Source organism: Vanellus vanellus (assembly GCF_965231255.1).
Source record: "Vanellus vanellus genome assembly, chromosome: 2".
Lineage (NCBI taxonomy): Eukaryota > Metazoa > Chordata > Aves > Charadriiformes > Charadriidae > Vanellus > Vanellus vanellus.
The window spans coordinates 156,272,511-156,344,599 of NC_138906.1; positions in this window are offsets into that span (position 1 = coordinate 156,272,511).

Genomic DNA, 72,089 nt, shown 5'->3' on the forward strand with positions numbered 1-72,089 from the left:
CTCTAGGATCTGCAGCAGGAGTCAAGTTCTGTGTCTGTATATTGCAAGAAGCTGGGACTGAGTTTTCCTAGGGGACTAATGTCTTTTAGGTGCTCTTCTTTGCAAACTTGGGCAGGAGTCCTCGCATCTCCCCAGTGAAGGACTTCCCCAGGGAGCCCCAGGAGATGGTGAGGGAGGGACCAGCCAGGGTTACACTGTGCTTCTGCCAGTTGCTTTTCATTTAGTGACCACATGCCGCACTACCAGCCGAGGAAACCTGCCCGCGAGCCTGGCTGCGATCTGTCTTATGTCTCCAACGTTCTGCTTGTTATCCTGCCAGGGGATAGCATTACTGCAAAACGACATGTTGAAATCAATCCTTTTTATACCACATGTGGTTACTTTTGTTTGCAACTCTACACAACAAGCTGAGACAAGTTCCTCCCGCATGGCAGCGCTTATAAAACGGGTCCCGTGTAATCATACGTCTTTACTCTAACCTGGGGCCCCTGAAAACTATTTCTTTCTCCTTAATAGAGGCTTATTTTCCTGCTGAAATCCTGCTCCTCTGGCTCAGAAGGAGTCACAAGGATGACTTACACATTCATAGCTAGCAAGACTGTTTCCTTGCTGAGTATGTGGCAATATAGACACTACCGTGGCCTCTTACAAGCGACACGGCACTACAGTTATTCACAAGCCCTACCTTAAATATCACAAGACTCCTTAGTCTGGAGAGTGAAGCTGTAGGGCCCTCTTGTGGGAAGAAAACAGCAGTCCTGCTTCTTGTGAAATGTATACACTCGGGTGAAAACCTGCGGGGAACGTGTGCCGTCATCTGCAGAAGCATTGTGCTGTGATATGTGTTGTGTGACAGCCCAGGCATCTTCCATTGGTGCTCAAATCTGATTCCTATCTGCAACGTTGGAAACGAGAATGAGTTGTATTTATAAACCTCAGCCCTGCATATAGCTGCTGACCTATCCACCTCTGTCCCTGATCTTCCAGAGTGTTTTTTTCTCTACCCTAGTCACAGATGTTAACTCCCAAAACCAACTTTTCTGCTCTGTTCAGCCAGGCCCAGTGGTGGTGGCACTTCATTCACATGTGGATGAGCTTAGTCCTTGCCACGGTCATGCCATGACCCAGGGACCTGCCACATACCCTTCTCTCCTCCAGCTGGTGACCACAGTTCTTCATGACCCGGCCCAACTGCACTTCCACTGAGGAGGAGTGTGGTTCTGTGGCCTCACCTCCTTGTGACATGCCCTCGCCTCTCCACCTCCTGCCTCCTGGCACGGAAAGACCCTGGCATGGCTTCCTGGAGGCTTCGAACACCTTTTGTGCCTTTGCACCTGCTTCAAGGAACTAGAGTCCTCATCTTGGCCCGGGGTGTTATCTGTGTGTTTAGAGGAGCTGTGAGCTGGCTGTAAGCAGTGAAGGATGCCGGAGCGGGGGCCCAGAGGGAGGCAGAGTCAGGGCAGGCACCTGCTCTGTGTCAGATCTGTGGACAGGGGATGTCAGGTTTTAGCAGCTGAGTATGCCTAAAAATTTAGTGAGAGGAGCCGTGTCTGGTTTCACTCCATGTGGGCAATGGCAGGAGCTGGATGTTGGACCTTTTGGCTCAACCATACTGCGGTGGCGAATGGAACAGTGAAGGGCAAGGCATGACGGCAATTCCGAAATCTTTGACCAAAGCATTGCATAGCTCCCCAGCATAAAACTTGTCACGCTGAGTGCCCCAAGTGTGTCTGGCTATGTAACTCTCTCTCTTAGTCACATGCAGAAGCTCTGGACCTTTTCCTATAGACCAAGACCCATTTCTGACATCAAACACTCTTCTTTGAGGGAGGATGCTGCCTGTTTGCTACTCAGTACTCTATAGCTGTCTGGTGCAGGAAGAGAGCAAAACAACAACAACCAACCCCTATGAAGCCCAAGTTAGGAGAAAGATCATTGTCATTGTTGCATCACTTTTATTACTGGTTGCATCACTTTTATTACTGTATTGCTAGGTGTTTGTGTATTTTCACCTGCTGTTCTGATCTCAGTCCATACCTGTCTCTGCTGTGACAGCTTCGTGTCTGCAGGCATCCCATCCATTTAGCCGCAGCAAATAATCTCCTAAATTACAACCCAATTACACTCTTTCTTTTGTACATACAGGTAAATCTTTATACTGCTGTTATCTCAAATATTGAACTTAATATATAAACCAATCAAGAAAATTCTTGGAAATATTTACGTTATTGCAAATTCTAAAAATCAAAGATATTCGAAGTGTGATATTGTGAGTATAGTCGGAAAGTACAGCATATACTTAAAACCCAATTTCAGAATAATTGATACAATATGAACTTTTTTCTTTCTAAGACTATTTTCTGGAGTCCCATTTTCATTTTTTTGTGAATTCAAAATGACTAACTGGCATTAATTTTTCATGAAGTAATAGCCAAACTCATAAATGAGTGTGGATCAGTGTGGTAGCCTGATCTTCTATTGGTTTATCAAAAATGTTATTAATGGGTTCTAAAATCTACTTGATCATGACAGGGACAGTTTGCTGCTTTTTCTAGTTAAAGAATTCCCCCAATAATCCCTCCCTGCCACTGTTTTGGGAGGATATAGAAGGTAAAGAGTTGTCTCTTGAAAGGCTTGAAAAAATCAACAAGCCATTGACGACCAGAGGATGAATGCTTCAAGAGAGGAGATTATTTACATTTTCTTATTTGATGTTTTTGTGTGGATGTACAAGGCTTTTAGGAGCAAAACCTGTAATTTGGCAGGATGTCTTACCTTTGTCATGGAAACCATAAGAGCAGAAACTGGGCTTGAGATTCTATAGTTTGGAGTAAGTAATGCTGGGTAGGAGCTTGCTGAGGGCTTTTGAGGGAAATGTTGCTTGTTTTGGAAGAAAAGCTATTGATGGACTGGTGAAGGTATTGAATCCAAAGCACTGAACTGTGCTGGGTGTGCTGCTGACATGGAGCCTGAACCTCACAAACTGTAATAGGATGCCAAAAAGAGAGCAAACACTCCATCACCTCCAGAAACAAAGAAATACAGATCACAAGTTCTGGAGCTAGCACAGGACCCCAGTAAAAACCTAGCAATATTACACCAAAACCTGTTGCACAACTGGCTGCAACTCTGAATGGTCTTGTTCGTGGGACTACCACAAACTAAATTAAAGAAAAGGATCTTTAGTTTCTTATGTGATCTGCTCAACATAAGAGCCCGGATTCTAGGAAAAGCAGCGTGACTCAGGAAACTAGTATTCTTTAAACTAGTGGGAAATCTTAGGAAGGTGGATCAGGCAGCCTATTTTTCTGCCCTGGGGACAATCAGGTATAATACTGCAAAATCCCAAATCTGTATAGCTTTGGTAGAGCTTTACATTTATTTTGTGCAGTGTGTAAGGTATTAGAAGAAGAAACTCAATTCACTTTAGTTCACTTCTCTCTCTCCAGGACAAAGCGGGCTTAAAAATTAAATTCCCTTTGATTTCCATAGTGTGCTTTGACTAAAATGCTATGTGGAATCTATAAACCAGTGCAGGGATTGTACTTACAGAAGTGACATAACATTTTTTTATTTCCTTCTGCAATAGTGCTTTGCTGGGCCTGCCTTATGTCTAACAGGAGGTGGCACAGCATAAAGAGTCCTGTTGGTCTTATTACACCTTGTGCCTTGCTGGCAAAGTCCCCAGTTTGCTGGTCTGCAGGGAGTCTTTCCCTTGGTGTGCCCTTTTCAGCCATCCTAAGTGTTTAGAGTTGTGTTCCAAATCCGTGGTTGTAATGGAGACGGTTATGGAGCTGTTCCACAACTATATATTTAGACCCAGTCCAGCAACAATCTAAAAATGTGTCTAAATCAAAGTATGACAAGGTAGCACCAGCCAGAGATGCCTTAGCTGTCTTGGAACTAGCTAATGCTGTGCTGGAAGCCACACAGCCATGCTGGTGAGATGGTCTCCTGGGGACACTTTAGTCCTGTTGCGGCCATGCGTGTTAGCCTTGGTACAGTATTTTTTGAAATTTGGCATGTTGCCTGAGCACTCCCACAAATTTGTTCAGAGCTAGTCTAGGTAGCACCACATGGCATTGTAGGTATGATTTCTGTGGATGTATTTATTCCCCTTCCTATGCCCCATAGGCAACACTTGTATTATTGGGCTGAGTTGGGATATTGCTGTCTGACGTTCAGACAGTTGTAGCTCAAAACATACCCCCATTTTAGAGGAAATTGCTGTGCTAAAATCAGGATCCATAGGGCACAATCCTGCACCACTGAAGTCAGTTGGGGTTTCACCACTGATTTCCATTGGGGAAAAATCAGGGATCCCAGCAGCTGTCACTGCAATATTACTGCAAGATAGTGGTAGGTAGCTGCAGGCGACGTGATTTGGAAGAACAAATTAGAGCAGACAGGGGTTAGATCAATATCTGAAGGATGATTATCTTGGTCAGCACAGTGTTTTTTCCATAGCCAAATCCAATCTAAACAATCTCTAAATATATCACAGACTGTGAAATTTCAATCCCTTTCCTGTCAGCCTGTTCATGTGAAGATGGATGACATGCCTGATGAAGTCAAAGGGCCTGATCCTGCTACTGCTCAAGTAACTACTAAATCTCCCATTAACTTCTGATAAGCCCTGAAGCAGTCATTTTGTCAAATCGCTCAATTAAACAGAGGTAGCAGATCCTTTCCAGGTGTAACGGGTTCACAGCATTTGCACATGCACAGACCTTCTCCCCAAAGGAAAGGATCATATTGGCAAGCTTTTGGAAATTAAAAAACAAGCCAAAAAGAAAGGGAGATGATGTTCAGAATGGGAGGCTGCTATTTGAGGCAGCCCTTGACCGGAACACAGAGACTTGGTGAAAGCCACTTATTGTAATAATTTATTGCGGGGGCCGGGTGCTCTCAGATGCGTGCAGATGTGCTTATGTGCTCCCCAGCAACCCCTCGCCCACGGCCAGGTATGTGCTTGGAGGAGGGAGGTGCTGCTGGCCAGCAAAATCTTCATCTAGGATGACATGAAGCTAAAGAAATGAGAAAACTGGACAAAATTTGACGTTCACATTGAGAACAAGTTGACCTGGGATCCAGCTGGGCTTTTTGCAGAAAAGGTGGCCATCAGGAGCGACAGCTCGGACAGCCACACGGCCCCCGACGTGGGGCAGAAGCCCAAGGAGGGGGCAGGTTGGGGGCAGGTTTTGGGATGGTGTCCCTGGGGTACATGTAGTGGTCCACCCAGACAATTAAGAAAGGGGTGAAGCGTCTGTTTGGAGAAATGTTACAGATCTGAGAGCAGAAACGATTAATTGCTTTTGCAGTAATGAGAGTGTGGGTAAGTTTGCAGGAGCACTCATTAAGTACCTCTCTGGGAAGAAATAACTTTCACCCAGGTGGAACCCCCCAGACAGTGTTATGAGGCGCTTCCACTGTCGCGATGGGAAGAGTATGTAAAAAAAGAGTGGAAATTCCCTTGGCAGATCTGCCCAGCAGGCTGCAGGCTGGAACTGTAACCCCAGCCGTCTTTGCCTTGCCCTCGATGTGATCACATACGTATACATATGAGCCTCTTTCTGTTTATTGCAGTAAATAAATATTTTGCCAAAGTGAAAAAATTAACAGAATTTATATGATAATGAGGGTAAAATTTCAGGTATAAATACAGTCGTCTTTGAAAAAAGAGGCTTTAAACCCCTTTTGCATTGCTCACAGGAATTTATTCTGACTGCTATTAAAACCCCGGTGTCTTAATTATATTAATCATTTAAATCTTTACTTTAACTGCTGCATGTTATTTAAAACTTAAGAGCTACAAACAACTTTGGATGCCTTAAGGCTGCAACAGACATTTTCCTTATCATTACAATACATTCTTTTTTTTATTTCTCACTTCCAAAATATTATCAAATGTTGTAAAATCATGCAAAATTTCAAAGAAAGTTGAGTGATCAGTAGTCAGTCACTGAAGCTGAACAGTACTGGGAAAAATCAGTCAGTATTCACCTGTTTGGGTGTATAGTCAACTTACTAAGTAATGGATTTTGAAAATAATCATGTCAGCAGTTATGCCTGGAAGCTCACCTGGGTTACGGATTAACCATGCCATGGATGCAGAAACACACCAATGCTTTCTCTCTGTGCAGTCAGCTTGGATCCAGGAGCACACATCTTGGCTGCACCTTTCCCAAGACAGCTCCGGGCTGGAGCCAGTCTACCTGTTGATGCTCTGTGTGAAGTTAAAATCGGTATCTGCTGAGGGACCCAAGCTATGCTCCTCAGGATTTTTTAGACATATCAATAACAATTCATTCCTTATAGCTGTAGAATTTGTAAGGAAAGCACACCAGAGAGGTTGGCCAACTCATTAATAGGAATTAATAGGAAAAAAAAAAAGCATTTGAAGAGCAATACAGGGTAAGAGCTGCATCATTCCTTTGTAATTTACAGCACAGAGATTACTCAGGCCAGGTCCTGCATTTGCAAATTCAGTAGCAACTTTGCCATTGGTTCAGCACAAATAGGATGAAACCTGCTCAGGCTACCCTGAAATCCTAACATAAGGCTAATGTCAAAGAAAATTCTCTTAGTTCCAGTTAGGATTTAGCAACAGATGAAGCATTTTTCAATATTAATGGTTCAGAGGGGTATAGTTGCAGGGTGGGTAACTCTCTTAGGCATCCAGTGCTCATCAGTACCTATGCTGGGCTCAGCTTGCTCTTCAGGAAAAGTGAATATGTCCAGTGATTACATGGTGGGGGCAAAATATAAAGAGTAGCCTGAGGTTGGTAGTAGAGGGAGTCCATGGTGGCCCCATGACTTCTAAACAGGAGCATTTCCCTTTGCTCCTACTTGGGAGGCTGAAGCAATGCTGCCTGGGGGGCAATCAGGCTGCTAGATCAACTCATAGTTGCATGACCTGCTCTGGGCAAGATCAGCATCCTGGCTTGAAACGAACTGGTTTCATTTGCAAAATTGAAACTCACTTTTAAGGGAAGGAATTTTCATCTGCACTGTTGTTTAAGAATGGACTTGATGCACTGGCTGATGAGTGGCTATTTAGCTACAGTTTACATTAATTTTACTTTGGTTTCTCAAAGAGATTAAATCAAATGGTCCATATCTGCCACATGTTAGATTATGCTACGTGCATGCTGTTATTTCTACAATGACAATTAGGTGATGTCATGTCTACTTTGTTCTTTGGGCTTTCTTCCCCACATCTGGTATTTTGGGAAGAACTTAACATTCACTAAACCAGCAACAGATTACTCTAACATCTAATTCTTCTTGTACAAATTAAGGCTCTGATCCTATGAAGAATGATTCATATCCTTGCTTTCATGTACAATGGGTTGTCCCATTGAACTTGCAAAATGAATAAAGTTATGCTTATGCATAAGTGCTAGAAGGATTCGTGCCTAAAGAATGAAAGTGAACACTGACAGTATATAATTATCCATAAGCTTCAGCTATAAACACAGCAGAATTCACCTCCAAAATAAATGTAGGAAATGGAACGAAATGGAGAAGTCTGTGAGAGTATTTTTGCTTTGCCTCATTCACAGCAATTTTGCACTGTTAGTAATAACCAAACTGGTGATCTAAATTGAATGCTGCTTGTGCTATATATGAACTCTGGCACATGATTTGGTTTCTGCATCCATTTAGACACTTACTATTGCCAATAGATGTTAAAAGTGAAAGAAGCGTGGAAAGAAAGGACTTTAAATAATTTCAGTGTACTTTTGAGACCCCAATTTATTGCTAACAGCCATCCATTACTTTAAGAAAATTAATAGACATCATTCTCACTGTACACACAGTCTATTGCCTTCAGAATGACTGACTTGCCAGTCTAGACAGATTTTGTCACTTAGATGTCCTTAGTCCTCAGGTTTTACATCAATTCAGGTTTATTCAGAGTTGGCTGAAACACAGACTTTCAAGTTGGCAGACAATAATCATTGTTGCTTAAAAATATTTAATGAAGTGGAACTTTGAAAACAAAAAAATTGCTTACAGCGGCCCCACGGTGTGAAAGAAAATGGCATTGCTGTTTCTTTCACCGTTGCCAAGAGAGGAGTGTTGGTTGAATGCACAAGTTCCAGAGGTCTCCAGGTTGACTGTCCACCACATTCCCTGGGCTGGGTACAACACTCCCAGGCTCCTGGGCCGTCATCTTGTAATTTGTAGGCTGCTGTGGTAGGCTGTGGAGTTTTAAAGATCAAGAAATTGATTTTCTTTCCAGGAATGGACTAGGCGAGCTTGTGCAGCTACTTCCAGCTTCAGCATCTTGGTTCTGTGAGTGGAACATGGGACCCTGGAGACCTGTGGTTGGAGCCAGGACCTTACAGCTCTCAGACAGCTGACTTAACAGCACTGTCACCTCTCTCATCCAAGACGCACCCTTCCAGGGACCAATGCATGCAAGGGACTCCAACCTGCCACTGTGGAGCCATGGCCCTGAAAGCCCTGAGATCTCCAAGGGCAAACAGGCCCAGGTCTTGGCTCTGGGCAGAGGGCAGGGTTGGGAAGACCTAGATGCCTGTGTCTCTCCAGCTTCCCGTAGAAACATTGAGCCCTTGCCATTACTCTTTGAAGCCAGGCAAGTTTCTGTGGGAGAGATGCCTGTGGTCTACCAAGAGCTCAAGAAACTTGAAGTTTTCAAGAAAATTTCAGTTCAAACTCCAGTTTTTTCAATTAATTTCATCAGAACTTTTCAGACCTGCTCTAGCTAGGACATGTGATACAAGGCTAGCCTGGACTCAGAAAATGCATTTGGAAAAAATATTTATTTTTTTTTAAAAAACTATCTCAAATGAACATGGGTGAAGTGATGTTTTTAAAATTAGAAACTGGGGACAGGTTCCCTGTTTAAGAAGAACATCCACAAAGACCAAGCATTTCTAAATAATAAACAATATACAAATTGATGATTAATGCAAATGTCTTGAAGACAGCTTTTCCAGAATGTATATGATGGAGTAAATAGTTTTAGCTTTCTAGTTATTAAAGATATTTAAAGGTATTTTGTATTTCTGTTGCTCACAGATTACTGATACCAGGGAGAACCAGCACTGGAAGAGTTTTAAAATAACTTTTACAAAAGACACATCTTTCTAAGTGCATATTTAAAACATTCTAATTTCTCATTTTTTCAGAAAGTCCTCTGGGAATAAGGTGGAGTTGCAATTACCAACAAATGCTGCCAGCAAATTCCTCGGCCCATTTGTTAGCCCATTATTCTGCCCCAGAGCAAACAATGATGGTCCCTGGGACACCAGCAGACAACCTTTACCCTGCCGCAGCAACCATTTCTAGATGTAAAGGTCGCAGTTAAACAAGCTGTGCCGAAGCTGGGTGGAGGAGAAAGGGAAGCAGCTCTAAAGCACCACTATGTCCCTGCTCCATGGTGCAGCTCATCACAGTTTCTTTCCTCAAGGTCTAAGCTCTACCTTTCCAAAGACTTTGAAGATCTTTGTGAATTATCCTCGATATCTAGTAATGTAACGTAAAAATCTGCCTTTTGCAAGCAGATCAAAGTTTCATACAGACTGTTGTGGCATGCTTCCCCACCGGTCCTGTGTGATGGGGACAGGAAAATAAAGGGGGTTTGTCTGCAGTGTGGTAGTTTAAGTAACACAGATTTTCCCTTGGGTCCTCACCCTATTCTGTGCGAAACTCCCAGATCCCACACCCTTTTCCATTTCTCTCATGGGTGCAGAACTACCTTAACTTCTTCTTACCCTGGCAAGGGTTGAACTGATGAAAAAAGAAATTATGGGCACGGCAGAAGAGACACAGAGTAGCAAGAGTGATCCTAGCATGGGTGGTTAGGCACAGAGGGATTGTACAAAATGACTTCATTTAATTTCCTGTCCTGGTAAAGGGATGCAACAGGATGGGTAGAGGAGGTTTTCATTTCAACATGTATGCTAATTGCTACTCTGCTCTCAGGAAAACATCGTATGAAGAAAACGCAGCTTTCCTTGAAGACGAGGGAAGACTGTTATGAATTGATGAGCTTCATGGTTTGAAGTTTTGAATTTTTATTTAATTTCCTTTCCAAATTGTAAAAATGGAGATGATTTCATTATTTTTGAGTAATTTGGGGGACTTCACAAGTACTGGCATGAATCTTTAATATTATTAGTACTAGCATGAACATTTATCTCTATCAGGACAGAGGAAAAAAATCAAACGTGGCCAGATTTGTCTCCTTCACCTATGTATAAAATGCCAGTATGCCCTAACACCTCAGATATTAAAGAATATTACTACATATTATAAGAACATTATTGCTACATTTGGCATAAGATGAAGCTACCTGAAAACTACCGTTCATCTCCAATACGGTAAACATCCGTATTAGATAAATATCCCCATTCTTATATTTTCCAGCACGCTGGCTATGACCCGTGCCACACTCTTACTTGTTGGCAGCTTGTATTGGGCCAGGACAGTTTCTGGGTGGGTGAGGGGAGGACTTGCAGCATAGCAGAGCTTTCTAAAGCAAAGTTATCTAAACAGGTACTGAAGCTTATCGGCGGTTTCACAATGTTGAACAATATAAGGAAATTATCATCTATTTATGCTGTCTTCACCTGGGGTTTCTCTGCACTACTTGACTTTGAATTTTTGAACCAAGGTAAAACTAACCAGAACAGATGTATTTACACTTCTCCTCTTGGGCATTTTATAAGAATCAGGAGGGCTGGTATGTTTTTCAAGCTTTGGTCTTTGGTTTTGGGCTCTCACCATGCTAATCAACCCACAGAGCCTCTGAGACTGCAGGTGACTCATGATGGACCAGCTCAGAGCACAGATGAAGCAGATGTATGCTCCTCCCTAATCACAACTGATGTGGACCTAATTTATCTAAGTAATCCCTGATTATCTGAGTAATCTCTGATTTGCTCTTTCCTTAATCTGCCACCGGATTGGTTGCAGTGGCTGACTGTGGGATTGCTGTCTGTTGGCAGTCAGTTGTTTCAGTCAAGCCATAGAAATGCCAAGTATTTCTCGAAATCTTCTTTTCCTGGCTTTCCCTTTTTACTGAGTGGCAAGACCGTTTCCATGACATTCCTCTGACTACTTATTAGATTTATAAAATGTTTTCTTATTACCTCTTATGTTACTTGCTAATTGTACCTCATTTTGTGTTGCTTTTCACCTCTTTGTACTCTTCTGCTTTGCTTTAATTCTTGTCCTCAGCTGTTTGAGCTATGTTTTGCTGTCTGGTTCCTCTTTATATTTCAGGTTATTGAAGACCTCCAATTTAGCTGTGTGCCTCTTTAGTTTCCTCTGCTTTTTCTGCCTTTTTTTTTCTTTGTCTTGTGATACTTTATTTCAATGCTTTCAGTTTTCTTTATTTTTAAATTCAATTTCCAGTTTGCCCAATCCCTTTCCTTTACATATATTTCTACAGGGTGTTAGCTGCCAGTTCCTTGAATTTATTCTGCTTAGCTTTCTTGAAGGCTTTTATTCTGTATTTCTTCTTTGTTATAAGAAAAGCCCCTAACCCTCCCTAGCACCCCTGCCTGCCACTGCCATGATTTCCTTGCTGGTGAAAAGCAGATCCAGAAAAGCCTGTCTTCCAGATGTGGTTTCTAAAATTTACCCACAACACCTTTGGGAAGTCTGGGTGAGATTCCTCAAACCCAATGGAGATATATGGGAGTAAATGAACGTAAGCACAGGCCTGAGGCCACTGATTTTCTTTATGGACAGTATTAAACAGCAAATTGTAGTGAGCAGTAGTAGCAAACAGTAATTTTTTTTGTGTCATTCATCTCATTGTAAATTAGCATCTGAATCAATGACCAATGCCCTAAAAGTGCCCATTTCTCAACACTGAGTTTGAGGAGAGCTAGCTCATGTGTAGATTTTGATGCTACAGATCTCCCAGGTCCCACCTTCTGCTGTCTGCTGCAGCCCCTTAGTGGCAGATGCCTGGAGAAAGTGTCCCATTGACACCCAGCCTTGTGCTTGCATGGCTCTGTTAGCCGTAGAGAAAGAAAAAACTTCACCCATCCAGTGCCAAGTTTAGTGGACAATAGTGCGCAGAGAGGTCCATGTAGCTCCCTATGTGTTAGTTCAGTGGTTGCAGTCCATTTCTCATGAGTAAGGTGTTGGTCACTGAGGTCTCCCCGATGTTTTCATAGTCATGTTGTTGTCCATAAGGCAGAGAAGGTTAAGACCTCACCAGATTAGTTGTGGTATACTACTCTGATTTCTTCATTTGCATCTGATTCGTTTCAATGGCTGCTTAAGGTACTGGTTGTCTTGTGTTCAACAGGTTCTCTGAGCTTATGCAAGCCACGTTCAAGGGAAGTGAGAGCCAAAAGCCATTACAGCATTGATCCCAAGGCTGTTGTCAGTGTTGGAACAAGTCCCAGATGAATGTAATTTCTTCGTAGCACAAGGACTCACATCTTGGGAATAAAACCAAATGCTGTCAGACTGTAAGACAATTGACTTTTCTGGTTACAAGGTAATTAATGCTATTTAAATCTCAGAATAGAAATCAAAGAAACCACGAAAGGTTCAAGTTTAGGGCTACGCACCTTTCTTTCACTACCTATCTCAAGGGAAGTGAATCCATTAGAAATATGGTTCCAGATACCAAAAACAATAAAAATGCAGACTTTAAGGTCTAGCCAAATTGTGGTTAAAGTTATTTCTCTGTGGATCACACTCACTCATTAATTTTAAGGCTGGACATTCTCCAAACTCCATGGATGCATTGCAGCAAGGGGTAAGATCCCAGTGATTAGATGTCTTACATTTCACTATTTTTCCTAATATATCCAGTTGAATGGAAAATAGGATTTCAGAACTCTGTTGCTTTCTGAAGGAAAAGCAACAGAGTCATGTAAATAAACCTGTTGAAAATGGACACAAGTATTCAATATAGAGCAAAGCAGTTTAGATTAAGTAAATCAGTATGGCTCAATGGTTTGGATCAAGTATATGTGATGTGGTCTTCAGGATTTTCATTTTAATAAATAGAAAAGTGCTGTGGTCAAATGCTTCAACATAATTAAATTAATAGGAAATAATTTCATTCAATATGGATTGTCTGGAAAAGGTGATTCTTTTGGAGAACATAGGAAAAGAAGTACACGAAAGACTTGCACTTTCATATTAAACATTGTGAAGTGTGCTGTTCTTCAGAGGTGTTTCTATAAATAAATCAGTAAACAAACCAGCAGAACAGTGTGCTTCCAAAGCAAAAATAATCCTTTATGAAAGACCATCCACAAAATTAAACTCTTATATTAAAAGATGCTCCTGAAAAGCATAAGGAAGGTTTGCAGTTACTTTGATATTTTTTTTTTAAATACTGATTCAGTAGAAGCAATTTATATTTTAAACTTCAAAGGAACACAGCCAATAGAAGTATAGGTCTCTCTGCTGAGAAGCGTAGAAATTTTACGGCAAACTTATTTTAGGATATGCTTTGTTAGGAAAGACCAAAATTCTATTCAGCTAAAGTTTAAAAGCCTGAGATATCTTGCTCAGGATTTTTTTCTGCTATATCCCTTGACTATTGCTTGTAATCTTTGTATTGTATGAGAAAACGGCCTTTCAGGTAATCTGAAGATATTCGGTCATATTAAAATATTACAATCTTATGCTAAAACTTCTTAAAGAAGATTAAGGTTTTGCTCAGAAAATTGATCATTGCAATTCAGGCAGTATCTTTATAACTAACCTTATTCTTGTACTCCTAAGATCTTATACTCTTAAACACTTCTTAACAGCTGCTGATGGACACCATGGTAGAAAGGACAATAGGTCTTCATCTGACCGGTGTGGATTTCTGCAGAAGAGACCTCCTGGCCCTGCTGAGGTCAATGTTACAATTTCCATACAAAGTAGGTGAACTCTCAGGTAATCCTGGGTTGCTTTTTGGGGTGTCTGTGCATTCAGAATACTATATGAGAGGAAAGCTCCTATACGAGAGGAATGCTCCTGGCACTGCAAGCAAGCAGCAGCGTAACCCGTGTTGCTCTTGGACAAATGTGGGATCGCCCTCTCCTCTCCCATTTGAAAGAAAATTTAGATTTGTCTCCTTTCCTTGCAAAATCTCCCGTGAGCTTACTCCACAGGTTGGTGTAAATCCCACAGATGCCACTGGGCTAAAACTGGTATGACTCCACTACTGACCTCTCCTGACCTGAGACCTGCTTGGGCTGTCCCCACCCTCCTTTGTCCTCGGTCCAGTGCCTGGTCAGCAGCTCCACTACATTTCCATGTTGTGGATACTCCATAGCTGTGCCACTGTCTCCAATGGAGGGGAGCCCAGACGCCTTTCTTGTGTCCCCCACCCCTACTGTTGCTGTAAAAATTACATTAAGTCAAATGGGGTGAGTTAAATTTGTATTCTTATGTTCAGCTTTTGAACAGGCAGACTTTAACTGGTTTAAGGACGACCTTTTATATTACTTTCCTGTATCTCTGGTGATATTATTTCCTTTGCCTTTTTTTTTAGCCCCACAGCTATTTAAAAACTGAAAAAAATGTCATAAATATCATTACATATCAAATAATATGCAAAGTATCCTCCACAAAGCTGTGCAAATAATTCTGTGTATATGTCAAATGCTTGATTGCTTCTTAGGAACTGTTAGAGCCTGTGGAATAACGGATGGATATTTTTAAATCTTTTATTCACTTGATAGTCTAGGCAGTATTTTTTATGTAAATCAACTGTACAGAGTTATTTTGCCATCAATATAGAATATAAAATACATTAAAATTAAGTTGAATTAAATTATTTGGGGCATACAAATAGGCAGTGGGTTTTGATTTCCAGAGAGGGGCATTATAGACCCCACTGGATCCTGTCAGTGTACTGATGGTCGTTGAAGTTATAGGACTATATGAAACTCCCTATAAAGCTAGGCTGCAGGTGCATTGACTATTTTTTTATTTCCATTTTCCAGGTGGGTGAACCACAGGGCTTTTATGAAAAAAGAAAGTCTTAAACAGCTAATTAGACCGAGGCTTTCTAAAGGAACCAATCCTTTAGGCTAAACCATTTAGGAAAGGTTTGCTCACTAAGGTTTCAAGTGCTTCAGATTTTGAATTCCCCTCTTGCAGGAGCTCCCTTGCAGCTGTACATGTGAATATCCAGCCTCATGGCACTTCAGAAAGGAAAGCCAAACCCAGAAATGTTGAGGATCACCAACCTTTTCTGAAAGGTTTCGCTGGAAGTTGTCATCCCAAATGGTAGGTAGCAGTAGTCTGTAAGGCTGGGGCAGGCAGCACTCACAGTGATTTTCATTAATGTGCAGCATGGGCTGTAGGGAATGCGTAAAGGTCCAAAAGCCTGCATGGGAATGTATTGCCCCAGATGTGCTTAAAGGATTGATTTAAGTTTCAGTCCTGCAAACCTTGTGCGTGTGCTGAATTTTTAACATACAAGTAAACTGAAAGACTCAGGGGGTGGGCTTTCCACAGTGGCAACTCTCACGCCATTGCAACCAACTGGGGAATAAGCCAGGCCAACCAGAGCAGCTACAAATGTTCCTTAGCTGCCTCCCAAGATGTGAAGCAGAAGACCAACCACCTCAAGTGTATGTATACCAGTGCACGCAGCCTGGGGAACAAACAGGAGGAACTGGAGTTCTGAGCCCAGTCAGAAAGTTATGGTATCATATGCAGAACTGAAAAATGGTGGGACAATTCACATGACTGGAAGATCGTGATGGATGTCCATAGGCTGTTTTGTAAAGGCAGACAGGTAAGAAGAGGAGGAGGAGTCATGCTCTGTGCTAAGGAGAACCTTGAATGTATAGAAGTCAACTACAGTGATTGTGGAAGACTTATCGAATGCCTCTGGGTCAAGATCAGAGGTGTTGTCTCCGAGGGGGATCTTACAGTACGCATCTCCTACTGACCTCCAAAGCAAGATGAAAAGGCCGAGAAAACAATATCTGGGTCACTTAAGCAAGCTTTGGGTCAACAGAACCTGGTTCTTATGGCTAACTTGAACTACCCAGACATTTGTTGGAAGAACAATACAGCAGGTCACATGTCATCCATCAAGTTCTTGGAATGCATAGAGGACTGCTTCCTCATACAAATGTTAGATGAGCCAACCAGGAATGAGGCACTGCTGGACTTGCTACTCACACACCAAGAAAACCTGCTTTGTAATATATTAGTGACAGCCTTGGCTGCAGTGATCACAATATTGTGGAGTTTGGGATCCTGCTGAGCATGCTGAAGGTTAGTACTAGGGCAAAGGTTTTAGATTTTATAAGACCAAACTTCAGCTCGCTTAGAGCTCCTTTGAGAGGGTTTCTGTGGGGAGGTTCCTGTACGATAAAGGAGTTAGCAAGTGCTGGGACTTTTGCAAGAATGCTGTCCTGGAAGCACAAAAACAATTCATCCCCGTTAAAGGTAAGGGAATAGGTGGAGCAAGAGACCCCCTTGGCTTAACTTTGAGCTTCTGAGTCTACTCAAAACCAAAAGAGCATACCAGTGATGGAAAAGTGGTCAAATACCCATTGAGAACTACAAGGGCATTGCCAAGGCATGCAAAAATGCAGTTAGAAAAGCAAAAGCTCAGCTTGAACTGAAATTGGCCAGAGATGTCAAAAAGTACAAGAAAGGGTTCGTCAGGTACATAAACAACAAGCACGGGATTGCTCACATCGATTAAAGCATGGCCTTTTCCTTTCAGGAATTCCTCTACAGAAACAGAAGGAAAATATTTGCCCACTGTTAAACAGGAGAGGTAAATTAGTCACCAAAAGCGCTGAAAAGGCAGAGGTTCTCAACACTTTCTTCATGTCTGTGTTTACCAGCACTGCTGGGCCCCAGGCCTTGGGAACAACCACCCAGGCTGATGCAAACAGACCCACCGTCAATGAAGGAAGAGTTGGTATGTGAACTGTTGCAGGGGCTTGATCCTTACAAATCGATGGGCCCCGACGCTGTCCACCCAAGGATGTTAAGAGAGCTGGCTGATATTGTTGTGAGGCCACTATCCATAATCTTTGAGAAGTTGTGGAGATCAGGGAACATGTCAGAAGACTGGAAGAAGGCTAATGTGACCCCCATCTACAAGAAGGACTTAAAGGAGGATGCAGGAAATTATAGGCCCATCAGTTTTACTTTGTTATAGAACGAACCTACCTGGGGGCTGTCACAAGTCAAATGAAGCACATGATCGGGAAAAGCCAGCATGGGTTCACCAACAGCGCATAGCGCTTAACAAACCTGATTGCCTTCTACAACAAAGTAACCTGCTTGGTTGATGTGGGACAAGTGGTGGACAATGTCCACCTGGATTTCTCCAAGGTTTTTGACACAGTTCTCCACAGCCTCCTCCTACAGAAACTGATGCATTATGGTGTAGACAAGTGGTCTGTGCAGTGGGTGGGGAACTGGCTGACAGGCTGCACCCAGAGGGTGGTGGTAAATAGCTCCTTTTCAAACTGGCAACCTGTCCCCCAGGGATAGATACTGGGCCCAAAGCTGTTTAATATCTTCGTAAGTGATCTGGATAATGGGATCAAGTGTACCCTGATGAAGTTTGCTGATGATACCAAACTGAGTGGGGAGGTGGGCACTTAGGAAGGCAGAGTCACCCTGCAGGAAGACCTGCATAGTCCAGAAGAGTGGGCTAACAAGAACCTTATGAAGTTCAACAAGCACAAGTGTAAGGTCTTGCAGCTGAGAGAACATGATCCAGGAGTGCAGCACAGACTGGGATCTACCTGGCTGGGGAGCAGCTCTGCGGAAAGGGACCTGGGGGTCCTGGTGGACAACGAGCTCATTATGAGTGAACAGTGTGTTGCTGTGGCAAAGAAAGCCTACAGGATGCTGGCTTGCATCAATAAGGGCATCACCAGCAGAGATAAAGAAGTCATTATTCCACTGTACACAGCGCTTGTCAGGTCACACCTGGAATACTGTATTTAGTTTTGGTCCCTGCTATACAAAAAAGATGTGGACAGGCTGGAGAGGGAGCAGAGAAAGGCCACCATGATGATCCAAGGACTGGGAAACCTGCTATATGAGGAAAGGCTGAAAGAAATGGGTTTGTTCAGCCTTGAGAAAGTCTTAGGGGAGACCTTATCACCACGTTCCAGTATTTAAGGGGTGGCTAAAAAGAAGATGGGCACTCTCTTTTTACAAAAAGTCACATGGAAAAGATGAGGGGTAATGGGTACAAGTCACTCCTGGAGAGATTCCGATGGGACACAAGAGGAAAATTTGTCACAGTGAGAACAGTCACCCATTGGAATGTTCTCCCCAGGGAAGTGGTGGATGCCCCAACACTGGACGTTATTAAGATTCAGCTGAACAGAGTGCTGGGCCATCTTGTGTAGACCATGTTTTTGCCAAGAAAGGTTGGACCAGATGATCCTTGAGGTCCCTTCCAACCTGGTATTCTACAAAGTAAATTCTATTGATGTCAATATACAGAGCACCTGTTTAGAAACTAAAATTCATATCAGCCTTTTTTGGGGTTGTTTTTAAGTTTTTATATCTCTATTACTGAGCAGATTGTAAGACGCAGTTGACATTGAGTCATTTTTTCCAGTACTTCTTATTCTTATTTTTTTAGTTGGAACAGTGTGACTACAGGATGGAAAGTTGAACATCTCTGTTCTACAGACTCAATCTGGATGATTTATGAGCAACGTGTGGGGCAAAATTTTAGAGAAATATAAATTATACCTGTTCATCACGTTGACTTCTTTTAATGTTTCCCACATGTTACTATGACAACATTTATGGGACATATATTTTAATTTCTGTTGCACAGAGGAAGTGTGTCAGGTCTGCACATTTCACTTGATTTTATGGCTCAGTGCTGTGCCTAATGTAGGTTGTAAATCTTCTTGGAAAAATATATGTGAGGGTTTTCATCACAGTGGCTCTCCTGGCAATTCTGAAGTTTTTAATAAGCATAATTTAAATTTAAAAAGAACTCTCACACCCTTTGTAATGTGGAGACTTCTAAAGTGGGGGCAGAAAATGCTGTACAGAAAAGCAGAAGCTTCGTGGTAACAATTGCTGAATGTGTTACACAGTTAAACACATTGTTAAAACCCTTACATCAATAAACCTTGGACAAATATCTTGTGGCCAATATTTAATTTCCTGTTTACCTTATAGTGGGCGCAGGATAGTTTTTAAACTTCCGGCTTTATTCTCTTTCCTTGTGGAAAAAGTGGCTTAAGAAGTTCTTTATAGTTCTCTAATTACTTTTTTCCTGGGACCTGAGAGGTTTTCTTTCAAAAAATAGATGTAAAAACTAGATGGAACTTTCTGAATTGGGCTAGACAGTCTCAGTTTCTGCACTGTAAGCTGTTGTTCTACATGGCAATTAGTTTGCATATGCATCTGAAACCAATGCTGAGAAGAGTGACACTGAGCCGTACTGATAAGCTGCTGAATGGAATTATTCAGCAGGCCAAAACCCATTAATCACGGGGAACTTCATCCCTGTGATACTTCAGCGTGTAGTTAAACAAGACTCCACTTATTTATTTACTTTTCAGTGTAATTTTTTTAATCAGAGTGGGAACATTAACTGCAGAGATTCCCCCCAAATGTAAAATCTCCTCCAAATCACGAAGTTAGAGCTAAAACATTATTACCCATAAAGAATGAAGAGTTTTAGTCATTTCCTGTCATTTCCCACCAAATTAAATTTTTGCCTTGCAATACTGCTGTACAAAAACACCAGTCCTGTCTCATGTATAGTAAGTGGAGCACCCTATATGAAGGCTCCATTCTCTCTCCTTTTCCTGTTCTAACACAGCTATGGTCACATAGGAAAGGAAAAAATCCACATCTCATTAGTCTTCTTTCAGTCTGTTTTGTGATGTCACTCTCATCTTGTCATTGTAACTGCTGCAGCTTTTGCACTCAGACACCTAACGAATCAGTGGAATATCAGCTTATTTAGGACAAATGGCTGCAGATGTTTATATTTATATTCACACGTACTATTGACTACATTCGTATAATGGTATACCTGTTTTCCTAAGTATTTAGTGTTTTTTCGTTGCCTGCAGCCCACGCTATACTACGCCTCTGGGCGTACCATTGCAGGTTAGTTCTCTTCTCCTATAACTTTATTACATCTTGTAAAGTTGTGGTATTTTTAAAAAGTGCAGCTCTAGGGGAATTTACACCCAAGAAACACCTGACAAATGTAGTTAGCCGAGGGTTTCCTGAAACCCTCAAAATAGTCCTCACCTGACCTTCCACCAGTGGGAAGTACCACAGCTTGAAGATTAGCTGATGCTTCGTCACTGCTTCTTCACAGAAACAGCTCTAAGGGCCACCTGGGCTGGCAGGAGTAACCTCCCAAGTGTTGCCCGCTGTTGCTTTGAGAACAGCTGCTATTGGCAGGACAATATATTTGGAGTCCAGCTAACTCACTGCCCAGCTGTGGCAGAGGTTTTATAAAAGACTGTGCCTTTATTGTCACTCCTGAAAGTGCAGGCGTGCTGCTAAGCTTTCATCGCAGGCTCTGTGACCTGCCTGGGATCTCCTGTTTGACATGGACTGTGAGGAAAATCCCTTCCTGGAGCCCACCAGAGTATGAGCAGAGATCTGTGACCTCCTTTCTTCACAAGTCCAGCCACTGGGACATGCTTTCTTTGTCCTCTGCAGCAACAACATGGCAGTATAAATCATTCCATGGCTTTCCTTTTTTGCCAAGAGAGGTTGGACCAGATGATCCTTGAGGTTCCCTTCCAACCTGGTATTCTGCGATTCCTTTTCACTTTATGCCTGGCCTGTTTGGATTGTTGCAGATCTTTCAAATTCATCCTGCATTTTGACTGAAGTATTTTTTTTGCTCATTTGGAAAGTTATACAAGGTTCCTTTTGCAGAAGAGGCTTGCTTCATTTTGTAACACCAGACAAACTGACAGAACAGGAGGGAACCTGAGCTTTGCTCAGAGGTTCACAATTTCTCCACGAGTATATAGATGCTAATTTCCCATGTGTTTTTTAGTCTTTAAAGATAATATCATATTACTGGCCATGCCAGGCTCACATAATGGGCCAGAATATGTACAATCCTTTCATCTGGCAGACCTAGACCCAAATTGCAAGTGTATGTCAAAGCACAAAGGGCAGATTTGTGTGGGGAAACTTGAGTCTATTCTGTTAATCCCGTCTGTAGAGAACTTTTATAAACATCAGCTGCAAAGTGAACAAAATTTTGACGGGGTCAAGTTTCACCACCTGTGTTGAGGGGAAACACTGGTGGTAAGTTTGCATATATTCTACTGGAGATGCTTCAAAAATTAACGGTGTTTTACCTGTGTTAAATGGTGTAGGAAGAAAAGAAGTGAGATGAATAAACATACTGATGTCCATTTTCTTTGAAGAATATGCTGAAAATTATAAAGGAGTATAGTATAACATACATTTCTGTTTTTTCCAAGGGATCATGCCAACATATGATAATATTGCTAAGAATTTCATAGAATCATAGAATGTTTAGAGTTGGAAGGGACCTTGAAGATCATCTAGTTCCACCCCCCTGCCATGGGAAGGGATGCTTCCCACTAGACCAGGTTGCTCAAAGTCCCATCCAGCCTGGCCTTGAACGCTTCCAGGGATGGGGTCTCCACAACTTCTCTGGACAATCTGTTCTAGTGCCTCACCACCCTGAAAGTAATGAATTTCTTCCTAATAGCTAATCTAAATGTACCCTCTTTCAGTTTAAAACCGTTACCCCTCATCCTACCGCTACACTCCCATTTCTCAGATGGACTTAGTGCATATCACACAGCTTAAAGTTGGCAGAAGAATAGGAACAGGAACAGGGAGAAGTAATCTTCAGTCAGTTTGCCTTATTGTCTGTGGTAGAAAGAGAATTTCCAAAGCACGTAAGGGATTTAGGTATATCAAACCACTGGAAATCTGTTGTTAAAAATCCCCCACCCCCCATTTATCATGGGATTACAAGGAGAGACTTAGAAACTTTCATTGCTGGTATTTCAAAAGGTTTATGTTCCTTTAGAGCAAAGTGGTAGGAGACTAAAGGCACAGTCTTAGCAAAGATAATTACTTTGATGAGGAGCCAGGTATTAGCGTAGACTTTTGGCAGCTATCTTAAATAGCTTGTTTAGCTGTCATACTTAGCACTGTAGCCACACCAGGCTAAATATATGTTGACCTTTTCTGATACTGCAGCCCCAGCAGCTCTAAGCGTCTCTGGTATTTGGGTAGGAAGCCAGCAGAAAATGCCAGGCACAAAACTCTCTAAGGCACAAACCAAGAATTTTTGTTCAGGACACGCTTCATCTCAAAAAAGATGAATAAGCACTATATGCATTTGTTTCTGACACTGGAGCTGGGCTGAAAGGTGGGAAAATGAACGGGATCAAGAGAAAATGGGATTAGGCATTGCACAGAAATACAAAAAAATACAAAATAGAAAGATGATCCCTAACTAAACAGTTCCTCACCTTTGTAGGCAGTGTGCAGATAACAGTGGGAGATGATAGGTGAGTACCTCACAGAGGCTGAAGGAAAACAGGAAATAATGAACTAACAGCAGTGAAATATTCTGTCATAACCCCACCACTGCTGGCTTGTGATCAGGCATGCAGCTGTAGATGAGAAATGGCACAAAAGTCAGAAGACTGAGTCTGTGACAAAGGATTGGCATCTTACCCAAGTGCCCTGCAAGATGCAAAAAGTATTTGTAATTTTTTAAAATCACTTCGTGACTAAAAACATTTTAAAAGTGCACACAACATTTATGTGCCTCTGAAGGATGCATTTGACAGTAGTGGTTTTAGGCTTGGTGCTATATGGTTCAACTCCAAGAGTGAAGCAAATTGATTTGTAATGTGATAGAGTCACCAGAGCCATCAACACTTTTACAACACATGACTTTTCCTCAGCTGATAACGCTGTAGTTTATAGTGGATTTTGGCTGAACTCAAAGTAGAAAAGAAGGCAAAGGTTGGAAAGCAAATGGAAAAGAGTCCAACATAATGAAAGCAGGGTTGCATCCAAGTTTAGAAGTTGAGCAGAACTATGGGGAGGATAAAAAAGGCCACATGTATCTTGACAGTCTTAGTAAATTTGAGAGGTATGTTCCAGGGACCTAGGCTTGACTCCTGGTTGAAGGAAGCTTAGCATTAAGATCCACGTAGGAGTGGCCAAACATGCTTTCATCTTTTTTTCTGCTAATGTGTCATGGTTTGGGCTGACCCGGCCACTCAGGTAGAATGACAGATGCTCTCCCCTATCCCTCTTCAGAGAGAGGCAGGAGAGAGAGAGAGGGAGAGACTTACGAGTTTAGAAAGAACTAAACTACTTTGATGAAATATTGATAATAAAATTAAAAGGAAATAATTAAATATATACAAAACTGTATCAAGTTCCCAGGATGACAATCACATCACCGTCTGGCACTGTGGAAGTTCCACACCGGACTCAGTGATGGACGGGAACTGGATTCCGGATCTGCATTCAGGATCAGGATCAAAGGCAGACGAACAGAGTCCTCCTCGGATGCCGGCCATTGAAGAAAGAGAGCTCAGCTTTTATACTGAGCATGAGGCAGATGGGATGGAATTCCCTGTTGGTCGGTTTTGTGTCACCTGTCCTGTCTGCTCCTCCCCACAGGTGGGACCTCTCTACGCTTTTCCACTTCTGACCCTCCAACGGGGCAAATAACCAAGTTATCTGCCCTTGGGGGTTATAGCAGTAAGTATAAGCAAGAGCGTCCCTGTATACCGTGCCTTTGCATCAGCTATAAACATAGGTCTTATCACGCTAAGAGCGAACAGTGTCTGCACAATATGCTGTTAATTTCACTAGTTAGAAGAGGCCCAGCTAACAAGTAAAGTCACTGATCAAAATTGGTCCTGTTTTTCCTCAAACCAGGACATAATGGTTGTTGGCATAACAAACATCTCCTCGAACTGTGTCCGTCCTCCTTTCAGAGAAGAATTGTACAGTGCCTATGTTGCTGCCAGAACTGGGAAAGTTAATTGTTTGAAGAAGTCTCAGTGGATAGCCCAGTTGGTGGGCAGATATCTAAACAGACCAACAGACTGGAGAGAGACTGTCCATCCGTCTCGTGGATTATGAATTAGGTGTCTGTATGAGACTGTCATTGGTAGGTCCAGTGTATTTCCTGCACTTTGACATCTAAATCGTGGTTTTGGATATAGATGAATGACTCACTGTTTTAACATGTTGGGTTATGCCTGACACCGATACGCTGACCTGGTAGTTAGCGTACACACCCCAGAGGAGGAAGACTTGTCTTCTATTCTTTGCTCAGCCTTAAGAAGTTTAAATATGCAGATGCCATCTAAGTTCAAATGAGCATCTTCACTATTCGCAGTCTTGCTGAAGCTAGACTGAAATTCTGCCAACAACATGAGATTCATGTGGTCAAGGAGTCATCTTAGTTCCAGTCTCTGCTCCTCAGACTGTTCTGTGTACTTAGCGTTAAAAACAAATTAGAAGCTACTAAATAAAATTTCTGAGGTAAGTATTTTGGGAGAGACTGAAACAAAACTTAGCTCAGTGTCTTCGTTACTTCAACACGGAACTTCCTGTGTTCTAACTTGTGCCCATTGCCCCTTGTCCTGTCACTGGGAACCATTGAAAAGAGCCTGGCTCCATCCTCCTTCACCTTCACCATCCTCCCACCCTTCACATACTTGTATGCCATAATAAGGTCTCCCCTCAGCCTTCTCTGCTCCAGGCTAAAGAGTCCCAGCTCTCTCAGCCTTTCCTCATAAGGGAGATGCTCCAAGCCCTTAATCATCTTAGTTGCCCTTCGCTGGACTCGCTCCAGCAGTTCCCTGTCCCTCTTGAACTGGGGAGCCCAAAACTGGACACAGTATTCCAGTTGTGGCCTCACCAGTGCAGAGTAGAGGGGGAGAATGACCTCCCTCGACCTACTGGCCACACTCTTCCCTATGCAGCCCAGGATTCCATTGGCCTTTTTTGGCGACAAGGGCACATTGCTGGCTCATGGATAATTTACTGTCTACTAGGACCCCCAGATCCTTCTCCTCAGAAATACTTCCCAGCAGGTCCACCCCTAACCTATACTGGTGCTTTGCATTCTTCCTCCCCAGGTGCAGGACCTTGCACTTGCTTTTGTTGAACCTCATTAGGTTCTTCTCTGCCCAGCTCATTTTGTTGACACTGTGTATTAAAATTGCCCAAATAATTGAAAAGATGTATTACTACAAGTCATAATTTCTATTGAAAGGTATCCTGTTGCCTATCCGAAAGAGTGAAGCAGAATTGTGACTGTGAATGTCAACTAAATCAGATATGACACGTATTATTGTCTAGGCAAGCGACTCAGGCAGCTGTGACACAGAGAATTGATAGGTCCTGCCTCGGGCAGAGGAGAAATGTTGACACACCTGGATAGTCACATGTTATCAAGGAGTCAAACCTGCAGTTTCATGCTCTGGTAGAAAGTGGCATTTCTCATCTCAAAGATATTTAATTCTTCAAAAGACTAGGACTTGGGCTAGAGCTAGATTATGTCTGAGATTTAGTATGTGCTTCTTCATATTCAATATCCTTGAAAAAGACAGCCTACTGGGGATTCAAAGATATTTTTTTAGTTTTGTATCAACAAAAGGTCACATTGGAAAGTAAGTAATAAGACTGTTGCTATGAAGTACCAACATTTTTGGAACCAGATCCCGCTAAATAGCTCCATCTCTGTCCCTGGTGGCTATCAATAGTGAAGATGCAATTGCATTTTGTCATACAGTTAAGATATGATTATCAACAGACAGTTTATCCAGTCTTTGGCTTAATTTGCTGCAGATGAAAAGGCATAAATTGGCTTTGTGAGGAGTCAGGTGTGGTCTGCAGGGCATATGTACTCAGGTGCAGTGCCATGAAATGCAGGTGATGTGTCCAGTAATGCTTTATATCATGGCACAAAGCCAGAGCGGAAAAAGCCCACAAGGGAACGCCTTCAAGAGACTTCCAGATGGTTCTGTACAGGCAGCTTGGGCCCAGCTTGATTTATTTGCTTTGGCTAAGTGTGGATATAGCATTTAACTGAACTAGAAAGCCAGTCAAATCCCGGGAGCACTGGGGAGCACGAGCACAGAAATGAGTGCGACTCTGCAATATGATTCCCAGCGCATGCTTTTGTAACTACTATACTCTTGGTTATTCCATGACTGGGGCATCACAGATCTCTTTTATATATAAAGAAAGAGATAAGTATATATGGAGACACATCAGATGCGTAAAGAAATATCTTCTTATTCCCTACTCCTGGTGATGTATTAAGTATTGTCTGGCATTATTTCTGTGTATCAAATTCAAGATTGTGATTACTTCTATTTTTCTTTCTGTTGCATTTGTTTTCCTATATTTCATCACATGGTTTTGTTTATATTTTGTCAAGGGTAAACAGAAACCCCTGCTCCAAGGTGCTGTTAAGTTAAAAGAAATAACTATCATTTTTCAACCTCAGAAGTAAGCTCTTGATGCATTGTGCCTGAAATTCAAGATTGCCTGTGGCACAGTAGCTGGGGAAGTACAAGCCCACAGCTTTGAAATAGCCAGTTGACGCTGACATTGGAGAAGCACTACGGAGAGCCACTGATTGACATTTTGCTACAGGAGCATGAGGCTGTGGACACACAGATGTAGACACTGCTCTTCGCTGCCCACTGAGAGCATTTCATAAGTAGAGAACTGTTATTTCAGTTTCTCTGAATTTGCAATGAATAGGAGTGCTTAACATCTATCAGAAAACTTGTCAAATTCTCAGGTCATGCTTGGAACAGGATTTGGGCAGTCTCCCTTCATGATTTCCACTGTTCTTGACCTTTTGTATCTAACACTAAGCAAAGAAGAGCAATTAGAAAAGAAGTGCAGCCTGGGAGCCTGGAAAGCAGGTTCTACTGTGATGAGGCAGAATTAAAGCAGCTGGTCCAGAGATGTAGCCAGTGATAGGAAGACTTCAGTGATGAGACTGTAGGTGCATAATTGAACACGCCCTTTATCAATTCAGAACGACACTGTCTTTGGTTGGATTTCGCAGGTCCTACGTGGAAAGTGTGAGGCCTCAAGAAATACTTTCTCACAAAGTATTTTATCAGTTAATTAGTTAATTTCTAAAAATTACATTTGAAAGGGATATTCTTTTCCTATGATGTGTGATATGACACTGTCACTCTCACCACTCGGTGAATTGCTACCCCCCCTAGCAGTGATCGTGACTACCCACCCCCTGGCCAACCCCATTTATATACCGAGTGTGGCATCTATGGTACAGAATATTCCATTGGCCATTGGCTGTTCTGTCTGTGTTCCTTCTCAGCTTTTATGGGAAGCTGAAAAGACTCCTTGAAAAACATAAACAACACCTGTCAACAACTAAAACAACATGCAGTATTGACATTTTTTTCACACCAAATCTGAAGCACAGCAACCACTAGAAAGAAAATTAGCTCTGTCCCAGTAGAAACCAGGACACCCATTTTTTCACAAAATGAAATTAATGAGCCAAATGTTGAAACCTGTTTCCTTGGCTGCAACCAGGCCCCAAGAATCACCTCGGTTAGAGCAAACGCCCCTGCAAAATTACTGGAGGGACCACTTCAGAAAAGTGTATTCAGTGTGACTGCTAAAATATTTTGTGCTACTTCTCATTGCAACTCTATATTTCTTAGAATGGTTTCAATTATACATAGTGAGTCGAGGCTTGTCTATGGGGAGAATGAAGCTGGCTTCAGACTTCTGATTTTTACAAGGACGGGGGGCTGGGCCCCAGTCACTCCTGCCAGGGGGAGTGTGAGTGTCTCATAGCTGTTGCTGTTCCTGCTGCTTTTGGGTGAATGACAGAAATGATGGCAGTGCCTCTGGAGTACCACCCGCCTCTGCCTGCAAAAAACAGCCACCATCCTATACAGTCCACCTCTCACTGGGTGGTGGAAGCAAGCATGGTGTACCAGGGCTGTTCTTGTCCTCGTCTGGCCAAGCCTAAAGACTGATGGCTTTAGGTGTGTCTGCAATGGGTGCTGATGAGAAAGCTAGAGGGAAAACAAATCCCTGAATTTAAAGATAATTAGCAGCCTACTTACTCTGTTGTGAGGACACAATCAGTATGTCTTTGGACAAAGAAGCCTGCGTGGGAAATGGATTAAAATGCTCATGCACTGCTAATGTCTAACCCCACCTACTCAGTGCAGTACCCAGCGTGCTAAGTCATGCCCTACTGCATTGCAACCTCATCAGTTCAGCATACAAACCCGAAGGAAATAATAGGGTCACAGTCACAGATCAATATGTCTCCCACTGAGTTAATACATCTGCATGCAAAAAAGTGTTATGCGACCTTTGCTGTTCATAGGTGGTCAGGACTGTGGTTTCCAGACAATCAAACTTCCATCACCTCTGGATGAGATCTGACAGCACTTTGAGGAAAGAGTTCTGCTTGCTGCTCTCCTTCCTGTGCAATACTACATATCCTTCTTGGCCGTTGAAAACAATAGAATCTCTAGTATTAAGGATTTTTCCGTGCTTGACTCCACAATACCTGACAACATGTCCTTCAGAACATGAGTTTTCATTGTATGTTCCCAGAGAGAAGAAGATAAAAGGTTTTGACTATTCAGAATGTGGAGTTCTGAAAAATGTTGCATCCAGTACAATGGCTTCATCAAACTTACATACTATCCCATAGACTACATAATGTTTAAAAATATCCTGTTGCCTATAAAGTCCTGAAAAACAAGGTTGATCCATTTACAGGCCTATTAAGAATTACAAGCCAATATGGCCAATGCATTAATTCACTCTGAGGCCTTGCAACCATAATCCATCATTATCAGGCCCAGAAGTGGAAAGCCATCATGACATTTAATGGCATATAGAGATATAAAACCTGGAAACTGCTGCAACTTCTTACAAGACAAGTAGAATAAAACATTAATCAAAAAGGTCATAAAGTGCAAATGATAAATGGTTATGCAAGAAAGCAAACCCCATGTGTCACTACTACTTCCTTCGCACTTCTGTTCCTCTACCAAGAAAACCGCAAACCATCAATCACCGCAGTGAGCAAAACTGCTCTCAGGACTGTTACAACTGAAGAGATCTAAAAAGACTGAAGTCCTTGGAAGAGGGGTAAGAAGTGAGCAGTACCTGAGTCCTTTATTTTTTCTTGTTTTCCTTATTTTTCCTTTATTTTTCCTTGTTTTCCTAATTTTTCCTTTATTTTTCCTTGTTCCTTATTTTACCTTGTTGACTGGTAGAGAACAGCAACAGGAGCTCTACAATAGGAGGAGAAGGAGCACTGCAGAAGGATGAATCTTGGCTTTGGGCAGTGTTGGAGGTGTGCTAAAGTGGAAGACAAGAAGCTCTAGGTAGTAGGTAGTGCCCTCTTTGTCCTGTAGGATAATTGTATTGCTTGTGCCCACAAAGGACTGTCCCTTACTGTCTGTCTGACTAAACCATGACACGCGCTCTAGCAATAAAGGAATATCCATGAAGACCAAATCTGGCAAGCCAGCAATCAACCTGTGCATGGTTGAAGAAGGGTCAGGCCTGGAAAATCTGGCAGAATCCAAGCCTGATGATCCATCTCTCTCCTGGGCTCATTAGTTAAGTGCCATATCACTTAGCCAGGAGTTATACTGGCCTTGGACTTCCTCATGCTGCCTCGTACTCTGCCAGGACATGACGTCAAGCTCATGAAAAACGGAAAAAGGAGAGTTACAGTAAATTGCCCTGCTGGATGGCCTCAGCTCTGCCCACTCTTGGAATCAGTCTTTTGGGGTTTTCCCACAGTAAAATGAATGTAAACCTACTAGATGCTCTGTGCATCAAAGATAGATGTACTTTGCTCTTGGTATGAAAATGATGTTAGTTGCATTGAAAAGGTGTATACTGGAAAGCTTCAAAATAACAGATAGGGAGGGTCAAAAGAATTTACTGTGATTCATACGAGGAGGAGTCCTTCTTGCTTCATGTTCTACATGATGGAGGCTGCAAGGGAAAGTAGTCTATTTGATGGCATCAGCATCCAAGAGGGGAAGAAGAGTTAGGACTGGATGCTGAGATACCCTGCTCCTGTTCCCTACCTCTGCCTCAGGCTTTCTCTTTCCTTTCCAAGTCCTTTTCTTTCCAGGAGGACTCTGAGGCAGACTGATGCTGGAAGAAGAGCTAAGACATATCGAAGGAAAGATTTCTTGGTGCTTGTTCATTCCACCCACTGCGCCCAAAGGATAGTCCCTCCCGAGTTTGGTTCCATCCCTGTCAAGCTGCTCCCATCTGTCTTCGCTCTAGAAATGCTCCAAGGCCACAGCCTGCAGTACCAACAGGCTGAATGCACGCTGTAGGCTCCTAGATATACATTCTTCTCTGCATAACTCCACCTCTGCACCTGGGCAGAGGGTGGGTTTGTTGTTTTCAGGAGCTCGGCTCCCGTTCAGACTCATGGTGCAGCCTAAATAACACCCTGAAGGCAAAGCTAGCTTTAAAACTTCCCGCCCACCGGCTACAGCTTCTTTACACTCTTTCTCTCCCTATTGCAGTTAACTGCTCTGTCAGCTGTGCTGCTACAGGTGTTCTTGAGGCCATAAACACGGAAACAGTCAGTCCCTCGCTAAAATAACCTCTAATTTCAAAATCAATACATGGAACTTGTGGAGTCTCCATCCTTGGAGATAATCAAAAGACATTTGGACATGATCCTGGGAAACCCGCGCTAGATGGCCCTGCTTGAGCAGAGGCTTGGCCTAGCTGAACTCCAGAGGCCTCTCCGACCTCAACCATTCTGTCATTCTGGGGTTCTGAAAAACAAGGTGAAATGCCCGTTACCTGTTCAGTAATGGCAGAAAGGTAACTGCATCAGTGGGACCAGGACTTAAAAGGATTTTGTGTCTCATCTGTGTTCCCCAGCACGGCTTGGCTGTGCTGAAGCTTGCTCTTGCAGATAGGGCTGGAAGAAATGGTTTTTTCAGGAGTCTGGGTCACAACCAGGTGGTAGGGTCTAGCCTGAGATCCTTGCTTGAGTCTATCAGCTTGGTGTAGGCAGGAGCAGAATTTACAAGGTTGCTGATGCAGGCAGAGTAGGAACTGCATGGATATAATTTTCAGAGGCTGTAACACACCACCTTGAAACCAGTCTGCTCACAAGCTGCCTTGGTTCTGTCACGTCAATTTGTATCGAGAGGTACTGGAAAGTCATTTTCTGCAACCTATAACATTTATGACCTTTTAAATATTTCTTCTGCTGAGTGGCAGTGAGCGACAAGATCAAAGCTTAGTGGGTGATTAAACTGGAGAGATTTGAGTCATAAGTAGGAAACTGATATCCAGTGTGTTGAGAGTGTAATGTATCTTGGAAACTCATTGAAAAAAATGGTAACAAATCAAGGCTGTGAAGCCTAATTGGAGGTTTGATGAGGTACAGAAAACTTCAAAGCAATCTGAGAGTGCACATGCATTTGAAAGCACTTGGAAAAATAAGCTGTTACTTCAGAATTTATTCCCACTATAATATTGTGAACTCACTGCAAACAGTTTCATATGTTAAACATCTAGAATCCAGATTCACTCAGGTCTGTTGAGTGGTCTGAATAACACTGTATTAGTCTTACCATGTTTTTACCTAGTCATTGGCTTTAGGGAATGCTTTCTGAGGCAAAGGAATGGCATTACCTGGCAATATAAATAAACATTAAAATCAGTCTAAACCTCAAAGAAAGATGCAATAGCTTTTTGTCTGCAGCTATGCTTGCCACTGCATTCTGTGTGCTTTTGTTTCTGGGCTGACAGCAAAAGCTGAGATTTATCACACTTTGATTTAGATACTTAATGGAAGTATCTTAATGCAGAGAGAGGACTCCCAGGCTATATCTCTAGTGAAGGTGAGGCGGTGTCAATGGAGAATGGTTTAATACACTGGTGCACCTCGGGGAGACAAGTTAGTACATAGGTAGGCTGAATGGCCTCTCTGTCTCCCTTGCCTACAGTGACAGCTTGAATTTTGAGGATCCTTAATTGCAGCAACTCAATTCTGTGTCTAAACCCTGGTGGGAGGAATCTGGGTGCAAGTCCTTATTATTCACAATTGGTCAGCAATGACTTTCCATTCGTTGTCCGTCTGTCTTTGGCTGCTCATTTTTTCCCATATAAATCTCTGGAAATGCTGTAGTAATTGCCACACACAGCTGTATGACTCCTCACTGTTGCTCCTTGGTTGTCTCCAGACTTAATGTTAATATTCCCTTCATATCCAGCAGCGATGCTGGCCGTGAGGTAAGGCAGTCCAGGCAGAGCATGGACCAAGGGTTTCCTTTCAAGGATCCATATGTGATCTTTGGGGCAGTCAGTCACAGTTGAAGCTATTTGTTCATTGTGCAATGGAAAGTCTACCAGTTCTGTTTCCCTTATATTCCTCTCAGAGGAATCACTGATAAACTTAGAAAGTTTGTTTTATATTTTATCTTAACACCAGGAAACAAAATACCTAGTGAAAACTGGTTAAGGCATAACAACCCTATCTCTGTATCAAGTGTGTGATTTAGCTTCCGCGTCACTGAGAATTTACCTGGGAAATCCTTTGCAAGGAACAAAAATATACTATGAACGTGAAATACACTGGCTGTTCTTCTCCTGAAAGAGCAATAGCCAGGGACTTCACACTCAGGCAATCTGATATTATTCAAGGAACCACCTAGATAACACTTCACATATCAGCTTTGGAATTGCTATTAATAGAAAACATAGTAATAGATTTCCTACTGATTTTCTGCATCTCATGAAACTGGTAAGGTACTGGAAAGATGAGAAGAAATGTCTTTATAATATGGCATAATAAATTTTGTTTCGAATAAAAGAGGAAACTATGTTACCTCTAAGCAACGTGATGGGTAATTTAAGAAGTTACAGAGCCATAAGAGGATTTTGAAGTTTAAGTGGTGAAATGAGTTTATAAACAAAAAAGTGTAGAAGAAAGCACATTTTAATTCTCAGTCTTAATACTGGGCAGTAGGGCCATGCTCCTAAAACATGTTTTCCTTTTCTTTGTAGACTCACTGTTATTTTCCCCTTGATATCAATGACACAGTACTTTTAAATTCATTTGAAATGATAAAATATGGAACAAGAAGAGCTCCTCTAGCATACAACTATATGGCAGATAATTGTAGATTTCTTCATGTGTTAAGTGTACAGGAGAGTGAAGAGCAAATTCACAGTTCGTCCAGGAGATGTCTCTCTCTTCCCAAAATATGCCCAAGCCATTTGTGTTTCAAGGGCTCTATCCGGCCTTACAGATGTTGGCTCCCTCAGCCTGCAGTTATGACCTCGCAAGAAAGCGATATGCGGTCTGACCGCTACGTATGCTGCGTTCTGTTGTGGGGTTTGGCTGTCGTTTCCAGTGCAAACGCCTCATTTTTAGGTCAATGTTTTTAAAAACCATGGGAGCTGAACAAACATTTGTGCTCCAGCCTTGTTTTTTCTCATGCACTTCAAACTTATGTGGTAGGCTAACTTGCTTGATTTCTACAACCTAATAATTTATTGTACAATTCTGTCACTGCAACTGAAGAAAACACAGTGATATCAATGGATTTTAGGGACAGATACAGCTCGTGGGAGCCTGAATAAGTACTATTATTCTGCTAACAACATAAAGAGTATAGTGTGAACAGTAAATAATTCAATATTCTCATTGAAATACATCACAAAGGAATTTAATCCTTTTTTGAAATATTTTGAAATATTTTCAGTTCTACTGCATAGAACATGGAGAATAGCAGATAGTCCTGCAACAATCAATACATTTTAGTTTTGCTGATTACACAGTAAAAGAATTTGTGCTTTAAGAAATTGCTTTGGTTTTAGCAACACAAAGGATAGTGAAAACACTTGCAGACCTAAGTCCTTTGGATCTACTGGTTTTATTCTCACCATTGCAGTGGTTCTACCCTGTACTTTATGATATCAGCTCACGTGAGCCAAACTTCTTTTGTGAGGAGATAGACATAGAAATCTCTTTTTTCTCTGGACAGCCTGATAATTTTATTAATATGAATTTATACATGAGTTTCACTGACTTACTGGTGATCACTGGGAATTGCAGGAATTATGACATCCATAACAGTAATTCTTTTCTCGTGGGAGAAATAATGAAATATGATATAAAATGTTAGTCTGGTGGATAGGTCCTGCAGCTTTCAGATGCTTTAGAGGAAAAATAATTTTATTTTTATGAGCATTTACTGACTACTGCCATTGGAGAATGAAATACTGGTCCATGCGGTGGTCCCAGGTGAACCTGTGTACTTGGGCATGGGCTGTCTGGACAGCTTTGTGGAGATCATGAAGGAGGCAGGGCAGGAGGATGCCTTAGTGGAGTTACTCTTCTTCTGGAATGAAACAGGCAGCTGAGCATACACATTTGCCCCCAAAATTCCTCAAGAAAAGAAAAGGGGCAGTAAGATGCCCCCAGCAAGAAGTGGAGACAAAGAAGTAAGACTGAGCCTTTGTCTGAAAACTCAGCCTGTTCACACTGCAGTATGGATTTAGTTTGGAGGGACTTTTAGGTTTGATTTGAAGTCTCTGGGGGAAGGAGCTGTCCTGTGGCATGTCTGTCTCTCTTGGTAATAGTATTTCTGCCGACAAGTTGAGAGGCAGTACTTGGGGGTAGGAAAAGAAAAGTTTTGTCCAAGCTTCATCTGGTCAAGGCACCAAAACCAAATGCTGTTCACTTTTGTTGATCTTCATGACATGATTCCCCTCAAGGACTGAAGAGTTCATTAAAGAGTCATGGAGGTATCTGATTTAAGTTTAACTGAGAAAAAAAAAAAGTTGCTTATACCTTTCAAAGGTTGGCTTTCAGGGTCTCTGTGAAATCAGAGGAAAAGATACAATATTCCCACACTTTTAAGGACCTCTTTTTAATTCTAACAGCAAAAATTACTCATTTCTCTTTAAAACAACATCACACAACAAAGGTATTACATGGTAGTTAAGGAGACCTGTTGAATATCACATTTCTTGGACACTCTAAATGGGCAGAATGTCCTGTGTGCTGTGGAAATGTTCCTATTACTCAGCTGGCTGACATGGAAGCTCTTATTGTTGGTGTTTTTGTTTTTGTGTTCTGCTTTGCAGCTGCACTCCCCCCAGGAAGAAACACGGGTGCTTCTGCTGACTCAGTCCCAGCCAGAGTCCCCCAAACGCACTGGAGCCACCTGATTCTTGGAGAGCCTGGAAGTAATTTCCAGCCTAGTGTGTTTCATTTTGAAGTTTAGTCAAACAGCGCAGCCAGATGGAGCAGTAGATTGTCCTGGAGGAAACAAAATCTCAAAGTGGAACTTTAAATAAAAAAAAAAAAAATGAGAAATCTAGGAAAGGAGGGAAGGAGGTTAACTTTGAGATGTCCCTAGAAAAGTGAAAACTTTATCTCAAATGCTGGAGTGATGTAAGCAGCTGGAAGGACTGAATTAAAGGGTTGAGCTTTTGGGTGGAGATTTGGGGGTCAAAGGAATACTTCTGCAAGCCACTCCACCTGTCAGTAGCCAGCCTGAACCCACCTGCCTTCTACTGGGAGTGCCTTGAAAACTTCACATCAGCCTTTCCTAAACTGTGCTTCTGCTTTTCTGACACCACACTCAAACCACAATCTTGGAGCCTCTGCCATTAACATTAAGCATCTTCTCGGATTTCCTGGCCAGGAGGGCCCACAAGGACCAACCAGGATAGCAGGGTCCAGGCCCACTCTGACTGAATTCTCCTTCGAATTCTTGCCTGCCCCTTACAGAAACCTAGCTTTTAAAAATTCCCACCTGAGGAGGATTCACCAATAACCTTGGTATATTTTTCCAGGTATTAGTTTACCTTTCTGTTAAAATATGACCGATTTGATAAGAAGGCCAACCATATCCTGGGCTGATCAAAAGAAGTTTGGCCAGCAGGTCAAAGGAGGTTATTCTGCCCCTCTACTCCACTCTCGTGAGACCCCACCTGGAGTACTGCATCCAGCTCTGGAGTCCTCAACGTTAGAAGGACATGGACCTGCTGGAGCGTGTCCAGAGGAGAGCCACGAGGATGATCCGAGGGCTGGAGCACCTCCCCTATGAGGAGAGGCTGAGCAAGTTGGGGCTGTTCAGCCTGGAGAAGAGAAGAGAAGGCCCGGGGGAGATCTTATTGTGGCCTTCCAGTACCCAAAGGGGGCCTACAGGAGAGCTGGGGAAGGACTTTTTACTAGGCCATGTAGTGACAGGACGAGGGGGAATGGCTTCAAGCTGGAAGAGGGCAGGTTCAGATTGAACATTAGGAAGACGTTTTTTACTTTGAGGGTGGTAAGGCACTGGAACAGGTTGCCCCGAGAGGTTGTTGAGGCCCCATGCCTGGAGGTGTTCAAGGCCAGGCTGGACGTGGCCTTGGGCAACCTGGTCTAGTGGGAGGTGTCCCTGCCTATGGCAGGGGTGTTGGAACTCGATGATCTTCAAGGTCCTTTCCAACCTAAACCATTCTATGATTCTATGATTGTATGCTAACTTGGCTGTAAGTAATTTCAAACCTGCCACAAGTAGATGCTTGCTCTTTTGCTTCAGAGATGAAGAAGGAATCAATCTGAAAGGTGGCCACATTTTCCTACTTCCATGTCAGCTTCTCTTCTTGGACATTGCTACCTTCATTTACCCTCAGTCAGGCAGAAAGTTCCTTGGAGATGGGGATGGACCTTCATCCTTAGGTGTGCTGTGGCACCTGAGTGACATAGAATCATAAAATCGTCTAGGTTGGAAGGGACCTTTAAGATCAGCGAGTCCAACCATCAACCTAACACTGCCAAAACCCTACTAAACCATGTCCCTGGGCACCATGCCTATCCGTCTTTTAAATACCTCCAGTGTCACACATGATTACTCCAAGCAATTCTGAATTACCTTTATTTTAATAAAGCCTTTGACACTGTTTCCCACAGCATTCTTCTGGAGAAACTGGCTGCTTGTGGCTTGGAGGGGCATTCTCTTCACTGGGTAAAAAAACTGGCTGGATGGCAGAGCCCAGAGAGTTGTGGTGAATGGAGTTAAATCCAGTTGGTGGCCAGTCACAAGTGGTGTTCTCCAGGGCTCAGTACTGGGGCTGGTTCTCTTTAATATCTTTATCGCTGACCTGGACAAGGGGATTGAGTGCATTCTCAGTAAGTTTGCAGGTGACACCAAGTTGGGCGGGAGAGTTGATCTGCTTGAGGGCATAAAGACCCTACAGAGGGATCTGGACAGGCTGGATCGATGGGCCGAGGCCAATGGTATGAGGTCCAACAAGGCCAAAAGCCGGGTCCTGCATTTGGGCCACAACAACCCCATGCAGTGCTACAGGCTTGGGGAAGAGTGGCTGGAAAGCTGCCCAGCAGAAAAGGACCTGGGGGTGTTGGTCAACAGCCGGCTGAATATGAACGGGCAGTGTGGCCAGCAGGACTAGGGAAGTGATTGTCCTGCTGTACTCGGCACTGGTGAGGCTGCATCTTGAATACTGTATTCAGCTTTGGGCCCCTCACTACAAGAAAGATGTTGAGGTGCTGGAGCATGTCCAAAGAAGGGCAATGAAGCTGGTGAAGGGTCTTGAGAGCAAGTCTTATGAGGAGCAGCTGAGGGAACTGGGGTTGTTTAGCCTGGAGAAGAGGAGGCTGAGGGGAGACCTTATCACTCTCTACAGCTACCTCAAAGGAGGTTGTAGTGAGGTGAGTGTTAATCTCTTCTCCCAAGTAACAAGTCATAGGATGAGAGGGAATGGGCTTAAGTTGCACCAGGGTAAGTTTAGTTTGGCTATCAGGAAAAATTTCTCCACTGAAAGGGTTGTCAAGCATTGGAACAGGCTGCCCAGGGAAGTGGTTGAGTCACCACCCCTTGAGGTATTTAGAAGATGTGCAGATGTGGTGCTGAGGGACATGGTTTAGTGGTGGACTTGGCAGTGCTAGGTTAATGGTTGGACTTGATGATCTTAAAAGTCTTTTCCAACCTAAGTAATTCTATGAGTCTATGATTCTACCTACCAGCTTGTTTATCAGGAAGAATATTATTCTACTAACACAGTGTTGCCTCCACCTAAGCAACCTGCCTGCAATGTCTACTATAGATAATTTGATCTTAGAGCCCTCTGCCCCTCTAGCTAGGTCATCAGGATGAGGCAGGGGGGAGGCAGAATAAGAGGAGCTATCTGGGGTGGTGCTCACCAAGGCTGCAGGAGATGAAGTGCAGATAGCGAATGCTGCCTTGGAACATGCCTGAAGGAGCAGTCAGGGGAATATCTGGAAAGTGGTAGGAACCAAGAAGCAATGGGATCCATTCTAGGATGCAGCACAGTTCTTTCACTGACAGAATTCGGATAGCCTCCAAAATAGGCATCTTTTCAGCTCTGCAGAACCTGCCTGGGTGAATAGTAGTGGGCTTTTTTCTATTTGTTTTTATCTTGTGTAACTGCACTTTTAGCTAGTTGTATCTATCTACTTAAGCCTGACTTCTAAAAGAATAATTCATCTGTATTAAAATTCCTCCAGTGCTTAGCCAATGGGTCTAATTTGGCTACATATATTTGCAGACACTCTCAATGTTTATTTTACAGAGCTGTATGTTTGCAAATCCTATTTTACTGTCTAATAGCACTGGATCTTATCCATCTCTATCGTCATCTTATTTTTTCCCCGAGAAACTCACTGTACGATTTCCAAATTTCTAATTTCATCCTGATGTAGTCATTGCAAGGCTCCTGCTTGGGGAACAATGGGAGAGTGAGTAAAATTTCAGTACATCTCCTGAATGTTTGTATTAGTGACTTCTGTAGTTTTTCCTCACGTTTATACCAGCAAGGATTACAAGCCTTTGCATATTTCTTACGCTGTGTAAAGACCTCGACGCGTGATCAAGTTACCGTGCTCTAAACAAGTTACTACAAGTCGGCTGGGAAGCAGTAGTTATCTGTGTACCTAACACAAAATACTATGAAATTATGTGACTTAGGTAATTCTCTTTCCTTAAATGCAAGCTGTAATCAAATTCGTTTGTATCTGACAAGCCTGAACATACACATCTAAGTGGTGTCCATTGGTGCCTAGTGACTTCTAAATCACTGCAAATGGGCAACATATCTGAGCTTCACCATCCTGTAAAATGTGAAATTATCTCAATTTCTGTACTGAACCGAGGGAAAGTGGTCCTTCAGTTACCACTGAAGTACCTGGTTATCATCTTTTAAAATGACATGAAGATGCTATTATAAAGAAGATATTACCAGGTTTGGTGTAGCTGTTTCATGTGCTGTTTTGCATCCCACTGCACAGGTAGCACGTTCTGATGGAGATGGTTCCACCTGCAGTGGTGGGATTTCCTTTTTCCAATTTACCTTAACCTGGCCGGAGCAGGGAAAACCCTTCAAAAGAAGGGGCAATCTTTTGGGCCAAATGGATTGGGAGGAGGAAATTTTCCTAGGGACACAGAGGGGACTGTGTTATTCTTATTCAAGCTGAGAGCACACTGAAAAGTGACAGAGTACAAAGCAAGGATGAGGAAACAACCCACCATGCAGGGACACACTGGACAAGAGAGATTGGCTTTCACATCCTTTATTTAACATCTTACCTAGAACTTCTGAGCCTGTACTAATTTTTTTCTTTGTACTAATAAAAACCTCAGACTAGAGGCTGGGGATATTTCACTCTTCAGTCTGTTCATCTCATACCCTTTTCTTCAGCAATATATATTAATAGTGTGGGTACCCTTCTGTGGTTCCTCCCTAACATAAATGCCACTGTGTTGCAAACAAAAGGGACTTTTGGCACAGGACCCTGACCTGTATTTGGAAAGAAGATGAGAGTTGGTGGAGTGGCTAATGAGCTCCTCAAAGTTTATATTTTGGCTCTGCTCATTTTGCAGTTTCCACAATGAGAAGGAAGTGTGATAGCTGAGAAACACACTTCAAGGATACACACTCAGGCGTGTCTGGCTGAGAGCACTTTTCTAGGCCAACACTTCTGAGCATTCACTCATGATAAATAGTGATGGAACATGAAGGTGCGGAAAGCACCTTTAAAGAAGAGATGCATGTCCTTGGGCTGGAGGAACAGGAAGATGAGGACCATGCAGGGACATCAGACACCAGGGCCTGGGAAATGCTTTGAATTGCACCATAAGCAAGGTTGTCTGTGTTTCAAACTCATTAATGCGCTGCCATCCACCGTTATGATGGCCAGAGTGATGGGGACCACACTCTGACCTGGAAGCGACCGTCAGTGATGAGAAGACATTGTGTCCTGATGCGCAAAAAGGAAAGTTCCCTTCTTCCACCTCTATATCCATGTTAAAAACTGTCCCTAGTAAATAGTCACGTGATTTCTCGTTGGATAGCAGTAATGAGGTGAAGGTAGGTAACCTGGTCTAGTGGGTGGTGTCCCTGCCTATGGCAGGGGGGTCGGAACTTGATGATCTTCAAGGTCCTTTTCAACCTAAACCATTCTATGATTCTATAATAATTAGCAGATGTATAATTTCCCCCCTACTTACTGGCTTCTTTTCCATCAAGTCATTCCTTATTTGAGTGTACTGGTTTGATGCCACTCTCAGCTAGCTGAAATAAACAGTAACACCAGTATGAAACTGGTCAGAGAGTCACATCATATGTCTTATATGTAGAAAAAGAAATCCCTTTTCCTTGTTTCTCTAGTAATACTAAATTGCTGTTTCTTCAGAGCAATAGCTAGTTTCTATTATCAGCTGTAAACAATTACTAAGCTGCTTGTCTTGATGATTTATAGCTAAGTTATAAAAGGGTGTACTTTCTTCCAGGCTGCTTGCTAAGCCCAGAGGAGGACCCTGAGTTAATGGTGATGATGCTATTTTATCACCTGCTGTGAACTAATTCTAGGAACTAGTCAGATTTTTCTGAGGAAATTGCTTTGCAATGTGAAATCAATAAAGTCAATAATCTTTTCCTTTTTTTCCCCTCTGTGTGTGGGCATAGACCAATATGAAGAAGTGGTTTTTGGGGAAAAGGTGCTTATTTCCAGGATGAAATTTCTGGTCCAAACCAGAGATGGCAGTAACATAGGGACAACAGAACAAAGCATGGTCCAGTGGAGATAGCACCCAAGGGGAAAACATGAGAATTCAAACAGAGTTCATGTTTTGAATCTACTGGTAATTTAAATCCAGTGTGAATTTCTTTCTAACCTGCTATTTGGGCAGATATTTACTTTTTCATGAAACACTGTGAAAGATCCAGTTTTTATCACATTGCAGAATGCATCATTTTTTAATTAAAATTTTGTGTCGTTCTTCAGCATAGGAAAATTACTTCCTACAGATGCAATAAGAAAAATCAGGTGACTATTTTCTTACATTTCATTTTGGCTTAGTACTTGACATCTTTTAAGGGTTAAAAAATTCAACAGTAAACAAATTGTGGCATGTCAGTAGTTATTCTAAAGCTTCTTTTTAAGCTACGTGTATTAAGCACCCTGGAATTTTTGTTTGTTTGCGATAGCTGTTTTGTGTGATCATCTGTTATTAATTACAGTATTGTTGGTCAACTGGCTGTTCCAGTGATTAGTGGTATTGTTATAAAAGTATGCACACTCCCTCAGTACGCGGGTGGTGGTGGCAGTTCTGTTGATATCATTCCTGTCTTTTTCATGGGACAGAGCTTTAGGTCTCGTTTGGTTGCTTCATTTCTGCCAGATCCTAGATCTTTTTGCTTTCCTTTTTGGAATGGTTGAGACTTTACACTAACTGAGACAGGAATGGATCTTCTGAGGGTACATGAATTTTCAGCTCCTATAATAGATGTACAGTGCTCAGGAAGATAAGATACGTATGCTATCTAGAGATACCAAAAAACCCATTGTGCAGCATTTCATTAATTGTCAGTTTTATTTTTTGTGAGACTACCCTCTAAAATGTAAAACAAAACAATGATAAATGAGTTTTAAATTAGACAGTGGCTTGTAAGAGAAAAATCAAGCCAGTCATTTTGATGTCAGATGGTAAATAAAGGTTATGTGGACCTCATTTCAGAAGGAATTCAGCCAGTAATGTATTTCTGTGCTATATATGTCATGTTTGCGAACTGTTTTTTCATATACTTTTGTTTTAAAGCCTAGTGTTAGAGAAACTTGGTGGTTCTTGTTTGTTTAGGTTTCATTTTTTTTTAATGACACGTACTTTAAAAAAAACTTAAAAGGTTGGTGACTTCTTATGCTGGACAGTGTAACATAACTGAAACCACTGAGCTACTGATGAGAACTGCCATGGCAATAGACATACAGCTATTAACTGTGAAGCTACTGCTGTAATTAACAAGTGTGATGGCAAAGAGATGTTTCTGGGGAAGCTTTATGTTCTTCACACTCTGAGGGCTAGTGAGAGCTTTGGAGAAGCATAGATTTTTGAACAGGGAGCCTTTAATACTGCTGCAGAGACGAGTGCAGTGAACCTAATCCTCCCATGCAAAGACAACTTCACAAAAGAATTCCTCTTACCCTGTTCTTTTACAAGCAAATTCCACAGGCAAACTGGCCCTTACTGCATTAGTTTAGCTAAAATACTGCTTTGGGCAGCCTCGCCCTATACAATACAGTCAATTAATTTCATCTGTATCTAACTTTAATCGCAATCTATAGTGATCCTAATGTTTACAACAAACACCTTTAGTGTGTTCCAGATAAAGCTGGAAATTCAGGATTACTCAGTAATTTTTAAACTTGATGCATTATCCTTTGTCTAATAGAAGAATATAGTGATGTAAACCAGCATGATGTCAACTGGAATTTGGTCAAGAAATTCTATATTGGGCTTTTCATTGAATCGTTGTGATGGAACTGGGTGCAACTTGCTTAATAGGACCGAACATTTTATTTCAAGATGAATACAGAAAGTAGATAAACACCCTCATCGAATATCAGTAAAAGAAATAATTGTCTTTGTTCAAAACTCAGACCAGATACTGAACTGGAGCTGAAAGTTCAGTTGCACACCATGTATGTCTTTCTATGCTTATCTTTGTGAGTTTAGGGGCAGTGAGTTGAGTGGGAGGCACACTTTGTGTACATAAAATATTGTAGAAGAAGAGTAGAAATTCCTAAGGATGTGGCAAAAGAAAGATATCTGATACCTTTTTCCTTTAAGTGGACCTTTTTTCTTTAAGTGGACCCTTTTTTTGCCATGTTGCAGAGGTGTCTTGTAGAGCTTGACTGCGCAAAGTAGAAGGCCAGGGAGAACAGTCCTTCCTGTGAAACCCTGGAGCTGCTAGGATGAGAGTGGTCCCAGCCGGAATGACTAAGTTGTTACACAAACACTCATGGATGAAGCATTTGATGAACTCAAGTAACATACACCTGAGAAATCAAATCTGTTGAAGAGGATGGCCGTCACTGGCTAGAAGGTGACAGGAGTCTCTGCTGTGAGGGTCCTTGCAATGGCATCTTCTGCTGGAGAGAGTGAGATTCCCTGAACTGCTCTTCTGCTCAGCTCGTGTGATCCTGCTGGGCTGTGGTCCCACATGACATTACAGGCATGATCCAGCACTGTATATGATAGTAAAGTACTTATAAATTCTGTCTTGGCTGTGTACAAAGGACTGCCCTACACAACCCTTCCTGCACCTACAGGAATGATTTCTATTAACAATTTACAAATATCTGTGTACACTGTGGTTAATTCTACAGCAGGAGCTGCCTGGAGGAGTTCCCAGCCTGGCTGGATTCTCCATCCTCGATGCTAACACACTGAAGCACACAAGCAGTGCCTGTCAAACGTTCTAGGCACAGCAGGAAGTGTCTGATGGAATCTCTGGGACTGCCCAAAATTCCCACCTAGACATCTCCTGCAGGAATTAGGCAAAGCCTTTGCTATGAGGCTGGCTGAGAGCTCAGACAGTCACCTTGTCTTGGTTCAGTCTTTTGTGTCACCTCTGCAGAGACCAGCTGGGAGCTCTGGGACGGCCCATGGAACTGATGCCTAAATGCGCAGGGTGTGCACCCAGGCGCAGCCCTGGTACCCAACTACATCACAGCTGTAACAACAGGACAAACTTATCCTTTATGTCATAAATTCAATTCAATAGTTCTTGCCACAAAAAGCAAAACAAAAATCAAAATGATAAACCTGATTCAATAAGGCTGATGATCTGCTCCTGCAGATGTAAAAGATGGACCATATACAGTGTCTGGATTCAAAATGGGGAATGATGTTACTTCCTTTTGGCAGCTGTCTGGCCCTTTGACAAACGTTTCCTGTGCTGCATGTGCACAGGATAATATGTTTCTTCATTGACATGCACTGAAAATAAGAAATACTCTACACGAGTGCTTTGCACTTACAGTCCTGATTCTCGTTTGCACTGAGGCTCTTTTGTGTGAGTCTGGAAGTATAGCGAGCACTTGAAGTAAGTGCTCGTTCTGCTGAAGATCTCCTCAGGTCAGGGTGAAGAGCTGTGAGTTTAAGGGAGACTCAGTCACTAGGAGGAACCCAAGCTAGCTCAGTGTCATCGGAGTTCTTGTTTTCCCTTGCTAATAGACCCGGACGTGTTCCCGGTCTGGGCAGGAGAGGACAGCTCCCCAGTGTCCTCACTTATGTGTGCTGTGTTGAAAGCAGGAAAAGTAAATGCAACAGCTGGTACATTAAATTCATGCCTTCTAAATCACTTCACTGTGGTGATAACAGCCCTATCAATATCCTCTTTCACTTGTCTGCTACATAGTCTTTTTTGTTTGAGTATTCACAGGTCCCTTTATGTCACAAGACTTCTCCAGCTGAAAGCACCACTGTCCATGTATTTCAAGTGAAAAGGGACATTTCTATTTTTATTTTAAGATTATGCTTCCGCTGTTGACATGGAATACGTGTGGTAATGGAAGTGTTAAAGGGGACGTTTGCATCTCTGCAGTGATTCTGGATAGAGGAAGGAATTGTTAGCATGTGCCAAAGGTTTGTGCCTTACCCTTAGTTCAGGTCACGCAGAACCAGGATAGCGTTTTTGGGTACAGCGTTGGGGATTTTTTTAGCTTTGGGCCATTAATATCCATCTAGACTGTTGCTGCAAAAAGCGTTTTCTTGAACCATAGCTTTGACCTCTCTCTCTGTCCTCTCTGCTGCTACTTCTCTGGCATATCTAACACAATTTTGTCTTTGTTCTCAAAGTTTTTCTTGGCCTAATCTCCCCCACCTATCTGTATTCCAGTGCTGAGAAGGTGACTTCTGTCTCTGACTAACCCAGTTTGACTCATGTTGCCATGCTGTCACTTCACAGTCACCGGTCTATCTATCTCCATCTAATCCCCAGTCTCCTATTTATCTCCTTAGAATCTCTCTGGGGAGAAGCTCTTGTTTTCTGTGTTGGCAGCTAATGCAGTTAAGCCCTGGGACCCCGCTGGGGATCCTAGGCTCTTTGAAAATATAAATTAATAAAATGTGAATTAGTAGAAACAGTGTCATGCAGAGGGATGGAAAGTGAAAGGAACTAAAGTAATATCCTGGGGGTCTCTACAGCAGCCAGCAGGGGTTCCTACCAGGAGCTCATAAGCAGAGAAATGGTGCTGAAGATCTGCTGTATGAGGTGTGTATATTGTGCTGAGGGGCTCTTCCCAGCTAGCTCTAGCCTGGTCCCATGGGCTGGAAGGTCATTAACATCTGGAGCACAACTTCTGGTTTCGTTTCATCTAAGGGGAATACAGCGTGTGCTTTCTGAGACTGCGCTGTGGTGTGAAACACTGCAGTTATTGCTGTTGGGAGGTATTGGCATGTTCACTTCAGAAGTGTCCTCCTGAGCCAAACTATAGTGCTAATGTGGGCACACCCTCATTGTCTTCATATCTTCAGTACAGTTTGTCATTATGACATCAAATTAGCAAAATGAATAAATATTACTCCAAGGCAATAAATTTTTTTCTGGTTGAGATTTGAGTTATTAATTTATGTTCATCATCCTAGAGTGATTTGTCAGAAAAGACAAATGATTTCCTTCTATATATGTGTTTGCACTGACAGGAGTAGCTTTACGGAGCCCAGTGGATGGAGCATTATGAAAAACCACCGGAGCTGGAGGTTCAGTTTAAACCTACAGTAGAACACACTAAAGTGTGCCAAACAAGACCACTTTGAATTTAACAGATTTAAAAGACCTGGCTAGTCTTCTTGAATCATAGGGTACTTCATAGCAATCTGGAACTGCAATATCTCATTCTTGTTTTAAAATTTCACTGTACTTCACACCTAGCTAAATTCTGCCACTTACACAGCCAGCTGTGAATGGTGATGAAACTGGAGAGAACAGAGGAAAAAAAGGCATATCTATGTAGGTGTCATCAAGAACTGTTACATATTACTTATTTCATCGTTTGACTTGTGATGTTGTATGTATGTATTAACAATTGTCTGTGCTCTCATTTATTTTTGACTATAACATGATAAGTAAAGCAAAATGCAATACTTGCCTTGGTACTACCGTACTTGCAACCTGATATAACACAATAGAAGGATGAAATAAGATGACAAATATTGTTTCCCAATGCTTATAAGACTAATAAGCTGCAGATTTAGTTTGGTACCTATATAGTTTTAAACTCGCTTTAAAGTGAAAACTTCTAAAATCCTCTATTTTTCAGTATGTTGCTCTCATTCCTTTTAGCCTTTTTAAAAAGTGATTTGATTTCTTTGTTCTGGTACGACAGTTTAATGAAATCTGCAATGTAACTTAAGACTTAAATATCTGCTTTGTATGTTTCTTCTGCTAGTTAGAATGTTGATTTGCATTTCTTACAAATACTAATTGCACAGAAGGTTGTGGGGATACACATGTGCGTGTGTGTGTGTATGTAATATCTTGCTTCCTCTTTTCAAAGCATTGTCCAAACACCAGCTAATTGATTTGACATGCTAAAAGAGAAACTCGGTGCAACCAAGTTATTTTGGTATGAAAGACATTTCCAGTCATCTCCGTTCAATAATTGCAACCACAACTTCAAAGATGATACAGATGCAAATTGAAATGTGTGATCTTGTTCTATCTGGATTTGATTTCTTTCCCCTTTTGCTCTGAAATACTCATCCTCCCCTTCCTGCTGGGATCAATGATGGCTGGGACTGCCACGTACAATGAAGCTATACAAGTCCAAAGCGATTGAATTTTACTCCAGGGATATAACTCCAGTTCCCTCTTCCTCTCCTTCAATGGGACTGGCCCTAATTTTATGCATATTCTGTGAGTTATATCCAAAATGTAGGTATGAATAAAATCTCCTAGGAGAAGGACGGGGAATCATGATCCTTATCTTCTAATAGGCCCCATTCTGAGATCATCCTTCTCTTATCTCTTTCCAAATTCTATTCTGCCATATGGGAGTACAATAAATTGTTGTTGACTAGTGAATACCCCCACAATTCTTGCAGGAGATAAATCACACCGCACATCTTGAAATTTCTAAGCCTATTCCACCAGTGGAAGATAGCGAGCATCAAGTCCGTACAGATGGAAGGTTTTTAATACCTTAGCTAGTCCAAACATTTTGCTGACTATGTGAAGTCCACCAGTAACTTTGAAATTACTGCTGATTTTCCATGAAAGACTCTCAAATGCTGATGAAAAAAACAGAAGACCCTTGTGCCCCTGCCTCCTCAGAGCTGTACATATTAGTACGTGTCGTGCTAGAAAGTTTCAGCAATATTTTCTCCTGTGCTCGTGGAACACAACATCATGGCAGTGAACATCAGAACAGAAGATGATGACTCTGAGGCAGCTGTAAGCATTGTTTTGTCTACTTACCTTACCCGTTTTCTGTCCATCTGGCTGACTCAGGAGCCAGCAGAGACTGCTCTGGGTATGACAATGTATGGCAGTATGTGACACCACATCTCTACCTCAGTGCACGACACCGTGGTGGCAGGTACTTGTTAGCACATGGATGCTGCAGAACAGGTAAGAGCACAGTATAGAGGAAGAGTCTAATCTTTGAATAGACTTCAAGCATAACAAATAGGGAAGATGTAACCAAAATATGCAAGAAAACAGATTGTAAAAGTGCTCACAATTTCTGATGTTCCTCCAGAGCTCACAGGATTAGAGAACATAAGCTTCCTAGGAGCAGATTTTCTGGTACTCCTTTCTTCCAGCCAGATCAAATTCAGAAATGCCATTAAAATGTCACTTTTTTTTTCATTTTTTCTAGTGCTCGCAAGTAACAATGTGTCAAATTTTAGCATCTCATGGAGAAATTCAAAATCCACTTGAATCATTGTAAGTAAAGATGTGAGGCCTCTGCAGGAAGAGACAGCACATCTGTGGCTGACTGGAGCTGCCCAGTTGTCTTAGGTGTTTCAGCAAGGTTATAAGAAGAAACACTGAGGTCATACTCGTGCTTGTCCAGTAAGACATCTTCACATCATTGCTTTCAAGTGGCCCCAACCAGACAAGGCTGTGCCATAAGACCAGAAAAGTCATGAAGTCAGTACTTCCACGATTCTATCATTTTTCCACAGATGCGTGTTATTTTTTTTAATGCTTCAATATTTCAATCAAATTGAAGGAAACAGCTGTTGAATAACCTCCTGTAGGTTCCTAAATGCATGTGCTGGTTTTGGCTGGGATGGAGTTAATTTTCTTCATTTTTGCTAGTATGGGGTTATGTTTTGGATTCGTGCTGGAAACAGTGTTGATAATACAGTGATGTTTTCGTTATTGCTGAGCAGTGCGTACACTGAGTCAAGGCTTTTTTTGCTTCTCACACCACCCCACCAGCGAGTAGGATGGGGGTGCACAAGAAGCTGGGAGAAGACACAGCCGGGACAGCTGACCACAACTGACCAAAGGGATATTCTATAACATATGATGTCATGCTCAGCAATATAAAGCTGAAGGAAGAAGAAGGAAGCGGGGGACACTCAGAGTTATGGAGTTTGTCTTCCCAAATAACTGTTATGTATGATGAAGCCCTGCTTTCCTGGAGATGGCTGAACACCTGCCTCCGGTGGGAAGTAGTGAATGTATTCCTTGTTTTGCTTTGCTTGCGTGTGCGGCTTTTGCTTTACCTATTAAACTCTTTCTATCTCAACCCATGGCTTTTCTCACTTTTACTCTTCTGATTCTCTTCCCCTTCCCACCAGGGGGGAGTGAGCGAGTGGCTGGGTGGTGCTTAGTTGCCATCTGTGGTTAAACCACGACAATGTAGGATGGCTTTTTTTCTGTACATCCTAATTCATTAAAAAAAAAAAAAATCTCCAAAAACCAACCCTATGAATATGCTTTTAATTCCAAGGCATGGGTTTACTCTGCCATGATCTCTGATGTCCAGTTACCTTGGGCTCTCCTGGAGCACTTGGGGCTATCACAACCACCACTACCTCAAGCCTCACTGACAGACCTCTGCAGGCCTTTGGGGTGTTGAGTGTGGGGACTGGAAGAGATAAGTGTGATTCTGTGGCCCAGGAATTATGAGGGGATGATGTAGTCTGAATACCGCCGTGCAAAGTTTAGTTTATTTCATGTTTTGTCAATGTTTTTCATTGTACTTTGAAAATAAAGAGATACCTTAGATTTTGGGCAGTGTAATAGAACTAGGAGGCTAAAGGAAAGAGGTCCTTACTTCTGTCTGCTCAGATAGGTATAAAGCTGCAAAAGGGAGAGCCAAATCCACTTGATACCACAGGGGTATGAACTATATTGGAGGGTGGAAGGGCTGTGAGTTCATAATCACCACCTTACCCAGTCACAATTGCATTAATGATTGTTGTGGCATTTAAAATTTTGGCAAACTGCCTCAAATGGCCTGTTCAAAGCTAGCTTCACACTGCAGAGAGAGCCCTGTCAGCCAATCTGACGTAAATAGAGCAACAATGACTTAAATGGGCTTGCACAAAACAAAACCTTTGAGGTCTCGGTGGCAATTTTCTTCTTTTTTTTTTCCTTTTTCGATTTTAAATTGAGTTAATTTACATGTAATTTTGTTTAAAAACATTCCAAAGTGCCTTACCCAGGCCCTGTGGCCGACTGACCACCTAGTGCTGTGAGAAAAGTTTTTTTCCGAAAAGAAACTGGGCTCATGCATGAACATGTAGCGGAATAGTATCCACCATTGCACACGACAGGCCATTTCTCATCAAGCAAGTTCACCCCTGCAACAGGTATTTGGGGTACGATTGACAACAAAATCCATTTCTGGCATTTCCATGTCTTCCAAGACTATTTTGAAATCAGAAAAGCTTGGTAGCAGTAAGACCTTAGCAGGATGTCTTGGTAACTTATTCTGAGGATTCCCTGAAAATGTTTTCAAGCTATAGGTATCAGACATGAATCTTCAGTTTGTTTTGAACATCTCCAACGAGTGTCACCTTCTGTTTAACTTGCATTCATTATTTGGGGGTAAATATTATCTATTCATTCTCCTTAAGGTAGGGGAAATCTCCTGTTAAGATTTCTGTCAGCTACTCTTCTGGGTTCATCAGTAACTGTGGTACCGGTGGGCCGGATTTCTGGCCTTGCCTCCATCATCTGGGGCTTGGGGCTTTCAAGGGTTCCCAGACCTCCTTCCAGGCTGCAGCAATGGACCAGAGAGGTGTCAAACCCTGAGCAATTGCAGACCAAAGTTGGTGTTAGTCTGCTTGGTTTCACCACTGCCTATCTCCGGCCAGCTCTAAATGACCTGTATAGAATTTTGCAAACGGGTTGTTTTTCCCTACCCAGCACAAAGAGAAATGAAGTGCCTGAAAAGAAAAAAAAAAAAAGGTTATTTAACTCAAAGAAAATATGCCTTTCTTTTCCCTTTGCATGCAATCTTTCAAATAAGTTTTTATTTGAAAATCACTGCTAGCCATGTGTCTCCTTTGTATAAAAGAAGACCTAGTTATTTGTCAAAATTTTATTTCACAGTTTTCTTTGTTAAAAGAAAAGTCCTTTTCTTTGTTAAGGAAAAAGAGAATTGTTGTTAGGACACATATGAAGAAAACAAAACAGAGGAAGCAAAAGATTATAAAGGAGGGGAAAAAGCTTCCTCTTTCCAACTCTTTCAGTGACTTAAAACAGTTAAACTTCCCAACAAATTTTGTTGCAAATTCCTCCTCAGGATGCAAGTGTTTTTGTGTGTTGTATTTCACAGGCAACAGCTCGCTCTCAGGTTTTATCTTCACCCCACTACAGTAAGTGCTGAAGATGGGGGTGTCAGATGCCCTCGCCTCATCATGCCATGGCACAGCAGCACTAGGTCAGTGCTCACCACTTTGGGTCAGGAGAGCAGGTTTGAAGGGTACCTTCTGCTTGTCCCAGCAAACCAAGCTCTGCTTTACATCACAGAGTGGTCTCACGGTGCAAGGCAATGGAGAATGTACCCCGTGTGCTTCAGGTGTTACAGGCAACCTGGAGCTGGTCAGAAGGAAAATCCATGAAAAATCCATTACCAATGTCCTCATTTTCAGCCACTCGTCATTCCTAGGAACACCTTCTGCCCTTTCAAAACCACCTGTCAACCCAGATGTTTTTGCTACCTGCCTGGAATTGCCCATTGCAGGTTATTTCTTAATTAAAAGGGCAATCACTCCTGTGGTCCTTCGAGAGGCAAGAGAAGGAATATGGAAAAGAACTTATTTTCCATGCTTGTAGTGTTATAATTTGTCAGTATTTAAATCTGAACCAACTTTGTGATGCTGCTCCCTGCCTAGCTGGAAAGTACACTGCAGGGATACTTCACATTGTTTGCTGTTCATTGTCTCTCTTTTTTTTTACCCTTCCTGAGGTAAGGATTACATTGGAAGGGATTTGCTTTTGTTGTTTCAGCAAGCAGAGCCAACTGGCAGCCAGTTTGGTGTTTATATTGCAGTTGTTTCTTCTCCAGGGCACAGATTTTAGCGTTGCGCAAAATGGTATTATGTTCAGATCAGGAAAAATACTTTCCTCTCCACTGCAGATACAAAAGCGACAGCCTGTGGGAGGCGAGATCTGTCTCAGGTGTGTGCTGCTCTAGGAAACACCTGGATGCTGTAGACATAGTTTAATGTGTCTGATGGCTTAAGAATAGGAAAAAAACATGCAGAGAAGAGAGTAATTTTTCCTTGTGTAGCATATAAGCAGTATTCTGAAGCCTCGTTGGTAATGTACAAAATAAAAACTGAAAAAGAAAACCCCAGCAAAAATATTCTAAGCAACCTCACTATCTCTATGATAAAACTAATTTGGGAGACTCATAGCCAGTTGCAACTTCATTACTGCCGGAATGGCTCCACAGGATAGGACTTAAGAATACCTGCCACCACAGACCAGCTCCTGAGAAATGTCCATTCCTGCATGGATAAACTTGCTGCAAAGCAAAAAGTCTGGTGTGATGGTATTGATTATGGTGTAGAACGTGGCCCTTTGAACCACGATACCAAAAAATATCAAAGTAACCAGGAAGCAGTTTATGGGGAACCTTGATAAGTGCTAAGATCTTAAAGCTGAGATGGTATTCTGAGAAAAGACAGTATAGAGAGGGGAATACATATTAATGTTGTTGTGGTTGCCTGTGATGCTGACGCAGCACTCTGAACTATTCCATTTTAGTTATATTTTTTAAGAGTTTCTGGCTTCAGGCCCAAGTGTTCACAGTAATTAATCTTTCTAATAAGAGAATAATCAAGAATTTAGGCTGGTTTGAAGCAATAGAATAAAATCTTTCACCCTGGTGATCTCAGTGGGGCCAGAACGCAGTGGCTGTAAATAGGCACAGGTCCATGAAGCCTCACCCAATTTTGCTGCAGCGTAACAACGAGCTGAATGATGCTTTCAGTTTGTTAACTGACTGGCGTAGATCGTGTATCCATCCAGGGAACATGATGTGCAGAAGTCGCAGCTTGGCTCTGGATGAATACCAGTGCTCTGTGAATCATTGCTGAATCCCACGTACTCATGAGCCAAGTGGGCCTGGGAAAAGCCAGGTCAGTTTTGCTTAGTCCAGGTTTCCAAGGTGTTTTTGGAATGTGGAAGTTTCTACCCTTTTTGGACTCGGCGACCCTGAAGCCAGTGCTAAGGTGGGTATCTCCCTATTCTTGATTAGCATTTTCAGCAGTTGTGTGCCAAATATATGAAGCAGGCAGTACTATCAGAAGAGTTTCTCAAACACAGTCACTTTTAATAATACCAAAACAAACGAAAAAAGTGCTAGAGAAGTTACAGACCCCTTTCCTAGACTCCCCACTCCCCAGTCCAATTCTGACCTCATTCTTCCTGTGAGTCTTTCCTTGGAGAGTGTCCTAGGCTTGGCGGGTTCACTTCTCTTTTTTTCTTCCACCAGGTTGGTCTTCTGGCATGTGGTCTGGATGCTCTCTTTTGTCAGTCAGATTTCCTTCTTGAATTTAAGTCCGTTTTGATGATCTTTTTGCCAAACATTTACACAGCTGAATTTCAGCCACCAGATGGACCCATCCCAACAAACCCCTGTCCTCAGAACTGGCCCGGTCTCTGAGTTATTCAAGGTGGCCTTGATAGGACTCGTATTGATAATCTGCTATTAGGTGTTCCCTTGTCTTCTGTTCCCCCATGGTGGAATGGAAAAGGCTGTTATTATTAAGGTCAAGCAATTGCCACACAAAATGAGATTCACAATGCATGTGCAATGTTGTGCAAAGACGCTGCACTCTACTGCACGCTCTTTTTAACGGCAAATAGGTAACAGATAACTATGTATTCATATGCAAAAAGAAGCAGAGCTGCATTCTTTTAAACTTAGACTCCTTTTCAAATCATATGTGCTTAAGTGTAGAGAATATCAAAGTGAAACAGCTAACTCATAGTCCCTAGCGCAACATAGGGCTGTCCTCAGTGAATGAAGTTTTTTGCAATACTAAAAGTCTTTCTTTCCATGAAAATGTAAAAAGGTATGCCCAAACGATGGCCCCTTATAGTAACATCTTATAACCTCAAGCAAAATATACTAGTTCAGATTTATCCGTAAATATAAAGAATTAGAACTGACTTGTTCTTGAAAATAAATGAAGAAAGGACACTTTGGAATATGCTGCATTAGCTGTTACCTTATTAATTTATGCTGTGATCTTGTTCTCTCTTTTAACCAAGTAGCAAAACTCTTACAGGCACTGGTGACTGTAACATAGTACTTTAGCTGGTAAAGAACAAAATGTAATCTTACAGTATTCTACACTTCACTCCAGAATAGAAAAGCTCTGGTGTAATATTCATTCTATCGCCTTCTAGAATAGGTAAAGATGTGTTTTGGCACAAGGTGCCTCTAGTCACTAAATACCTGGCCCTTAGCCCAGAGAGGTTAAATTTCTGGCCTAACGTGTTATACACTGTTGTCTGTGTCTTGATCATAAGGGTAATTGCTTGCAACTGCTTCTGCCTGGCTCAAGCAGCTTGGAGCTACAAGTCAAAGCTTAATCATATCTAGGGACCCCAACCACTGAGACACTGGCAGAATCATTGAAAATATTTCCATTTGCCTCACTAGGCTTTGGATCTTGTCTTGGGTTACCATGGTGAAGTCTCTCAGCGTATCTCGTTGTATCAGTAACAGGAGAATGTGCCAGGGGTTGATACTGAAGCACAAGTTCAATATCATCAGCAACCTGGACAGAGGGTGCACCCTCAAAAAATTTGTGATGACACTGAACTGGTGGGAGTGACTGACATGATCCCGCAATCCAGTGACCTCAGTAAAGCTGGCTGCACCAGCAAAATCCCCACGAGGGTCAGTAAGTGCACCTAGAGGAATAACCCCCTCTATTGCTGTAGTTTGGGAAGTGACTGGCTCAATGACAGGTCGTGGTGGTGGATGCCAGGTTGAACATGAGCCACCGCCGTACTCTCATTGCAAACAAAGCAAACTTCAAACTGAGATACATTATGAGGATCTTGGTCAGAAGATCAAGGGAAGCTCTTCTCCTGGGAGGGTAGTGCAGAAGTGGAACAAGTTATCCAGAGAGGTTATGAAGTCTGCCCTAGGGTGTTTCCAATGCTGTGTTAGGCAAAGCTACAGCTGACCTCATCTACTTGGTAATACTCCTGCTGTGGGTGGAAGGTTGGACCACAAACTTCAGAGGTCTCTTCCAACCAATGCCCCTATGATTCTGTGATTTTAACTGTGATACCTATAATTACATATCACAAAGGACTGGATAATAAGACCAAACTAAAAATATATTTGAAAAAGAAACATATAGACCAAATACACAGCAGTACAGAGCTAAATAAGACTAACACTGGAAATTCATTCACACTGCAAACAAATCTACCCTCTGGCTGCTGATGGGGAATCTTGAGAAATACAGACAAAGGGAGATAAAATGCAAGGCAGAGGGAGATAAAGTTACATGAAACAAGAGGAAGGATTCCAATAAGTCAAAGTTAATTAAGAACATCAGTATCGTCTCAGCAAACATTTCTCTCATGAAGGTCCTCTTGCTAGCTTGAGCAGCAGCTCTGGAAGTGAAAGATAGAATACCTCCATTCATTTTCATATCTTTGTGTATAAAACTCATTGTGTTAATTTGGCATTCAATGCATTTGTCTTCATATAAATGTGCATAATGGAACAGATTTACTCCCTTTGAGGCTTAATCTCTCAACATCATTTCTGTCTGAAATAGGCAGGAAACTGTACCGATGGCAGATGCCTGTAAGGTAATGTGTGGTAAGATAATGGAGGCAGAAAGCAAAAGGTTTCTTGCTGAAACCACCCTGATGTGGCAATCTTCATGTACTTTAAACCGCTATAGGTGAACATGAGCACCCTTGTACTGGCACACCGTGATTGCGGATTGGTCTACAGAGTGAAAAGGTGCATGGCTAACATGTTCAAAAATGTCACATAGCCAGATCCTGAAACAATCTGAGTGAAAATCCAAATGATGCAAATGAAAATGAAAAGTGAAAATGCAAATGACTGCCTAATCAGGTTTCCAAAAGCATTGAAGGAAATTAAGCCCCATTTCCCATTTCTGAACTGCTCCTATGTATTATTTAAGATCAAAACATCATTTTCAAAAATACACTGGAACGGAACCCTAAATCTATGAAAGGGCATAGACTTTGGAGAACCTAGCTCCCAGGTACTTCCTACCCAGCTGAAGTCAAGAGCTCTAGCTTAAAGCTGCGCTGATTTAATTTTATGGCAAACCACGATGTACCTATTGGGTCAGAGAAAGAACAGGAGGGTGAGAAGTGGTCCAGATCACAGAATCACAGAATGGTCAGGGTTGGAAGGGACCTCTGGAGATCATCCAGTCCAACCCTCCCACCAGAGCAGGGTCACCTACAGCAAGTTGTACAGGACGGTGTCCAGGTGGGCTTTGAACGTCTCCAGAGTGGGAGACTCCACAACCTCTCTGGGCAGCCTGTGCCAGTGCTCTGCCACCCTCAAAGGAAAGAAGTTCCTCCTCATGTTAAGATGGAACTTCCTATGTTCAAGTTTGTGCCCGTTACCTCTTGTCCTATCACTGGACACCACTGAAAGTCTGTTCCCATCCCCCTGGCACCCTCCCTTTAAGTATTTGTAAGTGTTAACGAGATCCCCCCTCAATCTTCTTTTCTCTAGACTAAAAAGACCCAAGTCCCTCAGCTTTTCCTCATAGGAGAGGTGTTCTAATCCCCTAATCATCTTTGTAGCCCTTTGCTGGACCCTCTCCAGCAGATCCCTGTCTTTCTTGAACTGGGGAGCCCAGAACTGGACACAGCACTCCAGCTGTGGCCTCACCAGGGCAGAGTAGAGGGGGAGGATGACCTCCCTCGACCTACTGGCCACACTCTTCTTGATGCACCCCAGGATGCCATTTGCCTTCTTGGCCACCAGGGCACATTGCTGGCTCATGGTCATCCTGTTGTCCACCAGGACTCCTCGTGGCTCTTGGGCATCGTGCCCCCTAGAGCAGAGAGCTGTGCCAGTGCCTTGGGGGAAGAGGCTGAGGACGGCCAGCGGGAGTGTTTCCTACGCTCTGATGCTCTGCAGTTACTTGGAAAGTTCGTGAGTTATATGGGATTAAGGATTCGCATTGCACCATTGTGTCAGATGTAGACTACGTGAATGGGGTAGCTATTCAGCGCTTAACAGCGTCATGTATTATAGAAGCAACTATGCTGTACTGGGTGGTGCTAACACTACAGGGATTTATTTGTAAAGTAGGAGAAATTACAGTTCCTTCAGTCCTGCTGATAAATCTTCCCAAGTCTTAGCTGAGTGACCTGACTGCTGGGGTCAGGCAGAAGGAGTGTAGCACCGTCTTATCTCTCTGCTTTGTGTGAGGCACTGTCTGGCAGTGTGCACTCAGAAAACCCAGTGCTGTGCTGCTAGACACGGGGGAAAAGCTTGGGTTATAAATTCTGACAAAATTCAGCCCTGAATTCAGCGCCTGGCTTCTCAGCACTGTCAAGAATTATGCAATTCTGGGTGTGACCAGCAATAGGCAGTTTGGTATCTGGGGAATTTTACTGGGAGAAGCATCCGAAATTTTAGGCAATTCCAGAATTGAGGAGCTGATGAGGAAGGGGAGTGGGAGGCTGAGGACCTAAATTTTGCATAACTGTGTCTTAAACAATAGGACACAGAGGCGTTCTTGTGAATTTGCCTCTTCAGAGACTTGAAAAGTCCCGAGGAGCTCATCAGGTCTTCTGTTAGAAAATGTTGTCAGATATGTCCTGCCAAAAGACTGTGAGTCTGTCCCAAGGAGGGGCCAGGGAGTGGGATTCGTGGGTAGGGAGAGTGAGGGGACAAGGCAGTGGGACTCTGGGCGAGAAGGACGGCGAGGGCCAGCTAGGAGCAAGAGCGGGGCAGGAGAGTAAGAGGAGCCTTCCTCTGAGCTGAACCCAGAAATGTGGCTCCTTGGAGAGAGGGCAGAGACCTGCATCCCACCGCTCTGCTTTCTAGTAACTGGCTCAGCAACTGGGTTGACTTCAACAGTTAGCTTTCTGGGGGGCTGAACACCTCCCTCACAAGCTTGTGTTCCTCACTGTTTGTCCCAGATATGAAGAAGGCACAGATGAGGCTCTGACTCCAGCAGTTTGTGTTCTTTGTAGGTTCTTAATATATTTTAAAGCCCATTTTGTAAATGCTGAATGATTTGGACACATGTTTATATCTTTTTTTTCCCCCTAAATGAACATTTCCAAAAATCAGTTTAAAAAAAAAAAAAAGAGACAAAAACAATTAACAAAAAAAAAGCTTTTTTCTGGCAGCTTGTCTTTGTGCTGAACAATCGTGCACAAATGATCGTCTCTTGCTATGACGTGAATTAGTATTCCAGCCAGCATTATACACAGAGTATTTTCCCCAATTAAACTTATGTATTTTCCCTGTCAACCTTCTGTACCTGATTCTGTTATTTTTAAAAAGGAAGTTTGATTAAAGTCCATTTGTTCACCACAAATCATTTAAAACTGCCAGCCTTAAATATGTGGTAACTGAGAAATATCACCAAAACAAATTACATCACCTCCTCTGAGTTGCTAACTGAGCTTTGAAATTCTTCCTTTCTCCAAGTGGGGTTCAAGGAAAGTGCATGCCAGTCCATGTTCACTGTGAAGCAAACTGTGTGCTGGCTCTTCCCTCCCGATGCTGTATGGATACCATTTGTGTGCAGATCTGCATGGAACAAAAACTTCAGCCTGTTCTAGATCCTTCAGCAATGTCCCTCTGGAGGGAACAGTAGCTTGGTGAACCAGTGTGATTCTGTGATTCTGTGATTCTGTGACTCTCAACCTGTGGTTCTCAGAAAGTCTATCAATGGACTGAATAAGAGTTCCAATGCCTGGGAAACAAAGATTGACATCACTGGTCATGGGTAGAAGATGCCCCACAGTTGGCTCATGTCACCTGTTCTTCAGAATGAGGAAAATGTACCCATACACAGACTTCAAGAGAACCTCTCGTGCTTTATGACGAGCAGGAATGATCCATGCTGTTACAGCAGATGCTTTTCTGAGCTTCACAGAAGGAGAAATTCTGGGCATAGCTGATCACCAAATTAATGGGACAATATTTTACATACTGTACTTACCTGTGTGTAATTTGGCTTTATCCACCGCACTGTGTTTATGTGAAAATACTCTCAGGATAATATAATCCTTCATGTGCATAAAAATCATCTGACTGGAACGTTAGGCTACATGGGTAACGTTATGATGCTACATGTGGGGAGAATATCACACTTTTATTTTACCTTTTTGAACGTAAATTCCTAACTATTTTTCATTTACAGTGTTATTCCTGAAGAACAGCTACAATTAAAAGAAAATTATATTCATAATAACATAACACCTATTCATCAATTAATATAACAAAACACAGTCAAAAATAATTAACTGAAAGAGAAAGGAAAAAGAATTATATAAAATAAGCAAATGATGAAATATCAGGTATAGCATAACAGAATTAAATAATGGCTATTATGCAGCAGTTTGAGTTGTAGGACTGCTTTTTAGGCTACTCCTGTGTCTCAGTGTTGCTCACTCTCTCTGAATGCCAAGTCCTGCTTTTCTCAAGCAGCACAGCAATTCTTTCCATTAATTTCCAGTTCGATGATTACACAAAAGTTTTAGGAAGTCAGTTAGGACAGTCAAACCTAAAACTAAATACAAAAAGCTGCAGAATGGTCTTACAATTGTGTTTGCAAGCAGAGGGAATGTCAAAGCAAAGTAACCCACATTTAGAAATATACCACTGATGTTCAAAGATGGCAAAGAAGTTGAAAAGGCTTTGTTGATCACTTTCTGAAAGCATAAGCAGTTGTGAAAGCAAATAGACTTCAAAAAGCATGTAAGAATGGATGGCAAAAGAACTTAAATTGTTGGACCATTCTTCAAGTCTTTAATAGATTGGGACTTTGGATTCAGCACATGGTTCTAATTTTTCTAATCACCGGGAAAGACGCAGAGGTTGAAGAGGTGTTGAGGAAGGTAGCAAAGACAGGCAGGCATACAGAATGTTTTCTAACCTGGACGAATTGAAATAGGCAGCTAAGCTGAAATCGGCAGCTCAGAAAACAGATGATGGGGCTGTTTTTCAGAGAAGTCTCTAAAACTCCCGAATTCCAAGGAGAAATTGAGTAAAGCAAGGTATTCACTGTTTTTGTAGTGCAATAACTTATTCATGAATTTGTTATTGAGGACTTCATTGGTTTCTCATTGAAAGCATCACAGTATTTAATTGCATGAGAAAAAAGAGAAAAACCTCTGCAGTTACTTAAAATGGTTTAGAGTTACAGATTTTTCAATATCTGAGTAAAAGAAAGATGCCACTAAAATTTGTATGTAAAGCATGTAGGCCAAAAAAATAAAAAACTAGATGTGAAAGGAATTTAGAGACCTTCTAAGAGCTTGGAGGATTCACCTTAGGACCAGGTATAGGACAGCTAGAGAGGATCATGTGAGCTGTGAAATTGGTAGCTTCAGATCTACTGGAGCGCAAACACATGGTGGAAAACATTAGTTACCAGGGGACACCCTCTGTCTGACTGCTGAAAAGCAGGAAGCCAGCATCAGAGCAGGTGGTGATGGTTGAAGAACAATCTGCTGTAAGAAGAACAGAATCTGCTGGAGAAAAAAGCCTGAAAGTTAAGATCAACGCTGGTGACAACACCCAAGTAAAATAGTCTTACAAATCTCAGTAAAATCCTCCTTGTTATCTTTCTTAAAAGGTCTAAAAGGCAAATTGTGTTTCTATTTGAGGAACAAGCTGATTTGTAGAAAGACAGAGATGCTGCAGGAGATATTCTGCAGATGTGACCAAGTCACAGGAGTTGAGAAAAACATTTAAATTTTGTTGTCATCTTCTGAGAGGGATTCACTTCCTACCGAAACGTTTGATGTTTTATTGTACAAAGTTGAAAACGCCATGCAAATGTTTTAAATATAGATTTTTATTTCACTGATAAAATTTGTTGTACCAAGTTGTCTGATATCAGTAGGAATTTCCTTGTTAAGAAAAGATAACATTAAATAAGTACTGTGCACATCCAAATATCCATATCCACTTACTTTTTTTGGAGTACACTTTTCACTTTTCTGGAGTGCTCTGAAGTCCCTTATCTCCCGAGCACTTGAGGGTTCCTTTGCTTCCTTCTCTGGAACTAACCATTCAAAGTCCTCAATCGAGATCTCTCCTCCTGCCAGTGTTTACAGCGCTCTGTCATCTCATCAGTCAAGTAGGATGTCCTTCACTGAAGTGTTCCCAGGAAGGCTGTCTCTAACAGACACATTCCTTAAGCTGTGCAGCAAACGGGAAAGCTCTCATGTATCTATGGAAACATGCTCACAAGCCACAGTGTTAGGAGTGGGGACATAAATTCCACTAATGTCCTTTTTGGAGTCACAGACCCAACTGATGCACTTGGGTAAAAGGACTCACTGCAGCAAGATGTTCAACCACATCTGGGTGTTCTCAGGTAGCAGTCTACCTGTCTGCCTGTCTGCTTGCTCTCGCAAGCCTGTCCTGTCACAGGGGAAAAAAAAAAGCTGAAAAACTGAAAACCAAAACATTCTTACAAAGGTCCAACAGTACAGCTAAGACTTTACATGCTCTGCCACACTGCAACAGCTTTAAAAATAGCTCTAGGACAGCAGTGGTCCTCAGTGCCAGTAGGGCTAACTGACCTGGCTCACTGCTGTGCTCCATGGCTTCAACTTCAGAGCTCACACTTGTCTGTCTGGGTGCAAAGGCAGAGCAAATTAACATGTAGATATACCCTAAACCTGCTCAGAGAAGCATCGAACTACCTTACACAAGACAGATATTAAGAGTAGAAATAAGTCTACTTTCATGCAGTTATTGCTCTCTGGCAGAGCACGCATTGGCAGGAACCTAGGCTGAGAGAGTTGGGGCTGTTCAGCCTGGAGAAGAGAAGGCTCCGGGGAGACCTTGTTGTGGCCTTCCAGTACCTAAAGGGGGCCTACAGGAGAGCTGGGGAAGGACATTTTACTAGGCCATGTAGTGACAGGACAAGGGGGAATGGCTTCAAGCTGGAAGAGGGCAGGTTCAGATTGAACATTAGGAAGAAGTTTTTCCCTTTGAGGGTGGTAAGGCACTGGAACAGGTTGCCCAGAGAGGTTGTTGAGGCCCCATGCCTGGAGGTGTTCAAGGCCAGGCTGGACGTGGCCTTGGGCAACCTGGTCTAGTGGGAGGTGTCCCTGCCTATGGCAGGGAGGTTGGAACTCAATGATCTTCAAGGTCCTTTCCAAACTAAACCATTCTATGTTTCTATGAACCTTTGCAGCTCCACCATGTAGCTGTGAAGCTGAAATTGCAGACACTGCATATGGACAGGTTCTGGTGTTGCTCCTTAAGACCAGCCACAGCCTCCAGCCTCACAGTGGAGCATTGCTTGCATAACGTGGGGAGTGCAGGTGGGGAATGCCCCCACATCGTCAGCCCTCTGCAGAGATGCCAGATCTGATTTGGCCAAGGACTCCTGGCTTTTAAAGTGCTGCACCTTCAAAGTTATCTAGCATGGTTTTGTTTCTGCTCTGTTCACAGCAGGAGGTACAGCTGGGTAATTGTGACTATCTATGGCACATTAACATCTCATCCAGAACCTAAACACTTAATTGCTTGCTGGCAGATTTCCCTGCATTTGGCATCCATCCTGCTGCATCGCTCTGCCATGAACAATATAAAAGATACGTTTATTATAGTTGGGACTGGGAGAGGGCAAGGGGCAAACCAATGGTGTTAAAGATAGCAGGTTGGATTCTATTATCTTTAATGGTGAAGGATGTTTTACCCCAATTGACTTATTTTTTCCTAAAATAATTTAATATAATTTGGAGGGAGAGGGGTTATAGTCCTATTGTAAACAATGAAAACTCCATTCAAGTCAATGCCAGCTTGAGCTGCATCTAAATGAGCTCTTCTGCCTGGAATTCAGGACAGAAGTTGTTTGCCTAAACACATGAACGTTGTATTATTTATCCAAGAAGATTTTGTTTTAATAAATACAAGATCTGAATTCAGAATGGACCACTCCTATGCTCGCTGGCACACGTCAGAGTCAAAATTTTATTTCTTTTCAAGCTGGAAACTCTTCTAATTTATGTGTGTTCACATGCTTTTTTTTTTTTAAATCAGTGGATAATGATAATCTTTTCTTATTTGGGCTATGGCCAATTCAGCTCTTTTTTTCCATCAGGTTCTTTTAGTGTCTGCATCAGGAAGAATCATTAAAAAGACAGTCTTAATCTCCTCCTATTTGAATTTTTTAAAAATGTTAACTTTTATCTGTTTTAACTGTTATTTTTAACTAATAGCAGCCCTTGTCTGATAAGCCTGACTTATCAGCCCTGTCAAATTGCAGTTGCTTTGGAGGGGAAACTGCTCTGACCTTAATGATGTTTCCAAGAGAAGCCCATGAGACTGGCTACATATGAGGAGAATGTTGTTTTTCCTCTTTAGTCTTCTCCATTCTTTTGACGGTACTTCTGTTGACAAGCACAGAGACTGGGACCTGGGACTGGGATGGACCTCTGGGCTGCCACGTCCAGGCCACCGTGGCACTGTGTCATACAAAGACTGTGAGATAAATGTGTCATGTCACAGGTGGGAGGTGAAATCTATAGGAGGAATGGGAAACTTCAGAAAAGTTTTGAAACAGCACTTTTGACCGGCAGCTAGCCCGATTCTGACTTGTCCCGGTATAAATCAGTAATAATTTAATGGGGTCAGGTGGAGTTGCTCCAATATGACACCAGCTTAAGTGAGAAGAGCAGATTTTGAAAGGAAACTTTGCTTCCCTCTTCCTCTGCAGACTTACATGTTTTAACCATTAAAGATGATGACACAAGAGAGAGAACTCCCTCCATCACGATCGGGGAGCGCTCCAAATTGAAACAAAGCACTCAGAGCCAGATATCATGAAATAAGACAGCCGCATGTTCAAGACGACACTTCTCTCGTGCTCCCACAACCTGCCTCCGGCCGAGGCACTCCCTGTGCTCAGCCACTCTCAGTGGCTTTTGCGATTATTCGCATCAACTGCTTTTCCCTGTTCTAACAGCGTGCGAGGCGTCCCTCCCGGCAACACGTAAACTCCCTAAACAAACTCTGCAGGGGAGCCTGGTGAGCGGGAGAGGAGAACTCCTGCTGCTCCTGTTACCCACCGGAGAATACCCCAAGGTGATGGATATGGTGTCTAGCAACTGCCTTCCACGTGTATTCTCATCTTTGCTGATTATCGTAATGTCCGTGTATAAATAGTAGCTCTCCCTTTTTATATCGTTCTCCCGCCTGATTCACTCGATGATGCAGCGTCAGTGACGTTTGACTCGCTGCCATGGTGATTGCAAAACGAGGGTTTCATAAACATTGGATTGTGACATCTGAATGAATCAGGCGGGAGGAGGAGGATGGGCAAGCCCTGTGAGAGAGCTGCACCTGAGCCAGCCTTGGCCCCTGTCCCCAGACGAAAAAATGAGCACAGGGATGATGTGACGTTCATAAGGAGCAAGAAAAGAGCAAACCCATTGGGAACGATAGGAGAGCGGGGGGGGGGGGGGGGGGGGGCAAGTCTGCTAGGAAAAACTTCTGTATCGGGGGTGTGAGTCAAAGATAGGGTTGGGAGGTCTGCTAATAAACACTGAGAAAACACTCTAAACATGACTTTTACTTTCTGTTCTGGAGAAAAATGGAACCTGCAGCAGAACCAGAAACCAGATTAAACAGAAGTAAAAGCTTATTTGAAGATACAAACAGAGGGAACCAGAGAAGTGAAAAAGAAAAGGAGAATGTGAAAGGCTCTTCTCCAGGCTGAAAGCACCTTTTTGTTGCCGTGTTGTGAACTTGCTTCTGCTCTGAATCTCATTATCCCAATTTTTAGCCATCTAGTTGCAATGGGAAAATCTGTAACTCTGTCCAGATGGTATGGGGGTGTGCACGGGGGGCCTCAGAGTGTGACCCACAAAACATGGGGCAGCCGGTAGGAAGACCTGCTGTCTACAGGAAGACTGAGGACAAGGACAAGGATTCAATTCCCCCTCCTTGCTGGATCTGGAGCACTCTGAAGAGCTTGTGCCTCTCTCTAGCTGGACACCTCAGCCCATGGCTTTTTGTTCAACATTTCATACGGAGAGATGGGGAGGCCTCACTTTTAACAAAAGATGAAAAAATGTGTGGTGGTAGTGTGCTGACATTCAGTGATTGGGATATTCAGCCATGATGTGGGAGACCTTCCTTCAGCAAGGACACACCGGTTGCCATTCCCCACCTCCTGGCAGGACTGAGCTGGAGAGGAGGCGCGTTATCTTCCCACTCTCCTGCGTTTCTGTGCACAGCTTTGCTGGGTATGAGACAGCTATTCCTAGAGTCTTTCCACAATTCAAGGATATTTGTTTATTTTACATGAAGCAACTTTTGAATAAAAATAAAAAGCAGGCCTTAAAGCAGGGATTTCCCCATTTTTAGGGGAGAAATGTCTGTAATCACTAGCACAGACTAAATTATTCTTTGTTTTCTTTCCGGTGGGGTAAATCAATTCTTTTTCTATGCAGTTGAGAGACTCCCAAGAAAGATTCACATCTGCCAGACCTGCCCCAGAAGAGCTTGAGCCCAGGGGTTGGGGCTCTGTGGCAGACTTGGGGGACACCGGCTCACCTCCTTTTAGGCAAAGGAGAGAAGTGACTTGAAGGAGGAACACTCTGGCTTCCAAGCTATGCCATAAGAGCAGAGTGCTCCTGCTGTGACATTTTCAAAGAAACTCATAGGCACAGGGTGTAAGTACCTGAGCTGCTTCTTGCCCTAGGTCACAGGTGGAGGGATGAACATTCAGAATAGAAAGGAGTGAGAAAATAGCTTAAGTTGCACAGATTTAATTTTTAGAGGGCTCCTGTTTATTTTGCAATGAGCATGTGGAGTCACGGTCAGCCTTAGCACAAGCCTCCAGGCTGAATCTTGCTCTTGTTACACAGTATTCTAAAAAAATAGTCCAAAGCAGTCTCTGCGCCATTGTTGGTGACCTTTAAGAATTTATGATAGCTGTGGAAGGAATCAGAAGGCTGGAAAAAAGCATCTACTTTTTAAAAAGGGAAGTTAAAAACAAAAGAAAAAGCATGAGGGATCCTATCAGTCTAACTTCATTTCTTGGAGAAAGAATTTCATAAATAGTCAAACAAGCTGAGAACCCTTGAAAAAGCTGAAAAACTGATAAATATCAGAGATGAATGTACAAATGCTCAGAGATGACTATTAGCCAGCATATCTTTGTCAATAAAGTTTCATGTCAAAACAGTCACATTTTTATGTGATATGAAACAGACCTTGTGAACAGGGGAAAAGCAGTGTCATAAAAGCAGTAAGAGGGATTTGAAACTGTTTCAGACACCACTCTCATTAGTAACTAGGAGGATAAGATCTTTATGGCACTTGTATGAGACACAGAACTGTTTGAAAAATGCCCTCAGAGGGCTGTTATCGATGGTTCGCTTTTAAAAAAAGAAGCTCGTATTGAATATTCAGCAGGTTTTCCCCCTAGGTCTGATTCTGTTCGATGTTTTTCATTCCTATATCTCTGTGATTGAATATTGAGTGTGCTCATTAATTTGCAAATGATTTGAAGTCTACAGGTACATTGGAGGACAGGGTTGAAATTCAAAACGATCTTGACAAGCTGCAAAAATAATCAGGAAAACGATAGTGCAAAACTCAAAGGAACACTAACAAGGTATTGCTCTTTAGCAGGACCATTCACCTGTACAATTAGAGGACAGGAAACAATGATGAAGTAATAATTTGGGGAAGGACATGCATTCTGTGTGCACATCGCAAGCTGATCATTTCAAGTTGTTACAAGAAAAAGTGGCTGAAATACGGAGTTAGAAGTAAAAAGATGAACGGATCTTTCCATTGCGCTTTGCGATGATGAGATATTGCTATCCCCAGTCATGGCACCATATTTCCAGAACGATGCATGACAGCTGGAAGAAAACACCAACAGTGATCAAAGGACCAGACAGCATAACCCATGAGGAAGGATAAACAGAACCGAGGTTACCAAGCTAAAGAAGAGAAGCTTGGGGGTAGGAGGAAAAAGGAAGGACAAATCTTAGAAGCTGTTTCCAAGAGAAAGGGACTAATCTATTCCTCGTGAATGTACAGGAGAGAAAAAGATACAAAGGGCTTAGAACACAGTACACAAGATTCTGGTGACATCTTAAGAGACATTTTGTAATGGTAAGAAAAGTCTAACAGTAGATGCTTGTCTAGGAAGGCTGTTGAGTCTTCGTCATTAGAGGTTTTAATGACTGGTGAGATGACAATATAACTACCATAAATATAGTTGTTTCTCCCTTGGGACAGATGACTCCATTAAGATTTCCATCCTCTGTAATCCTTTGTTAACTATGATGCAGAGCTTTTGGCCTGCTTTTCTTCATTACTAAACCACTTCAAAAAAGAGGAGACAAAGATTGAGTGAATGTAAAGCTATTTTAGGCAACTCTTCATTTGTTTCTTTGCTTCCTTCCAGTATGCAAGAGTATGTTCAGCTTTCTAGATAATGCAAAGGCTGTGGGGGCATTCCAGTAGCTAGAGAGGATGAGACTTTCTGACAATATTGATTTGAGTTAAGATCAAGATATAACTCTTGTCAAATTATCTGCATGCAGCGTTAATATTCAACCACGCTACACAGGCACAGGTGTGGCTGGAATTGCAGTAGTTAGTGTGGGACAGCTGTCTGTGAAACTACATGGAAGTGGGAGGAATGAAAATCAAAATATAGGTTCTGCCACTTGCAAACTTATTTTAATGACTTATAACTTAGACACAAATTGTTGCCAGAAACACCGAAGTTCTGTTCTTCAGAGTCTTCTTCAAAGGTTGCTAAACTTGCCGTGCATACGCATTTAACTCTTTTTGTGAATATGGATCTTATTCTAAAGGAAAAGAGAGAAGTCCTGCTCTTTTACCTCTCTGAACATGAAGGCAGAGTCCAGCTCTCTGTATGTGATAGCCCCCTGTAAATAAGAGCTGGGCTGTGGCCAAACCCCAAGATTTGTGTATTTCTCTGTTATTTATGAATGTTTGAATTTTGCAGACTGTCCCTTGACTCATAATAAATAAACTATGAGTATACACTCACTTGTCTACTGCCCCAATGATATCCACAATCAATTAATAATCAATAAAAAGGTACAGTTGGTCAAACCAGAAGTCCATGCTAGAACAACCCCCAAAATAAAATCTGTCAGAGTAAACACAGCAGTCAGTGAGAAGATTGCCACTGACTAAAAAGGGTTTTCATTCAGGCTCTCAGGATTTTCAAAAAAGAAGTCCTGTTTCATATATTTCCGTGTTTCATGTATTTCATCTGTTTCCATTTGGAGGAGAAATTTCTTATGTATATTAAGGATTAGTTTTTGAAAATATCATCTATGCATATTTATCTTATTCATGTTTGCTTATTTAACATTGTGGAAGAAATTGCTGTACTATCAATACAATTGCCATCTGCTTTCTCTTTATAGATTTTTGCTAGTACAAAGGCAGCAAGAACGCAGCGTGGTTTTTCTCCTTTGGAGCTGGTGTTACATGGCCTTTACTATACCATGCAATACACCGATTGTGCTGCAGCACACTTGCAGAAATTGTAGCCATATTATTGCAGGGTATGGGAAAGCATTTGACATTACATGTCATGCTCTACTAGCAATCACAAAATCCCACCCAAAATTCTCACCTACGTTTGCTGGACTATAAGAGCAGTTTTTCCTTGGTCTTTTTCCTTGGTTTTTAGTTTCCTTGGTTTTTCCATTATGTTAGGTCTATGGACTGTCAGGTTAGCTTCTTAAAAATAGGGCAATATTTCCTTCAAGACAGTGGTTATTCAGTGTGGTCCATGAAAAGTAATTCAGAAACCCACCGCTTTAAGGGATAAGGTCTGTGCTTTGCTGCTAAAAAGCTATGGCTTAGTTTTTCTGAATATTTGGAGTCACTACAGCTAGTGCTGGGAATTCCCATCAATCTTTTACAGTCACCCATGAACACAAGTATTAATTTTTTTTTCCTTTAATTAAAAAAAAAGTTAAGCATTGTGGTCATCGTATGCTCTCCTTCAACACAGGATTAAAGGACTTTATGATCACTAACATTGCATCAAGGTCTTGACACTTCTTTTTATTGAACTAAAGTTGATTTACTACATAGACCTTATACGCTTGCTCCCCTACAAGGACTGCTGAGATTAATTTGTCATTAGTAACACTATCTGGGCACAAAATTGGGAAATAAGCAAATAGATAAATTGGGAACACAGTCCTTAAGGTGAAGTGTTTCACATTGTAGCGTGTGTCACAATGGCATATGATGACAGAAAGACTCACGGGAATAGACATAGGAGATCAAACAAATGCTTTATCAGACAGACTATTGTCCCTAAAAAATAGTTACGACCACCGCTTTTCTTACTTGTCGCAAACTACACAAGACATTTTTTTGCAATGAGTTTTGGTGTACATACACAGGCTGATACTTGGTGCTATTGGTCTTGTGTAATGTGTAGCAATTGGGGCTGGGACTCTGACGCAGACAAGCCAGGACATCCAGACATGGCTCACCTCTTAAAAGGTCACCTTCTGTCTTTGTCCTGTGACGTTACTGTGAGAACTGTGTCATCTTGTAGCTGCTCTGAATGTGATGAAGGCAGCAGAAAGGGATCCTCAGACATTGCCTAACAGGAAAAAGATGAGTTGAAGTGCTTAAGATAGCCCAGCAGAAATCACACAGCTTTCTTTGAAAGACTTAGAGCACTCTCATGGAAAAAAGAAGAGAACACCTATAAGCCTCTTGCTTTTCTGTGGTGAACTAAGGATTCAAAGGAAGATTTGTACAGAGAGCTAGTATCATTCATCACAGAATTGGATATAGCTGGAAAAAGAGAAAAGTTTTTGTATATGTGGGCCCTTCTTCAGATCTAAAAGACAAGCCAGATAGAACATATAAATCTTCTGTATTTGTGATCATGCAAAATGTTAATGTGAGCTTTATCAATTAAAGCTATGAGATCAGAGTTGGGCTTAGTTCATAAAAATTTTACCTTGAAGAAAATGCTATGCTTTCCCAAAAGAAGTAGGCAGTGCTATGTATGTGCAGCTTATGTCTGAGATCGGAAGATTCAGGTTTTGTACCCATTAAGGAGAGAGGGGAAAAAATGCAGCTTTTGAACAAGCAATTACTGTAAAGGCTGTTACACAGGATAGTATGCAGCAACTGGATTTGGAAACGTTTCACAAATGTGGGTAAAGCTTCACTGTACCTTATAGACTGACTTTTATATTAGTCTTTTTTCATAAATTTGTTATGTGATACAGCTTGATGTATCTGTATGCGGACATTAGATCAGTTTTTCAGATCACTGTTGATTTCTTGTGAGGGACATGAAGACCAGCCCAAGGGTTACAGCACCGTGCTGTCTCTGGTCACCCCCACACCTGGTCCTGAGCCTCACCTCTCTGGCTCATCAGCTGAACACCAGCTTAATTGATGAAAGGCTTGCCAGCTTTTTGGGGACTGTCCTTCCCCCAGCTGGAAGCTTGTGCCCTTGTTTGAGCACATCTGGGTTACGGCAACTGGATAATAACCAGGAAGATTCGGTCTCCAGATGATTTCTGGGTGCCAGCCAAAACTTCAAAAGATATAGGTATTTGGCCAGATTCTCACTTGCCTTCACGTCCCTTTATTCTGCTGTCATTTCACTTTATACTGTTGGGTGATGTAAATGAGAATCAGGCCCTTGGCCATTATAAATCTACGGTATACATCAAAACATGGAGAACAGTAACCGGAGGCCTTGGCAATTAGCGTTGCGAGTCTGTAATCTGTTCCTTTGTTCATACATCACAGTGTGTGATTCTTCAGATCCTGTCCAACTAACACCTCAGCCAAGCATTTCGCTTGACACAAGCTTGGATTTGGGATCCAAAATCTGTAAGGAAGCTGCTGAGTTTCAATGTGACTCTTCTGCAGACACTCTTTAATCTCAATTCTATTCTTTCTTCTTCCAAAAATATTTAAACCTGGAGTATATCCACATAAGGAATTGCATTTTATATATTGCGCTTAACTCCATACTCTTCTCTCCCAAAGCGCTGAATACACAGGTCTGAATTAACAGCTGGCGTAATTAAAAATTCTTGCTTTAATTACCCTAACCTTGTGAACATGCAATGTGACATCTTTCTGCTCTTTTTTGATATGGTATCTTTGTCTTTTCAATACTTTCAAAGACACTAGAATCCATGGGATAGTACCAGAAATCCTCTTGCCACAGTTGGAAAAAGTAGTATTTTTCATCTTAGAGAAAAATATGTCCTTGGGACACAATGTCACAGTATCACAGTATCACAGTATGCTAGGGATTGGAAGGGACCTCAAAAGATCATCTAGTCCAATCCCCCTGTCGGAGCAGGAACACCTAGATGAGGTTGCACAGGAAGGCGTCCAGGCGGGTTTTGAATGTCTCCAGAGAAGGAGACTCCACAACCTCCCTGGGCAGCCTGTGCCAGTGCTCTGTCACAATGTCATCAAATTCAGAGGGATTAAAATATAATTTAAATGAAAGCTGTCCTGGCCTGTTAACCATACACCAGGAAAAGAACTGACATGTCTGAGCATTGTATTTCAATCCAGTATCACCTTGACTGTGTACTTGTTCATATCTTATGTACTAGTAAGTTATGCTGAAAATTAAAAGCCATATTCTTTCCCATGTTATCACCTCTCTAGGGTCAGAAAAGGAGACTACGGCTTGCTTTTCTGGTGATACTTGTGCCTAAGCACAATTCAGAGCAGTGGGCAGGCAGTTCCAGATGTTCTCATACGGTCCCTGACACAGCCACGGGTGGTTTGCTGACGCCTGCGGAGCTCTGGCAGCTCACCCTGCTCACGCTCTTTACCACTGACATGACTCCATAGCATAATCAAGGAAAAACAACGTAAGAATGAGCTAAGACAATTTTGTATTTATTGAAGTCTTTTTACAATGGGGAGTATTACACTTGTCTTTTGGTACATCTTGGAAAGGGGCAGGAGATCTTCTAAACAGGAAGGTTTTGTCCGTTCAGACTTGAGGCTAGGGATACCCAGGTAAGCAGCCATCTGCAGCTCCCTCTGCGAC